This window comes from Stegodyphus dumicola, chromosome 4, assembly GCF_044657685.1.
Source record: "Stegodyphus dumicola isolate Sdum_Otavi_A_Nest chromosome 4, ASM4465768v1".
In the NCBI taxonomy this organism is placed as follows: Eukaryota; Metazoa; Arthropoda; class Arachnida; order Araneae; family Eresidae; genus Stegodyphus; species Stegodyphus dumicola.
In genome coordinates this window covers 251,982,245-252,054,333 of record NC_140771.1, presented here as the reverse complement: position 1 = coordinate 252,054,333, position 72,089 = coordinate 251,982,245, and the positions used below count along the sequence as shown (strand labels likewise).

The 72,089-nt window shown below is 35.1% G+C and overlaps 1 protein-coding gene across 1 annotated transcript; it reads right to left on the bottom strand.

The window, feature by feature from the left end:
* Positions 1-19,900: 19,900 nt before the first annotated feature.
* On the bottom strand, positions 19,901-42,577 carry LOC118179527 (uncharacterized). Its single transcript, XM_085816217.1, has 5 exons — positions 41,578-42,577; positions 29,881-30,523; positions 26,369-26,462; positions 23,015-23,160; positions 19,901-20,853 (listed from the first exon to the last, which is right to left on the bottom strand). Exons 1-5 carry the CDS (start codon positions 41,902-41,904, stop codon positions 20,624-20,626), a joined length of 1,440 nt encoding a protein of 479 aa, XP_085672343.1. The 5' UTR covers positions 41,905-42,577; the 3' UTR covers positions 19,901-20,623.
* Between the last annotated feature and the right edge of the window lie 29,512 nt (positions 42,578-72,089).

Below are 72,089 nucleotides of genomic sequence, written 5' to 3'. Positions count from 1 at the left end.
CTTTAGTCTTAGTTGTACCAGTAGCTGATGAAGTTGTGGTTGGAACTTCTGTAGTCGTAGTTGTACTAGAAGCTGATGAAGTTTTTGTAGTTGGAACTTCTGTAGTCGTAGTTGTATTAGCAGCTGATGAAGTTGTGGTTGGAACTTCTGTAGTCGCAGTTGTACTAGCAGCTGATGAAGTTGTGGTTGAAACTTCTTTAGTCTTAGTTGTACCAATAGCTGATGAAGTTGTGGTTGGAACTTCTGTAGTCGTAGTTGTACTAGCAGCTGATGAAGTTGTGGTTGGAACTTCTGTAGTCGTAGTTGTATTAGCAGCTGATGAAGTTGTGGTTGGAACTTCTGTAGTCGCAGTTGTAGACGCAACTGTTGAAGTTGTGGTTGGTTTGGCTGATGTGGTAGTGACAACTGATTCTGAAACTGAGGTAGTTTTCGGTTTAATAGTTGTAGTAGTTGTTGATTCTAACGTTTTAGAAGCAGTAGTCAGTTCCAAAACTGTAGAAATAGTAGTGGGATCAGCCGTAAACGTTGTCGTTGATTCAGACGTTGTAGAAGCAGTTAGGTTCTGAATTTGTAGTAGTAGTTGTCTTTGTTGTTGTCGGCTCCGAAGTAGTTGTAGTTGTGTTCCCCGTTGGTTCAACGATAGTTGTAGTTGACACTGGGATAGCAAGTTGTGGTGGATGTTAAAAGTGGTGGTTATAGTTGTAGTAGGCGATTTTTTGTAGTAGATTTTATTGTTGTAAATATCACGGCTTCAGTGGTAGTCGTCGTCATTGGTTTTGTTTTCTAAAGAAGTTATTACACATACTTGCATATAATTTATAATGTGCAGTATGAACTTGAAAAGTCAAAAACAGTATTTTAAAGTAATAAATTAAATATATTCGAAAAAAATATTCTAACACATTAACATTTGTTGAAAAGTGCAGAAATTAATAGCAACAACATTTTGAGATTATTATTAGTATTAAAAATAATAAAAGCAACGTCTTTAAAAGTGCAGTTTATTACAATGCTAGCCGAAAAGTATTACTAATTTAATTATTTGCAAAGAGGTAACAGAATTCTAAACCCTTATTTTTGTCCTTAATTATAAATTAAGGACAAAAATAAAGACATGGAGAAGGAATTTTATTTTAGAACAGGTTGTCTAATAATTTTAAAAAAGAATATCAGACATGTCAGTTGCATTTACACTATGCATATTTTCGGAAAAATAATAAAGGCATTGCATGTACTTACAAAACTAGCCAGCATTTATTTCGTAACTCAAAAGTAAACAATAAATTAAAACTATGTTAGCCAAAGGCTACATAGAATTAATAGCGCGGAAGTTCGCTCAAACCTATTCCGGCTTGACAAGAACTACTGCCAAGAATAACGCAATGCCAAAGACAAAATGCTATCGTAGAAATAGAACTAGTAACGTGATCTTCAGCAGGCAGAACACGCTCTGTCTAAGCGATATAAACCCTCCTTTTAAATACTATCTCTTTCTACCTCATATGAATACGCGCGAACTATATTACCATTTTGGAAGGAAAACGGAAAGGGACAATGACAGTAAAGCTACTTAATATAAAATAACACTTCAGGTAAAATAAATAAATGCCTTACAATTTTCTTTAGAAAATCTTTCTTTTTCTTTGGACACTGATCCAACGTGCCTCTAGACACTGATTTAACATGCCTTTACTTCGCGTAGATTTAACAAGCACCAACATCCATATTGCTACGTATTTTATTCTTCTGACACCAGTTGTTACTTTTTTTATTCTTCTGACACCAGTTGTTACGTTATTTTCTTCCTTCACGTTCGTACGGGGTTCGTATGGATTTGGAATGAATAATGACGACACTACTTGATGAAGTATAGAAACACACTTTATTAGCCAGTATTGTCAGGACAGCTCCAAAACACGTTTTACAGTCGTCGATGAACTACTATAAACACGCTGGCACGATCAGCGACACAGCCTTCAGGTTATCAGGCTATCACGGTGGAGATAGTTTCACGGCAAAACACTAGAGTACAGCTCCCGACTCTGTTGGGTCGTTCTCGGAACTCCACGTACTCTCGAGACTCTCCACGCTACAACTCGCGATGTACTCGACTACACACAGAACACGGCTCCCGACTCTTCGGTTCAGTCGTTCCTGGAGCTCGACACGCTCTCTCGACGATGCACTAACCGCGATACACTACGAGACTCTTTCGGTGCACTCGACGACCCACTCGGCACTCGCTGACGGCTGTCAACGCGATCGACTCCGCAGGGATTGACTCTCTAGACGAGACACCAACTCGATACAAACTAACTCGCACTCTAGACGAGGCACACACACTCGCCCTCTCGATAAAGCACTCTAACTGACTGCAGGGGTTATACAGCTTTCGGCTGGTGTTCGAGAACATTCTGGGTTAAACCGGTAAGAATTCGTTCGAGAAGGTTCTCCAACCGTCCACGGTACATCGCTAATTTTGTCGCCAAATGGACGATTTCTCGCCAAATGTGGCAACCCTAGAACTGCTTTGCGGGGAAGCCATCTTACCGCGCGTTTACATTTCGTAACAATATAATAATTACTATTCGAACCAAAGCCCGCTTACATTACATCTGCCTCTGTAATCCATTTCAAGGATGGGTTGAGATTATATTTTATAATTAATTTATCTTAAGAAGTAGTTTTCATTATCTTCAAATAGGACTCGAAATTAATTTTATCGCTTCCGAAGAGTAACGTAACATAAGCAATAAAAATTAATTTTTGCTCCAAAAAATTTAATTGTAGAGTCTTTAAGTTATTTTCAATCAGTAGACGCGAAAAGTAAGCAGTCCCCGCACCGGGACTCGAGCCTGGACTTCTCGAATACGCGCCGAGTGTGCCACCGTTACATTATGAACGTCCACCAACTTTTAGTTCCGGCTCCACTGTACAGTCATTAGGCTATTTTGAAGCAAACGAGTAAAATAAGCATTGCCCTCGCCGGGACTCGAACCCCGGAACTCTCGAATATATACCGAGTATGCTACCGTTACACCACAAAGGCATGCACCAAAGAGGAAGAAAATACCTTGTAAAATAATTAAATCATTTAACAAATTTCAGTTGGTGCCTGAACGAGAAGAACTATGAATAAAGTCCCATCATCTTTTTCACGCTGAAGTCGCGACTCATATTTTTAAATTACTTTGCCTTGCAACAGGAAAAAAATGTTGCTTTTCAATGTGCTACTTTATGTTGTTAAAAGGAAAATATGATGAATATTTTGCAGAAAGCATAATTTGATTTCTCTCAAAATCAAGTGCATATCAAGCGTTTCAGCTTCTTTCTCCAGGCAAAATATTTTAAAATACATGACTGGCCGAAGATGGCAGTATTACAGAAAGCAAACCGCCATTTCTGATTTCAAAATAAGCGAGTCATGCTATAAATAAAAACGTACTGCACTGAATATTATCATCTAAATTTTTGCTAAAAATAGCAGAACTTTAAAAATTATCTTAATTGTAGTCCACACTAATTAAAGAGAAATATTTTGTATTTAAATTTAATTAATTTATTTAAATAAAATTTATTTAATTAAATTCAATTTTTTCTTGTACTTAGCAGCTTTAGCGCTAATTACCTGGTTTGTTTCTCTTTTTATTATAAATTTTAAATGCAACTTTCTTATTCTAATAGTTTTGTTTTCCTTTTAATTAATTCTAATTTTAAACTCTCTCTCTAAATATTTTAGTTTAATTAATTTAAATAGTATAATACAATAGTTCATTTTTTATTAATTAATTTAGTGAATTAATTAGCAATAAATTTTAAATTCCCAGTTTTTTAATTTTCATGGTTTTGCACTTGAGTTGCTTATGCTTCTGAATTTAAATGATATTGTAGATTAGTTCGAGAATTAAATCTTTTATATGTTTACACATTTTTTTTTTTTTTTTTTTGCTTTAAATTTGCTCTTTTTAATTTTGGCTTTAAATTTGCTTTTTTACTTTTATACGTGTTTGTTAAAATTTAAATTTAATTTGTTTAAATTTATATATATATATATATATATATATTTGCAACTGAAGTATAAACATACGTTACGGTGAAACACCGAAATCTGGAGAATGTCGACTTTCACCGGTGAATGTCAACATTCACATAGTCGCTTGGTGTACGTCCGAAATATTTTGCAAATACTCTTATTTCTGACTTACACCGGTCAATGTCGACATTCATCATGTTCTAATGTTGAATGTTGAACATATAAGAATATTATATTTCGTTCTCCGTAATTCATTCGCGAAAAAACGCACTTGAGACTCAGAATAAGAACTTAAGAACATTATCAGGTTCTGTGTTCCTCCTTACTTGCTTAGGGAACATTGACTGTCCTGACTCGGAACAGGGAGCTTACTAAAGCTATGTTCAATAAATTTGGGAAGTAGACAATACACACAAGAAGGCTATACGAAACCCTTTATTTTTCTCTCTTTACAATGATTTCCGGACTTCGGAATACAGAGACCAACCACTTGTGGTCTGAACGTAAGAATATAAAAAATATTAACTAACAAATCTAACTAAACTAACTTTGGTTTAATCAAACAAGTGCCTAACTCCAAGATTGGCCGGATATTAAGAAAAAGCCGTATGTAGTACAGAGAACTGCTAACACTACGATACGTTTAAAATTATCAAGAGGATTAAACCTCTCGCCTTGAAGGCAACCAGCAACCGAGTAAAACTACTATGGCAAGCGGCCTGCTTCTAGTAACTCCTTCCTCTCTCTTGCTTGGCAAAAAGCCACAACTTAAGTACTTGGCGTTAGCAAGACAAATTTGCATAAATAAGTTAAAGCTTTTAATTCTGGCCGGAAGTAGAAAATAAGAAGTGATAGTAAAGATTTAAAATAAAATAAACGTTAGTAAAACTTAGGATCCTTACATACTTCCCGCCAGAGTTAATTAGTTTGAAACTGAGGTCTAAAACGACCTTGTTGAAAACTTTTAGCTCTAGAATCTAACGCGAGGCCAAACTTTTACAAACATTTCTCACTAGAAACTAGAAATTAAAAAAAAAGTCGTATGTAGTACAGAGAACTGCTAACACTACGATACGTTTAAAATTATCAAGAGGATTAAACCTCTCGCCTTGAAGGCAACCAGCAACCGAGTAAAACTACTATGGCAAGCGGCCTGCTTCTAGTAACTCCTTCCTCTCTCTTGTTTGGCAAAAAGCCACAACTTAAGTACTCGGCGTTAGCAAGACAAATTTGCATAAATAAGTTAAAGCTTTTAATTCTGGCCGGAAGTAGAAAATAAGAAGTGATAGTAAAGATTTAAAATAAAATAAACGTTAGTAAAACTTAGGATCCTTACAACATAAGAACTTAAAACACACAGTACATTCAAAATGAGAAAGGAAAATAATAGAAGTTATAAACTTACCAAATTATGTGATTCAAATCTTATTTACTGCAACAACTTAAACTATTATGACACTTTGAATTGCACGAGAGGCCCTTACTTTTACAACTGCATTTATTTGTGGAACGCTTCCTTTTGGAATGGTAGCGTGTACATATACTCCTCCTTTTCGATCTACACCAGAGCATATCTGTGATTGTCGACATACACCGATGAGGGTCCGAATTCACAAGAATGTAAAGAAATATTCGATCTTTCACCGACGTATTTGGTGAATGTTGACATTCTCCGGTGAAAGTCGACATTCTCCAATTTCTGTCTTTCACGGTAATGTATGTTTATACTTCAGTTGCGCTATTTGGCACGTTCTCGTATGATCGTTGATATTTTCTTGAAGAGAACCCCAAAGCTATTCCAGAACAATTTGAATTCCTTCTAGATCTTTGTAGACAATATACCATATAAGTATCTTACAAGCTTTCTAAAATCCATCTATCCTGAAGTTTGTTTTCGAACCAAAAATAATATGGAATAGAATTTCCAAACGCAGAAACTAAATATGTGTTAAGTAAAATGAGCATTATGATTTGTGAATTTTGAAATTTATGCATTTTTTAATTCTAATAAATTCCTGAATAATTTAATTTAACTACAAAGAAATAATCAGTTCCATTAAACATACACTTCTTTTTCCTTAAAAGGAAAAATAAATAAATGTAGAGCGGAATAGGAATTTTTTTAAACTATTATAACTGAAATTTCAAAATGCAGATGTTAAATAAAACGATTTAAGTCTTATAACAATACTGCAGTTTCTTATTTAAATTTATTTGTCTTCCTTCACATTGCTTCAAAATTCCAAAACTATGATGTCGGTAAAAGTTAAAATAAGATTCTTTTTGAAGGTAAAAATATAATTATTTAAGCGTGATTAGAAAAAAAAAAACTTTTAACTTACAGATCTGAAAGCTCAAAAATAATTAATAAATCTTTCAGTTTTAATGAATAACCGCATTTGCAGAATCGATTACGATAAATCGCACGTTCTTTGTATTTTGGCAAATAAAATCGGAATTCGTTTTTGTATTTTATAAGCACTCATTTATAATTTTGCAATTACTATTACATAAATAATAAAAATTTACTGTCATCTACAGTGAGTTATGAGAAGTCAAGGAATATGCTGAAATGAAGGTTCACCAACACTCTGGAAAGCAAATAAAAATTACTATTCGTGGGTATCAAATTTTGTTGCTCTGATTAATTTTTTTCCCTTCCATTTAAATATACAGTCGCCATATGGTTTCTCGTACACATGAATAAATAATTCGATGGCAAAAAATGTGTTATTTACTGCTAAAATAGGCGTATTTATTGTAAGTCGTAATTTCAAATGCGACTGAAGCAGATCTCTTTAAGCATTCGTTCTCCTTATTCAGTCACGAGATATTCGAATTTGTAAAGAGCCATACACTTGCAGCGAAATTTCGTGATAATAAACTCAAATAGATAATTTATCATTTTGATTGTTGCCCTAACATTAAAAACAACAAAGAAAAATAAACAAATAATAAGCAGAATAAACCGGCTTTTATGGAAAACAGTGATATTAGAATGGTCACTTTTGTTTCTTTTAACGAAGAAACGAGGATGAATATTTCTTATATATGCTGATGCAAGTCTAAGATATCAGAAAAGGGCACTGCGGCTGTGGCCCTCTAAGGCTGCTGCACCACTGAATTTAGTTTTTATAGAAATGATTTGAAAATGACCGAAAATTAGAAAACTATATCTGCATAGAATACCTTGGCTTAATTTTTGACTGTGTTCACTTCAATAATAAATGACTACAATTTCTGAAATTAATATCTAAACAAACTGAATTCGGTCAGATTTCATTGATTCAGTATATTATTATACTGATAAAATATTACTTGCATTTTCTAACTAGCGTTAAACATGACTTCCCTCAGACATTCGCGTCTAATACAAATTAAGAACAAGACCAGCAGCTGATAGTAAAATACAAAGTAATTCTATCTTGAATTCGTTACTTTAAATGTACTAAAAAAGTAGTGTTTGAATCAAAGTAGGAACATTTTCCAAAGTGTTTTATTATCTTCTCTCTGTACTGTAAGTGTGAATAATATGCTGAAATTATGTAACTAAATGGATACTGTTTATGAAATATCTTAAATTAATATTAAATGTTTTCTAAAAGTAAGTCTACATAATGTAAAACAATGGTCGTAATGAATTTCAAAGTTACAGTTCGTATGAAGTGCACTATAATTTATCTGCGGATTCATAAAAATTCAGCGAAAAATTAATTTATCACATTCACTTGCTTTATGGTAAATTCAGCTGAATTACAAACATTTTCGATTTTGAGTTGTTATATTTCTGAACTCGAATCTTCAGAAAACGGATTCCGATTTATCAGCATGTGGTTAAGTGTAGAACGCAATCCTGAAAATAGATTTTAGAGTATTCTCTCAGTAGGCGATCTACCTCACTTAACCTGAGTAGTTACTTTACGGATCGACAGATGGCGCCACTAAACATGTTGTTTTTGCATTGTTTTTTCCTTCCGACATTTCTTTCAAATTTGCATGATCAGATTTATTATTATCTAAATATTAATAATTCTTTATGTTTTGCAAAATATTTATTTCTTTTGCTGTGTTTTATGCTGCATATAAAAAAAGCTTTCAGTGTGCGAATAAAATGGTGTTTTTAGTTAGATTACCTGGTTTAATTATTTCAATTAAATTACTCTATATTAATATAACTAAAAGTGAGCCTCTGAATGTTATGGATATAGATTATATCAAGAATTTCGCACATATAGTCAATAAAAGAGATAAGAGGCAAAACAAAATACACTCAATTTTGAACTGCTATATTTAATTGTTTCAAAACCTATTTGCAAAAAATTTGTTGTATTCAGAGAATTAAAAAAAAAAAGAGAGAAAATGAATTTAAAGATAAATTAAACACTGTTACCCCTTAAGATAACAGATATTTTATTTGCTTCTAATTCCAACTCTACTTTTACAAACAAGTCTGAAAAAGAGGTGCTGTCATCTGGTATAAAACTGATTAACTAACTAACCAAATTTGGTAGATCGCCAGTTGGGACAACACCGATTTTAGTATAAATAATGTGTTATAGACAAAAATATGACTAAGAATACTTCATTAGTTTTCATGCGCAGTTCTTAAAACTGATTAACTTATCTTATTAGAAGCCTATATTGAAAAAAAAAAAAAAAAATCATTTTTCGGTCATATTTGCAGTCAAATGCTTAAAACTTTGACGCAAATCCGGCATTTTACTGTTGTTGATTGGCTTGAAAATATGTTATTACATGGATACTGTATACTTCTCCTATACATCTAAAACTGATATAATGATTTACAGTATAAACTTGTATGGATCAGATCCCTGCTTATATAGTAACTATAATGAATGCTTCTTAAACTGAAATAAAAGATGTCTCTCATGTTTAACAAAAAAAAGAGTATAACTTTGCCTTAGAAAGTTTTTCACGAATGTATCATTTCTAGTCCTTTACATTCTCTGCAGTAATTATTAATAATTATCCTTACGTTGGTATCTTTCTTGAATTTGTGAAATATTCCTTTTTGAAATCATTTGGCGGATATATAAATGATATGTGCGTTTTGATCAATGTCGAGAAAATAAAGAACACAGTCTCCGAATGATTCCGAGGTACTTCATCCTTTTTCCTTCAGAATGAAGCTGGTTAGAAAAGAAAATCCGTTTCATACTTAATAAAATGTACGTTATTTATTTATTAGTTATAATGGTCATAATAAAATAAATGTCATGTATGTATATTCGAGGAATAGTATGACCCTAGTGTTTAATTAAAATAATGCTTCTTTGTTATGTGGTCTTTCCTAATTTAAGTCATAATAAAATATGTTAAAAATTTGAAGTTTGCTACTTGTTGGATTATTACACGGAATTTATCTCAATATAAAGGCCCGTCCACACGAGTACGCTCGAAACGTAGCTGACTAACGCGCTTTTACGTTACCAGCGTAAAAGCGTCCAAACGAGTACGCTTGCGAAGAGTGCGTTTAACCAATAGAATTATTTTGCGCAAAAATCACGTGACGCTGTAATATAACGTCAACAGAGCCGTATCTTATTACTTCGCTGTTCTTCTGTATGTTTGCGGCAAGTTGTCCGAATCAGATGATTTTTTTTTATAGCTGAAACTTTACTATTATGTACAATTATTAAGCAGAGGCAAAACCGCAAAAAATGGCAAGAATGAGTCCGAAAGATTTATTTAGAGCGACCTGTTCAAAGAGATTTTTTTTTTTTTTTTTTTTTTTTTTTTTTTTTTTTTTTACTGCCTTGTTTGCGAAAGGAATATCCGGAATTATTAAATTCCTACTATTAGCTCACACTCTCCCTACATCTTGTTCAAATTTTCAGTACATAAAATGCTTTTTATTCATCCACTCAAGTTCAAATACAATTTTTTAAACTTGTACTGAATGACACTTGATGTTAATACAGCTTTTTCACATATTAATTTTTTTTTTAATTTTTAATTAAAAAAATTCTGTTTGTATTTTTATTTATTTATTTATTTATTTATTTTTAAACTTTTCTTTGTGGACCTAAGTAGGAATTGACTTAATTTTTTTTTTTTTTTTTTTTTTTTTTTTTGAGGGGGGTATATTACTTGTTTTTTAATTCCTTCAGGCATGAGTATCGACCAGTTTGGCAGACTTGCAGATTCTATATCGTATGAAAATTAGGATTTATAAAATTGGTTTGGAATATAGTATATAAAGAGAATTAAATTACTTAATTCTCTTTATATACACGATCCACCATATAATAAAACCAACTTCATATTTTTTTTAACTCGCTCTCCCTTGGTCTTTTGTTTTTCTTTTTATTTATTTTTTAACTTAGAATGAGGTTCAAACTTTGGACAGTTTATGAGAAATTTTGTGCATGATAAAATATGCAATAAAGTAAAAATAAAGAGAGAATTTATAGATGATATATGATAAAGAGATGCAGATATATTACTACATAAGGATTCTAACTATTTGCACTGCACATTTTTAAACTAAATTAAAAACAATAATAATAATAATGAATAAAACAAGAAATGAAAACAATAATAATAGGTAAAATAAGAATATAATGATTCACGATTAAATATAAGAAACACGTTTCAAAATGAGAAAAGCTAACTGAATTATATACCGTCTACGGGTGAGGATTGAACTCGCCACCTTTCCATGCCTCCGCCACGAAAGCAGCGCGCTGACCACTCAGCTATCTGTCATAGCAATGTTTACGAAACATAATGTAACAAGTAGAAGTCGCTGCAAAGGTAATTTAATTAAACTTCAATAAATAATTGCTGTATGACACAAGTTGTAACTTTCCTCCAAAATTTCGTAATAGTATTTTATTGAATACTCTTTCACAGTCAACTGCTTTATTTTAGAAGTTGTTATATTGCTGAAGTTAGTTTTTGGTATATTTAATATTGGGATATTTATAGAGCTTTTTATTACACATGATATAGCCAATATTTATAATAATTAAGGAGAATTTTGCAAGGCAGAAACTTTGATTTCGTAGAAACTGTAATTTATTTAGGTTCTTATTAATTACGGTGTTATAAATAGGTGAAGCATATGGATATACTGGTTGGATCATTGCTTTATAAATATACAGTTTTTCACTTTAATGAGAATTTTAAATGTATACCAATATGTACGGTTTGAGAAATCTGAAGATGGCATGAACAATGCTAATTATTTTATTGCTGTATACAGTTATATTTCTAAGCAAAAACTCATCTCTGAGTGGCTCTGACGCCATATTGAAACGGGTAAGCAAGAAGGTTTTCTGATTATGACACGTGATAAGAACTCGGTCGGCTATTGGCTATATGCGCGCGTCGCGGGCGAAAAAGCTGAACAGGAGCGTACTCAGTTTTACGTCTTCTGCGTCCTGCGAATTTACGCCGGCGTCAAAAAAGTTACGTCAACTACGTCGGGAGCGTCCTCGTGTGGACGGGCCTTTACCTATTATGTATGATTTTATTTGCTAAGTGATATCTACAATAGTGAATTAAATGTCAAATATTTTCAAAAAGCTGTAAGAGTGTAGTGTTAAATAAAATTATGTAAATTTGGAATGCGTTATCGTTTAACATAAGTTAGAATGAACATGTTAAAATGTTTCGAGACTCATTAAAAAGTAATTAGAAGCATGACTGAAAAAAAAGTGTTTCAAGTTTCCATTTTTAAATGGGAAGTTTTTAGGTAGATTTACAAGTGGGAATTTTTAACGCGACGTAATTTCATTTCCATGGCCGAATATCAATTTCATGTGTAGATTAAATCTCTTTATCAAATTCTATCCTAGATCCAGGTGCAATTCAACAGTTATGTTATTCTTCTGTATAGTTGAAAAATAATTCGATTTTGGTGTGGCTTGTTAAAAACTAAGGCTTTGATAAATTAACACATAATTGTTGCTTTAGAGCTTTACAGCATCACGTTGAGGATTCGAAGGATGATTTCACATGATGACAATCAAGTTTTAGAATATGTTTAATGGTTAAACGTGGGATGTGTAGAAGAAAATCCGAAACATCTTTCAAAGGGTTTCAAAAAGTATCTGTGTTAATAATACAAATAGAATCTGTGTTAATAATACAAATCAAGCCTTTTGCAGCATAAAATACTGTTCGAAATCTATTCGCATAAATATCAGTAACGTAAATAAAAATAAGAAATGTAATATATTTTCTTTTTCCTGTGTAAACTGAGTACACTGAACAAGTATTGATTTAAACAGATTGTATGCCATGTGTAATTATTAAATTTAACTTTGTAGATGACGCTGCTATTGCGAATGACGATTGATTAAGTCAATCACGTGACTACTCGTGCTTCGGAGTCGAGAGTAAATGTTCTGTTTATGTAAGCTGAATTCGCAACACAACTTTTTTTTGGCTTGAAAATAAAACGGCATTTTAATACAGTCCATTGCTGTTTGTTATTAATCCGCATAGCATCGCTGCATTATTATTCACCATGGAAAATTTTCATTTCCGACTTATAAAATTTGGTTCAAATTCAGTAGATCTTATAATAAACAAACCTGTCGAAGTGTGTACTTTCTTTTGGCAGAAAGAAATTAGAAATGTAACATGAATATATTTTAAAAGCAAGAAAATGGTTGAATATAAGTAAAAATGTGTCAACAGAAAGTGAACAGTGTAATAAAGAATTTACATTTGCTAGACATAATTTTATAAGGTATTTCTCCCACTTCCCTAGCGTGCCTTCGGGGTGTAACGGTAGCACGCTGGGTCGGTATTCCAGAGGTCCGTGGTTCGATTCCCGGCGAAGGCGGTTGCATATTTTTAATCTTTTCTGCTTCCAATTAACCTAATGACTTTACAGTGGCGCCCGAACTAAAAGGGTTGTGGATGATGATTCTCCACACCCAGGAATCGGCGACAAGGTGCCCTAAAACCCTAGTCGCCCTTTAAAAAGGGGAGTATATAAGGTATTTCTCCCACTGCCCTAGCGTGCCTTCGTGGTGTAACGGTAGCACGCTGGGCCGGTATTCCAGAGGTTCGTGGTTCGATTCCCGGCGAAGGCGGTTGCATATTTTTCATCTTTTCTCTTTCCAATTAACCTAATGACTCTACAATTTAAAGAATTTGTTTAAAAGTAAGATGCATGAAAGAGAATCCGGGACTTTCAAAAAGTTAGCAGAACCTGTATTATACATTAGAAGAGAAAATTCTGTGCATCTTCGATTTAGTAGCAGTAATGTAAAAAAATATAATATTCGAACTAAATTCAGTAGAATGAACATGTGTTAGTTTTAAATCTGTTTTATATTACAGAAAATATTATCCTTGAACACCAGTAGAGCGAATTGATTTTTTGTTGATTTTCATGCGAATTCCAATTCATATATTGTAGAAAAGGAAATATAGGGTCCATAATTTATTGACAGAATAAAATGTGATCTCAAATCAGTGGATGTGAAACCGCTGGCTCGCAGGCGCCTGGTAGCCCGCAGTCTTATCTTTAGGCGCCGCCAGCCACGATCACAATATCGCTATGAGGAAAAAATTTTATTTGAATCCCAGTCACCCTAAGTATTAGCATAGCCCTTGTGTAACATATGTGAGACATGTGTAATGTCTATAACCCCAATATGGTACTATATTATGTCGTTTTATCATTATCAAATAAACTCCTGATGTCATTTTTCTGGGCTTCAGTTCAAGACAGTTGAAGTTCAAGACAGCTGACCGTCAGCTGAAGATAGTTGAAGGATCTGGACGTTACACCAAATAATCTGTGAAAGCCGCCCGGGTGTCCAGAGCCTGCGTTCACCTTTTCACAGGTAAAAAACTACCATACAATTGCGCATAATTTACAGTAGCTTTGCTTTTGTGTTCACATGCTCGTGTGTTATCACCTACCTTGTTATCTGTGCGGCGAACAGATAGAAAAATATTGCTTGCTTTAATACGAGCCTGTTCGCTGTACGTCTGCACAAACGATGAGTTATCATCTGGCCATGCTATAGATGTACAGTATCAGTGTCCAAGCGATCAAATCCAAGCTATCTTCACAAAATTTTACTTGTGTACTCCTGTAGGCCTAATTAGACTGCCTACCTTTACCTTTATGAATAATTTTATGATTGTCATCATAAAATTATTCATAAGGATGTCAACTGTAAATATCCATTCAGGTCTGCTTTACGTGGACATTGGAATCTTCTATAAAAGTTCAACAAAGCAGTCATTTTACCCTCAAAAATTGAAGCAAAGAGTGACACAGAAGCATCCTTCAAAGTCAGTAACATTCTTGCATCACATGAAAAGGCATTTTTAGACCGGGGCCATTGTGTGTTCATTGGCAATGTCAGAATTTTATGAATTTTTTTTTTTAAAGGAATAATCTCAACTTTAACCCTTTGCGGCACAGTGTGTCCGGACACACCTAAAAATTTCCTTCTGTACACGCAGAAAAATTGAATGAAAAAGGATTTATAGATTACTATAGGTTACTCTGAAACTACTTTATTTATAGTAGATGGCAGCTCAACACAAACCAGTCCATATATTTTAGCCATGTTTAGTTTTTTAAGACCCTCATTTTTCAAAGAAATCTTCCAGATTTTCTTAGGGTGTAAAAGGAATTGTTTGAAAAGAAATTTCTATGTTATTTTTTTGGATGTATGCTAATCTCCTTATTCTATAATAGTTTGAAATTTTTACTTTGAAATCTTGCCTAAAATTAAACGGCGAGCCTTAGGTGTGCCCAGGCCGGGTTCACCGATCATCTAGGACAACTGAGAGTCTGTATTCTTTGTTTCTCCGGATCTCATCAGTTAGTTCATTGACAACAATGCTCGTTTCAGCACTCTTTTGGAAGCTCTATTCAATCAGTGTGCACATCTACAGAATTAAAAAGATAAGCGCTATCTTCACAAAATATTACTTGTGTACTCCTCTAGGCCTAATGAGACTGCCTACCTTTTTTTTTTTTTTTTTTTTTAATCAAAACTCTGGCTTTAAAAGGTAGCATGCCGGAAAGAGATAAAAGATGTGCCTCTATCACGAAACATGGCAGTAAGAAGACTGGGCGATATAGCGAACTATATCTATGGATAAATAGGATATGAAAGAGAAAAATATGCTAATTTTCTCCTGCAGCTTGATGAATCCACTGATATTACAGACTCAACGCAACTTCTGTTGTTTACGAGAATGGTGTTTTCTGGTTTCTTGTTGAAAGAAGTATTGTTGAGCCTATTCACTTTGGCAAAACACACTCGGCAACACATACATGAAGCAATTAAAAATTATATTACTGTAGAGAACGTATCAATAAAAAACTCGTCGCAGTCACAATCGACGGCCCCTTGATTACGTTAGGGAATAATACTGGGTTTATTGTTCTCTGTAAGAAGGCTGACTCATTATCCAAATTTAATACATAACACTGCGTTATTTATCAAGAAAATCTGGCTGCTAAAAATCTTAATCTCAATCACTTAATGATTGTAGTTGTAAACATTATAAATTTTATCTGGAGACGGCATTTAAATCATCGACTTTTTAGAACTTTGCTTGATGGTCTAAATAACAAGTATGGTGATGTAATTTACCATGCAGAAATAAGTGGTTGAGTCGATAAAACTTTTAACAAGGTTTGTTGGAAGGCGGTCGGAAATTAAAAATTTTTCCCATATCCAAAGATATGATAACCAAAAATTGGATGGACATGGAGTGACTTGCTGACTTGGGGTTTTTTAACCAATATGACTGAAAACTCAACCGTCGCTGATAAGTTCTGTAAGCAGTGACATCGCAATCGTTTTCCACTGAAAGCAATAGACGGTTTCCTTCTCAAAACTCCATTGGTGTGGTTCTAAAATGCGTGACAAGTAACTCAGATTGAGGGTTCATTTGAAAAATCGTACAATGGTAGAAAATCCGTTCACTGAAAAGTTATTGTTATTAAAATAATTGTGTCAAACAATTAAAACTGACTTAATACTATTAGCTAATTAGGTGTTCAAATAAAAATAACTCTATAAATTCAAATAATTACATATAAATAATTAGATTAGTTGATTAAAAATAATAAAGGAAAAGAATAATGCCATCTCCTCTACATACGTAGTTCAAGATAAAATTGTCATTGCCACAAATGAAACTATTATGTCTGACGTCATTTAACTTGGTACTATTTATGTCCTTTCAGAGCATGTACAAGACGGCCGCGGTGACATCTTTTTAACCTTTTGAAGACGGGATGGTCATTATAGTGGCCATAGAGTCCTCTCTTTGAAAAGACGGGGTTGTCCACTTTAGTGGCCATGTCTTTTTCCTCCATTTTCCAGGCTGAAAAGTGGGGTGAAATGTCAAATTTGACGTTCCTGGGGTTTTAACCACTTATCTCTTTCAAAGGTCTTTCTTTTGCGATATAGATACACCCCTCTGAGAATCCATTAAACTACACACAAGAATCTTTGTTGCAAATAGGTGATTTCTTAAAGGGGGGAAAGCATTCGGTTCAAGATTCCCCGTCCTTTGGTAGCTTTTACTGCTACCAAAGCCCCGACCTCAAAAGGTTAAGGATGCCACGTGATCCAGAAGGGCAGCTGTGTAGGCCACAAACACTTATAGTGTCATCGCGCTATAAGTGCCTGGAATAGCGGCATCACGCCGTTATCCCAGTTACTAACACGTTTATTCATTTAAATGAGCTGAATACATATTTTGAGGCCAAAGCCTGCAAATACTTGATGTTCTAAGGAATTATACCGTTCAAAATTAAAGTGAAATTGAAACGATCTCACATCACCAGCAACAGCTTTACTCTCTCAGCGTTACCGACGGATTATTCCGTATTAAAAGATGGCTTTCCAAATCGTTACAAACGGAATATTCTGTCAGCTTTTGATGGAGTCGAAATCGTTTCAAACAATTTTTTCTGCCTTACATTTTCCCCCTCGAAATCGTTGAGGTTTCCCCCTCGAGTATTATGTATTCTCGTTCCCTCGACCTCCTGCTGCGCTTAATTGGTAATGGGGAAACAGCAATCATTAGAGAAAGATGTTACAATACGAGGCTCATAAAAAAAAAACTACTTAAAGTTTTAGGTGCATTCAGCGAAAGATACGTCCCACACTTTTCAAAAGTTTTGTTGAGAAAGTTGCTGACGCTTTAGGAAACAATACAATCTCTTTCTCAAAATGCTGAGAGGGTTAATTCCTCTTAAACTCCTTCCTGAGCAAAATCATATGAAGGAAGAAAAATATGCAACGTTGAGTTATCATTTAACTAGAACAAATCTTCAGATTTAAGAAAGCACAAGCTGCATTTCGGTAGATTTAGCTCTCCAGTTTTAGTTCACAATAACTTTTGATCTTGGAGCACATAGAGCTGTAATCCCATTTGAAATGAGGAGAAACATGATTCAAATTTCTCAAGAAAAGTTTCTATTGCTCTTGAAATTTTCTAGTTGTAAATTTTATTTGTGAACGTATATATATATTTCCGAGCAAAGTTTTCACGTATGAAGCCGAAAAAATGCAAAATGAAAGCAAAACTTTCAAATGAACGACTTGAAAATAGTTTTTAAAATCGCTTACGTGTAAATGCAACGAAATGGTGAAACATGCTTGAATATCCTCATAAAATGCCACGTCCGTATTTTGTTTTCTTATGTTATTAAATACAAAGTACAGTAAGACCCCGCTTAACGCTGCTTCGTTTAGCGCTGTTTCGGTTTAGCGCTCTTTTATTTCAACCCGGGGATTCTCCGAAATTGTGCGCAGCGCTAGGTTTCCAAATAACATATCCGAAACAGTGTAGTTGTGTTTCTTGCTTTGTGGACGCATTTTTATCATTTGAAACATTTTTTGACATTATTGTAAGTTTAAATTTGTATAATACTATAACGATTAATTCAGTGACAAATATTATGATCTTTAGTTTTTATAATGGGTGATAATAAAAAACAAGAAAAGAAAGCAACCAGAAAAAGCATTTCACTGGAAACTCAAATGCAAGTGATTAGAAGATTAAATTCTGGTGAACGTCAATCTCAAATTAGTGCTGCATTGATTTTGGCAACTTCAACAATAAGGACAATTCTTAAGAATAAAGAAAAAGTACTGTCATCGGCAACTGCAACTACGTCAAGCTCTGCAACTAGAATTACCCGTTCTAGAAATAACATTATAGAGGAAATGGAAAAACGACTGTCTATATGGATTGACGACGAAATTGAACGCAATATGCCATTAAGCCAATCTATCATAATGCCTTCTTGACAAAAAGGCAGAAAATTGGAAACCCAGAATAGACTGAATGATCTGACTGAGAATTTTATTTGTTTTTAAAAGTATATGCGTTTATATTGTTTTTATTTTTGTAAGAAATAAATGTTTGATTTTATTTTTATTAAAAAAAACATTATTAAATTCAATGCCTAACCATTTTTTATCCGTCTTCCCCTAACCCCATTATTTACATGTTAGCCTCGCTTAGCGCTGTTTCGCATTACGCTCTACTTCGATGGAACGTATCCCCCGCGTTAAGCGGGGTCTTACTGTAAATGTAATATTAAAGTCAGCAGTAATATAAGTTACATTACAGTAGATCATAAATTTAAAATTATGTATGCGACAACAAGTGTTTATGTTTCTAGAAGAAGACGCAACTCTTTGTTAGGCCGTCATTAGGTTACGCTGACTCCAAAATCTGAAAAGTTGGATACGCATGTCTTAATTTTATATCATGCAGTGCATCGTTTAGCGATGTGCCAGAATATGTTAATTTAATTACTATTCAGTTGGACTAAAAGAGGTTGAAGTAATTAGTTAAAGCTTGTGTGATCAAATATTGCCCATGATGGCAATATTTGGTTCTTTTTTTTTCGTTATCAGCTTTGAAATATTTTAAAAGAAAAATCATTTTTACATTTAGTAAAGCCCCCCCCCCGAAAAAATCTTAATTTTTTTCTAACCTCGTACAGATTATTTTATAACGAGGATAAATATGCAAGTACTTTTAAGCGAAAATTTATCCAGCGACTTCAATGAGATTAGAAATAATTAAAATAAGATAAAAAAAAAATCTGAAATGTTTCAGATTTTAAATTACGTCCAAAGGGGCGTTTTTTTAACGTTTTGAGTGTTACCTTTATTTATTAAATATCATGTTCTTTGCACTTAAACCATAAAATTCAGTTCAAGAGCAATATCGCAAAATAATGTTAAATTAAGCATATCTTTAGAATTTCCGATATACACAGTCTCGCGAGCTGGAGATAAAAGTATTTTTTTTTTCTATATAACGTTGCCATTTCTCGCTTTTAAAGCATTGAGTTTGTAAATCAAAAATTCGTTAAAGTTTTACAAAATATAAAATCTATAATAAAACAAATTCCAAATTTGGGATTTCAGATGCCCATATTCGCAGTAGGATTTCGTCATTCAAAATTCGATGGCTCTATGTACCATTGTTTTATCACAATGCGAGAAATAGACAATCATTTATGCAGATTTTTCATTATTTAATTTCTTCAAATATAATGCAGGACTCTAACATTTTGTGGCAACAGTTTGAAAAGTGAACCGACGTTTATGAGTCCGACGCAAAATCGCAAAACGAAATCAATAGTCCTTCAGGGACAAAGCCCCTTTGGACTAAAAATATTAATTGCTATCTAGAAATTTGCATAAAAAGTACTCTTTAGAATTATTTTAATTTAAGAATTTATTCTTTACTTGATATTTCAATGCTTCATAATTTTGTACTGCCTAGAATTCCAAAAAAAGGAGAAACTACACATAAATGTATCATGAATTTTAATTAGTGCTCTTTTAGACATTGTAATAGAATGACTTTCATATATCATTTTATAAATATGTTTAATATCAGAAAATGGTGCATGATGAAAGAGAAAGCTTTATGAAAACAATTGTTAACCATTTCGTCCGATACAGATTTTTAACATACAAAAGAACTTTTTAGTTTCTTCAGGATTGTTCTCTTCAAAGTTGCAGAAAGGTGTTTGCCAAGATCTAAGATTATAATTAACTCTTTGAAAATCGAAGTTTTCGTTAACCTGTACTCATAAAATACCGAACCGCCCGAAAAGGTTTTCGAGAGTCACAGTAATTTCCTTCCCTCCCCGTCCATTAACGCACAAAGAAGAGTGACGATTTCAAATGTCATCCTGTCTATTTCCTAACCAATAAAGATAAGAAACCACAAATAAATCCTTTTAGGACAAGCTGTCTGTAATAAACTGATACAATGCATTTGGGGGAACTGCACCTGCTACTGCATACCTTAGGGGAGGGAAGAAAACAACATCGGAATTTCGGCCGTTTTGGGCGGTTGTGGTCGCTTGAATGAAAGGCTGTCTGGGGCGTTATGGTCTTCAAAGAGTTAAATAATGATTAAAAAATTGTGCGACATTTGAAATTTCAAAAGCTATTCTAAGAAAATACTTAAACAATGGTATCGTGATCCACAGACATAATAATTTAGCTGAATCACGTTAAAGTTTTTAATCTGTTACTCATGTAATATTGACGCAAAACGGATGGTAATTCGAAGCAGGGCAATCAATCATTTCTTTATGATAGATGCACATCCTATGATTACTTTGACGTCTCTGCCTTCCTTTTTAAGTTGCAATGATATCATTGCTTGTTTATCGTCACAGATTGCTTTCTCTGGTCGTTCTGGCGAATTGTGGAACAACGTTTCTTCTTCTATATGAATGTCATAACCATCTTGCAAAGTTGTGCACTCGGTAGCGACATATTCCAAATTGACCGGGAAACAAACTTCTATACCTGCAAAATGCATCAGAAAAACAAACTGAGTTATTTAAAAAAAAGAAGGCTAGCTGTAATTCCATTTTAGTTACAATATGCGCCGCTTAATTTAATCATGTTTATTCACGTCTATTTTGATAATATTAACCGAACTATAATGTTAAACAAAGAGAAAAAAACATCCAGCAATGTAATATAACTCATTTAGCATAAATATTGTTGCGTTTTTCTTTTCTGACACCAGTTGTTACGTTATTTTCTTCCTTCACGTTCGTACGAGGTTTGTAGATTCGTTAATTAGAATTTGCTTGATCAAATGCGTATAAACAAAACTTTTTACCATCTGGTTATGGCCCAGGTTTAAAAATCGTCCCATAATTCCTTACAATTTGTTTACCTCTTATAATAAGTAAACTGGGCAACGCGAGTTTAAACTGGCTTAAACTGCCCTTGAATTTTGCCCCATTTTTGTTATTTTTACCAAAACATATTATTAGAACAATAATGTCGTAGTCTTGAAGTTCAGCGTAGTAATTGTATAATGTAATAGCGATTATAATATATACTAGATATTGTAAGATGCAAGTATATAGTAATGTATGAGTATTTAATCAATGTATGAGTATTTAAGTGGATAATAAATATCATAATTGTATTTGTAATTAATGCACTTCTGTCATTTATCCATAAATGTACCAGTTGTAATATACTTGCAATTGTATTAAATATTGGTAACTATGTAATGTACAGGTACAAAGTATTTGTATAATGTACTGTATTATAAATGTACTTGGAAGGCCCACCAGCGGCCGAGCGGTAAAATCGCTGAACTCTGGTAATTCGGTCCGAGGTTCGAATCCCGCGAACGGGCTGGCTGCATGGGTGTTTTCGTGGTTTTCCCGATGTGTAACGTGTATACGAGCCAGTTTCCCTTAGAAAGTCCTCCACGAAAGCATCCCTCCCCTTAGGCAGATAACCCTAGTGTGCTTTGCCGTATTCTCAATACACCAATGTTCTTGGAAGTTTGTTTTTGTTTTTGTTTTGTATTATGCGCAGGAATATTATAAAGTATAGGAGATTGGATAAAGTACTATACACTGTAAGGTAAATTTGATGTGTGTAATGTATCAGTACTTGAAACAGGTTTTAGTATTTACCTAACAATGCAGAAAAGAAAAAAAAATACTCGTTAAGAATTAGATTGATAAAACATTGTACTTGTACCTCCTGTACAATGCATTTCTATGTAAAAGTACTTGTGAATAAGTAGATTGATAATACATTGTACTTGTACGTGCTGTATAATGCATTTTCGTAATAATATGGTACATTTTATTGGTAAATGTATAGTGTATAGGTATAAAGTGCAGGTATTGAAAGCTTAATAGTAGTTTCATAAGATGTAATTGTGATGACTTCATGGTTTAATAAGGCACCATTTAGCAAGACGAAACAAACATTTATTAAATATATAATTCAAATAATAATATAATAGTTACTCAGAGCAGTACGTCGCTCCTACCGCATAGTACAATCTACTACCTTCCTCTTCCGAGGCTAACATGCAACTCTTAATAAATACATTAACCCTTCTCGAAGAAGAGCTACCTGCGCCAAGCATGCTCTGTTGATCGCCAAACAGTCGCCAGATATCACAGTAATAATGTTTGTATAATGTTTTTAACTCAGTTATGTTTTAGTACTTATTTAAGAATGTATTAGCATTTATTCAAGAATGTGCTGTGTATTTGTGTTATGTAATTGCTCCCCAAATTTGAACCTATATTTTATATTTGTATTATGTATTGGTAAGTATGCATGTATTATGCACGATGGGTAAGGGATTCGGCTTCCTAAGAAACCCAGTGCTTTAATATCTTCAAGGACCTTAAACTGCTGAGTTGGTAACCAATTCCGTATGGATTATGTAATACTCTGGGACGGAAGCCAACTCAGCGGATTTCCGGATTTCAGTCTTGAAGTTCAACTTTATTTGATTCATTTCTTGAACCGCGGTAATTAATTTTCAACCTGTGACAAAGAAATATTTAGTGGTGCAATCTTTTCGAAGTATGTTTGCTAATCTCAACATACTAGAAAAATTTTAGTAGAAATTTTTCATGCAACACTAATAAGGAAAAGGTGGAAATAAATATGTAAAAGTGTAATAACTTCTCACCAGTAATTGCTTGTCGTTCTTTGCAGACAAACTTTCCAGAAAATGGTTCATAAGCGTCTTTTGTTGAGTCCGATTTGAATAGAGATGCCATATACGGATTTTCACATTTGACTTCCATACTGGCATCAGAAAACAATGGTGCTTTCCTAAAAAGTAAAAAATCTGATGTGTACACCACATGACTTCCTTGTACGGAATATTAAATTATACGCAATTTTTCTTGCATTTCGTTTAAACTTATTGGATTGAATTAAATCTACTTCGCCGACAGCGCATAAACCACAATAGAAAAAAGGCATTCTCTAAAATTCACTCTATTTGTTTACCATAGCGACACTCTGGCGCTAGGTTCACTTAACAGTATTATACTTCGTTAATATTATAACTCAGAATGCACAAAATTTATATCATTTAAAGAATTATCTAATCGTTGCCACATGTTCTATTCAAATATTATAATAAAGCTAGAACGATGTATAAAAGAAATTAAGCAAACAAAACAAAAAAGGCACAGTTTTTGACAGACGATTGAGTCTTTCTCATTCAATTAATTCAGTTCTCACTTCGCGACAAGGGGAAAAATACATAAAAACTCAAAATATCTGTATTAAAAATTACGAAGTAAATCTTAAACACTTATTTCCTCGAAAAAATTCCAGACAGAATTAAGCATGATTTAATTGGCAATAATAAATGAAGGCGTTATCTTTGTTGTTGCGAAGTTACGTTTCTCTAGATTGGCAACAAATCCACTACTCTGCTGCTTCAAATGTAAACAAGCAATGGCAGCCATCAAAAAAATTATTAGGCTTAGAGGCACTTAAACAACTTTAAAATTGTTGATAATTCTAAAAATATTGCATACAGATTTACTAAAGGCATAAAAACCTTATAAATAGAATAAGAACAACACAATTGAATCATTTTTAAAGCAAAAAATGTACACTTTACAAACGTATAAGAGTAATGAAACTGAGATCACTGAGCCGGGTAACAGAGCGAATATATATATAAATATATTTATATACTTTTGGCGCGGCCGATTGCAACCCAAATACGAGGTGCACATCTACATGTTATAGTAGTCCTATATACAAAATTTAAACGTTCTAAGGCTACTCGTTTTTGAGTTATGCGAGATACGTACATACGTTCGTACAGACGCCACGAAAAATTCTCTTCAGAATTCGTTTTAAAGCAGTTTTATAATTTTTTTGGAGGAAAAGAGTCTTTTATTCTGTCCTTACGTACAGATATCACGCAAAAACATCGTTAAATTGCATTCGAAAGCGGTCAAAATGGATATTTTCGTTGAAATATGCTGCCTGAAACTTTTCGCGATTACAATACTTCTTTTTTACTTCGTACAAGGAAGTAAAAAGAAATGTTATTTTGAACTTTTGAAGGCTCTTGAGAGTGATACGCAGTAGTGTAAAATGTGGTTCCATACCAAAGGAGTACACTGGCTGTAAACTGAAAACATAAGATTGAATGGGTGCTATCCTTGAGCTTCTGGTTTGATGAAGTAAACTGATGATTTAATATTGATTGATGATTTAAAATTGATGAACATATCATATCAGACTATGACACGTTAATAAAACCATATGGCGGATAACAGATGAATGTACTTGTACTGGTACATCATGAGTTAAGTCTACTTGATAATTCATTTAGTCAGGCAGGTACTTTGGGGAGTAGTAAATTATCCGGGATACTGTGCTATATTCCTATTACAATCTAGTGTTCCATAGCTATATTCCATTGCAGGTTATAAGGTATATCTCCCGTTTTCTTAGAGTGCCTTCGTGGTGTAGTGGTTCTGCACACTGGGCTGGTATTCCAGAGGTCCGCCGTTCGATTCCCGGCGAAGGCGTTTGCTATTCTTCATCTTGCCTGCTTTCAGAAATATACCTAAAGACGCTACAGTGGCGCCCGAACTAAAAAAATGGTCATGGAAGATGAATCTCCCCACGCAAAATTTCGCGATTGGGTCCCCTAAAAACCCCAGTCACCCTTTAAAAAGGGGAGTATATAAGGTATTTCTCCCGCTTTCCTAGCGTGACTTCCTGGTGTAGTGGTTCTGCACGCTGGGCCGGTATTCCATAGGTCCGTGGTTCCATTCCCGGCGAAGGCGTTTGCTCATTTTTCATCTTGCCTGCTTCCAATATACCTAATGTCTCTACAAGGTTTCCATGCCTTGAAATCATCACACCACACTGGAATGATTCATGGCTGTTGGCCACGTTGATAAGGCATATTGGGAAGGCACAGTCTTCACCACCATCGAAAGGACACACAGTCTTCACCCATTCTACGACAAAGTACGAGGGAGGTTCGCCTTCCTTACCTGTGCTGCCCGCCACAGAGCGGCGTGGAAGCACAGAAAAACTTTGAATTAGCATTATCTGTCTAAAGGGAGAAATGTATTTGTGGAGCGATTTTAAGAGGCTCACAAGGAAAATCAGGATGTAAGGTAACAGAATGGCATGTTCTGAGCGGTGCGGAACCGTAGCCGGGGGGGGGAGTGATCCCCCTGGTTTGTTGGGTAACGACCCACTGCGACAGGCTCGCCCATGCGACTGGCAGGTAGCAAATTTAACGACCAGTGCTGCCTGGAGATTTTTACAGGTGGTGCGGCTCTGCCGTGGAGGGATAATAGTAGAGGGTGAACCTTTACGACGTGCCTCAAAGGGGTAGTGGACCTGTAATGTTATTAAGTTCACGAGGCAGGTGAATATCAATACTTATGTTAGTTAAAACCGCGTCGAAAACTAGTGGCAGCAAAGTAAAATCTATTATGTCATGTAAATCAGCAATACCTGCAGAAATAGAAGCTCGCATTACAGAGGTGACGGCGATTGCCCAAAACACCCTCACTATCCTTTTAGAACTCACTACCCTTTTAGAACCCTTTTCTCCTCAAGATAGAATTTACACTGCTTCACGCGCGCTACTAAATTTAAATATTCTGGCATTGAAAATTAGGGGAATGAAGGCTTATAGGAAAGAACGTAAAATTAAATTAAATTGTTTATTTAAAATAAATATAAATCCCCACAATGTAAAGCCAATTCATTCATCCTGCTTTCCGGAACCTGAATCCTGGTTGATCCATCACTATTCAACAGTCTTCTCCATATGACCACTGGTGGGCCTTTAGAGAGAGAAGTTGTTGAATGGCTGGTTATATGGATTTTAGAAACAGCATTTCTTCACTGCAGAAAGGAACATTTTACGTGCGTCATGTCATGCAACGTATATTTCTAATAAAAGAGATGTGTACCACAAGGCACATTCGAAATACTTAACGTCTTAATTTACATAAATACGTAGCATAAAAAGTGTACTTACGATTCTAAACCAAACACAAACTGCTGATCCACTGGCTGCTTGCAAACAATATTCGCAGGCGGTGCACTGCATTCTTTATTATAACGGTGAGGATCTGTGATAATAATGAAGCTCATTACTACAGGAAAGCAATATAAAACAATAAAGAACTATCATAATTATAAAATATAACTTCCCTTCACAAAGCGAATAATATGTAATATTTAGAAACCTTTTACCTTCTTCTGAATTTGTTTTCACAAAATATTGTCTTTTATTTTAATTACCTTATATTCTAAATTATATATTTAAAATTAAAAAAGTTGTTCCGGTTTGACTAGAAACTTTCACTCTGCCGATGTTCCGGTTTGATTAGAAACAAACTTTTCTCTGCCTCAGAATGGCAACAGTGGAAACTTGACTTTCGATTTGTTATGACGCAGCAAGAACGCTGCTCATGAGATGTAACATTAGATTCGATTCTAGATTCTAAATTAGATTAATTTTAGTATTTTAATAAATCCTTTTAAAACTAGATTGAGTATTTGATCATAGAATTATAGCTGAACCACTGCTTGCAGAAATTTAGATGTGGCATTTAGATACGTCATTAGATTCATAGTTAGATGCGTAGGCAGCGACATTCGTGATTCGAATAGTGTACATTAGTGCGTACATAAACAAAACTAATTTTTCAATCTATAGCCTACGTGTAAAGTGATATTTCGTTCCTATTCAAATAAGTAGAAACACATAGTAAATATCCAATTGCAATATAAGATGTAAAAACATAAAATGTATGAAAAAATAAGAAAGAAAAATTTAAAGATGAATGCTTAACATGACTGGAATTTAAAAGTTAAAATGTAAGTAAAATAAAATGTAAGCTATCTCATTACACAATAGGAAAAAATACAACGAAATTCATATTAAAAATAAGAACCACAAGCAGCGTTAAATGGAATAATTAGCGTAATTCGAACATCATCATGGACTTTTCAAGGGAAATGTATAATTTATAGCACATAAGATTCTATCTCTTATTTTGAGATAGAAATTTCTATCTCAAAATAAAAGTCAAATTCAGTCACGAATTTTATAAACCGAAGAGCATGTTCAGGATCAGTATTGAAAGAAAAATAAGTTTTGAAACCAATTTTCTCACGAACGCAATATTTTATTTTAGGCAGTAAAATATAAAATTATATTCTTTGAACGTTTTTGAACGGATGTTGGGTAAAAGGAACCGCGAACATGAAATCCGATGGTACAAATGAACCCAATAATGAATGTCATTTACAATTTAATTGAATGCTTTGCAAGGTATTTTTTAATTTTAGAACAGTTATTTTAATTTAGTTCACTTTCCCTATCTCTTATAGCTTCAGCTTACAATTCGTTACCAGAATGAGTTTTTAGAATCGCCGTAAATGCAAATGAGAAGCAGAAAGTATTTAAGTCAATGTTCCACTGACTTCTGCAGATAGAGTTAGGATTCTGAACAACGCGCGTTTGCCTTTTGGCTACGTCTCTCTAACTGTTACTACGCTTTGCCGTATTACGTGTCTTTTGATAGCTTCGCTGTCTAATTTAATATCATGGGCCAACTAGTTTAGAATTGTGTTAGCTTCGGCTATATCTCTTTAGTTAGTCATTAGTTAGTTATTATTTTTACATTTTGAGATTAGATCCAAATGGAGGCTTTGCTGTACGCCTTGAGAAAGGGCCAACTGCAAAGCTTTATTTGAAGCAAGTAAAAGGTGATTAACCCTTCTTGAGTTTACGTTCCTGTTCTTGGACTTAAGCGACATTCCACTTGGTTAAGCGAATACAAGTGAGGAAACTTACAGCTTCATAAACTGGAACAATTGCTTTTTTTATTTTGATGATTTAATTTTAATGTAACATAACCTTTTCCTCCATATCAATAAAAGAACATGGCAATAACATACCGTGGGAATTATCTTAATCTGAAACAAAAATGTTGGCAACAGCAGCTATTTATTTAAAATGCTGACATTAACGAAACATTTTAGACATATGATGATGTCACGTGAATCGCGTGCTTTCTTCAACGTCAGAACATGACCCTATATATTAATAATAATGATATTTTATGCTATTTATGACAGAAAAAAATTTAAGAGAGCACCAAGCTAAAACTTTACGAGCAGCTTGCTTTTCTTCCGGGTAGGCTGCAACTGCAGATAACACAGGCTGCAATTAAATTTCTCTCATTGGCAACAACTAAGCAAAATATATTTCCATTTAAGTAATTTAATGCTTAATTCATACAGAAGGTCAAATGAGCTCATTTCTGTTCTGTAGTTACAATAATAGTGGTTGGTACTGTAGTTGCAATAGTAGTAGTTGGTTCTAGTGTAATTGTAAAGTACTCGTGCTTGGTTCTGGTGACATGCCAAAAATGCTCGACCTAGGTGTCCGGAGCTATGTGAACATATAAAACACGAAAAGAAAAATTGTGAGGGGGTGTTAGATTTTTTTTTCACTTGCGAAGAATTAGTGTCAAAGTTAAGGGTGTCCGCCGATAACATCGCGGCAAAAACATCGCGGACGAAAACGTCGCGGAGAAAACAACGCAAGGCGAAAACGTCGTGCTACAAAACATCGTGGGAGAAAACATCGCAAAGAGAAAACATCGCAGTTTTAAAACATCGTGGTACAAAACATCGTCGTCGAAAATAAAGCGGTTCAAAAACATCGCCGTCGAAAATATCGTGGTAAAAAATAAAGTATCTACAAATCATCGCATGACGATAACATCGCAGACATGCTTTCTTCAGGCTTTAATAACTGTAAATGGATATTCCCATAATGATTTGTGAGCGCAAGATGTAAAGAAGGATAATTTTTACTTTCATATTTTTTATTAAATATTAAATTTTTGCTGAGAAAATAAGAAGGAAACTTAAGCATAGAAAATTAATGCAACTTATAGCACTGAATAGAATTTTAAACCGACAAAGTTAACTAACAAAGACCATTAATAAATCATTTTTTATAAAGTTTTTACTGGTAATTTTTCATAAAAAGTATAATCTATTAAGTTGCATTTAATTTTCTATGCTTAAGTTTCCTTCTTATTTTTTTCAGCAAAAATTTATTAGTTAATAAAAAAATGTGAAATTAAAAATTATCGTTCCTTACATCACTTGCACTCACAAATCATTATGGGAATATCCATTTACAGTTATTAAAGCCTGAAAAAAGCATGTCTGCTATGTTATCGTCATGCGATGATTTGTAGATACTTTATTTTTTACCACGATATTTTCGACGTCGATGTTTTTAAACTGCGAAGTTTTTGAACCGCTTTATTTTCGACGACGATGTTTTGTACCACGATGTTTTAGAACTGCGATGTTTTCTCTTTGCAATGTTTTCTCCCACGATGTTTTGTAGCACGACGTTTTCGCCTTGCGTTGTTTTCTCCGCGACGTTTTCGTCCGCAATATTTTTGCCGCGATGTTTTCGGCTGTAACCAAAGATAAGCCATATCTTACATATCTTACCAGAGGGTCCTTCGGTCGTTGTTGTCATTGCTTCTGTAGTTGTAGTTGTTGGTTCTTCAGTTGTAGTCGTAGTTGTAGGCACAGCAGTTGTAGTCGTCGTTGTAGGCTCAGCGGTTGTTGTTGTCGTTGTTGGCTCAGCAGTTGTTGGAGTTGTTGTAGGCTCGGCAGTTGTAGTAGTTGTTGTTTCTGAAGTTGTAGTGGTAATCGGCTCTGTCGTTGTAGTAGTCGTTGGTTCTGTAGTTGTAGTAGTGGTAGTAGGAGGTTCCGTAGTGGTTGTAGTGGTAGGTTCTTCAGTTGTAGTAGTAGTAGTAGGCGGCTCTGTAGTGGTTGTCGTGGTAGGTTCTTCAGTTGTAGTAGTAGTAGGCGGCTCTGTAGTGGTTGTCGTGGTAGGTTCTTCAGTTGTAGTAGTAGTAGTAGGCGGCACTGTAGTGGTTGTAGTGGTAGGTTCTTCAGTTGTTGTAGTAGTAGTAGTTGGTTCTGTAGTTGTAGTTGTCGCTTTTGTAGTAGTTGTTGTTGTTGTTGGCTCAGTAGTTGTAGTAGTAGTTGGTTTAAGCGTAGTTGTAGTTGGTGCTACAGTAGTTGAAGATTCTTGAGTAGTAGATGTAGCAGCCTCAGTAGTTGTCGTTACAACTGGTTTTGTTTCCTAAATGAATTTTTATGCATACAAAGCTATTTTTTCAAAGATTACAAGAAAGGCAATATTAATTTATATATATATATATACTGTAATACAGTTAGGATCAAAGCAAGATATGAAGTATTAAAAATAAAAATGGAAAACATTAATGCTATAAACATCCTCTTACTTGCAGAAAAAAAGTTGTATGCAGATACTACTATCAGGTTCACTGTTCCGCCTTACTTGCTTGGGGAACATTCAAGAACCTGACTCGGAACAGGGAGCTTACTAAAGCTATGTTCAATAAATTTGGGAAGTAGACAAGATACACAGGAAGGGTATACGAAACCCTTTATTTTTCACTCTTTACAATAATTTCCGTACTTCGGAATACAGAGACCAACCACTTGTGGTCTGAACGTAAGAATATAAAAATATTAACTAAACTCTAACTTAACTTTGGAATAATAAACAAGGGCCTACGTGGAAGATTGGCCGTATATTAACAGGAAGCCGTATGTAGTACAGAGAACTGTTAACACTACAATACGTTTCAAATTATTAAGAGGATTAAACCTCTGGCCTGGAAAGCAACCAGCAACCGAGTAAAACTGCTAAGGCAAGCGGCCTGCTTCTACTAACTCCTTCCTCTCTTTTGCTTGGCAAAAAGCCACAACTTAAGTACTTGGCGTTCGCCAGACAAATTTGCATAAATAAGTTAAAGCTTTTAATTCTGGCCGGAAGTAGAAAATAAGAAATGATAGTAAAGATTTAAAATAAAATAAACGTTAGTAAAACTTAAGATCCTTACACTACCAGAAAAAAACACCGAAACAGAGCTGTCAATATGCAATGAGTACAAATTTAGATTTTTAACCGTAAAATACTTATTTGACGAGGAACTGAAAAACCGGGTTGGTTTTTGAAAGAATTTTCTAAAAACCTTAAAGATAATCCTATGCTACTTGAAAAAAAAATTTCAGTATTTACGACAAGATATGAATCCTGGTTCTTCAAATTTTTAATAGAGTATTATATAAAGAAGCTTGATCAAAATTTTATTAGTAGTGTGCAAAATTTAAGCAGGAAATTCATTTTTCAACACATTCATGAAATTGTCAAAAAAGGCCTTTTGCGATCAATACAATGAAATGCCAACTCAGTAGAAAGGTAATACATATGCAAAAATCAGTACAATGACGTCAGAGGGTACGTTAGGGAGAGCTAAAGGCGAGGAATCAGTACAAAGGCAACTTAAAAAGAAGAAAGGAAGGAGTACTTTCAGGCATTCTTCTGCAAGTGAAAGTAAGAATGTTCCTGCAGTATGGCTACAAGAAAACATTAGGATTCCTTTGCATATGATTAGAATGATTGACAAGCTTGAGCAAGCTTTAATGTCTGTCGCCCAAAATTTTGAAATAAAAATGTTGTTTCACAAGCTTAGACAACCTTCCAGACGACAGTTGCAGCTGTAAGAAAGATTGGTGGTAGTTAGCCGAGGAAAATAATGGTGACTGGTGACTGATATGTAGATCTGCAGGAGAAAAGAAAGTCAAAACAGACAATAGGCCCATTGCTCAGCAGTTGCGCACGTCCTGAATGCTGAATGCCATTGACTAGCCCATCGGTGGCACAGTTTACAGTGATGTAGAGAATACAAACACTAAGCACCTCATCGTGTCCTTCTTAACAATAGGAGTCGTTTTAGTCTGACAAACGATTCTCATTGCCATTTGATATGAAGAGAGGTATGGTCTTGATTTCATCTCACTGACCTCAGGAAAAGGGATCGTTGGAGTAATGAAGCTATTCTTCCCCATGTGGGTCTTTCCTGGGTCCCTTTGATCCAGACTTTGCTATTACGGAATGCAAATCACTGCCACACAGGACTCATGCTGTTGAAAAACTCCTGCGGTGTGAAGATATCCATAGAATGGACTGGCCAGCGTAGTCCCCTGATTTAAATCCCATTGAATATGTGTGATATACTTTAGGAAGACGCCTGGTGTCATGATAGTACCCTTCGGACAACAGCAGACACGTGTTTAAGAATAGGAACTCTTACTCCCAGAACTGTTAGATAATCTGGTGTCGAATATTGACAGACGGTGCAGCGCAACCATTGCACTTAAGGGAGGTTTTGTCGCTTACTAAGGCTCTTCGGTTTGTTGTTTTTCCTCTCCACCAGACAGTTTTTCGTCCTAACGCCATTCTGTCAAAAGCCTTTTTCTATTCGTTCCGTACTGTATGCGTCCTATCCATTTTTTTTGCTTTGTTACTATACATTTTCCCCATCGCTTATGTACTACATTCTGTCTCTTTAGTATGAATTATACATACTAAATTATACATGTATGTCCCCCAGTTGAAATTATGGCCAAAATCCGAAAAGCTGCTTAAGTTTTGGACACTCATGTAATTACATACCTGAAGTTAAATTTATTGACCCGTATAATATTCTAAAAGAAAAATCAATTTTTCACTTATTGATAAAAAATTGATTTTTCAGGTACTATTGAAAGCTGAAGCATGGCCACAAATATTAACGACCAAATGTTATAAAATTCACAAAGGTTTAACGATCTTTACAACTAAATTAGAGTGGTCGTTGATCGGTACGACTGGAAACAACGATTGCGTATCCTCAAAAACACTGATGGCTTTGCTTTGCACTAAAGACATTTCTAACTTGTGGGATTTAGAGTGTTCGGGAATTAAAGAATCCGGAACAAAACTTAAGGAAGACCGAGATCATGACGTTTGAAATTTCTTTGAAAATATAGTATAGAGAGATGGTGTAGAGAAATATACGTAAAGATTACCATGGATTAAAGATTGCCCTTTACTTGAGAATAATATAGAATACAGCGGATTCAAAATACTACATGTAAACTGAATCGTATAAATAAATATGCTGAATACAATTTTGATATTAAAGACTGGTTAGATAAAGGAACAGCTAAACTTTCCGAAAATGAAGACTCAAAATCTCCTCGTTTTCTTCCTCGACGAGCTGTTCTAAAAGAAAATACTAGTACTATCCCTTTAAGATACGTCTTTGATACCTCTACTATAGATAAGAAACGTAATTCACTGAACGAGTTTCTAGAGAAGAGTCCTAATTTAATAGAAGGTATACCCCTTATTTTTTTGAATTTCTGTTCTTACTTTATTCTTTTTATTTTGAGTTTCCTATTGGATTATCAGCAGATAGAGAAAGCTTTTCTTCATATCGGAATGATCCAGCTAACTGGGATGTATTAAGATTTCTATAGTTAAAAATTATCAAGAAACTAAATTCTATCATTGCAAAGTGCTATTTGAGGTTTCCCTTAATAGTTTCTTAGTAGTCAAATTACATAAATTAACACAGAATGCTCCTTTTCATCTTAAAAGAACAGCTGAAAAGCATTTTAAATGGTTTCATGTAGACAGTTGTTTGACTGAAGAACAGAATATAAATGAAATTGGTTCACTTATTTTTCTAGCAAAAGCGCTAAGGTCTTGAGCAGGATTTAAACTGAAAGGCTGGATCAGCAATGCAACATATGAAAATATAGAAAATGTTCTTGAACTTCGATGTTACTGTTCGTCTTATGAGCTGGGATGTAATGTACCAGTAACTGTTTAGAACCAATGAAAAGAGCAGCCTTATTAATTATGCAAAAGATTCTCCGTTTAATTTCACCACTAATTTTGATCCATGGATTGTTACTTCAGAAAAAACTAGTCGCTAATATTAGGATGGGACGAATCGCAGCCTAAAAGAATTCCAAAAGACATTTTCCAAATGGCTCCAACATCTTTTTTGCCTTGAGCATTGTGATCTTAATACGTCACATGACGGTAATTGACTCTAGTACGTGGCATGTGTTTTATGATGCCAGTCAAATTGCCTTCAATTTAACCTTCGAATCGCTTTCGCTTCACTTGTTGTTACTTGTAAGGACAAAAACTCAAAGTAAAGTTCATGTTGATTTCATTACAGTAAAATTGAAAGTTGCACCAAAGAAAGTACTAGCTCTTTCTCATCTTAGGCTTATAGCAGTAGTGATTAGAACTCGTCTGTGAGCTTTCATCAAGTGTGGACTGAGAGAACACATCTTAAATGCTTAATTTTGGTTTGATTCAAGTGCAGCTTTATCGTGGATAGCTAATCAAGACCTATGGTAAGTGTTTATTGTAAACAGAGCAAAGGAAATCAGAAAACATACTAGAATCACATGCCTGGTCATAAACATCCAGCAGATTTGTTATCAAGAGACCGTCTTTCAAAGCATCTGCATCTTCCAATTCAGCTCCTGAAACATTAGAAACTGAAAAGGAAAGGCAAACAATTTTGTCTGCGTTAAGAACACTGTAACCGAATATATGCTACTTACGCAACAAGCAAGTTATACTAACACAGCAAGAAGAGTTTCTAGTTGTACTAAAACTGTAAGAATTATCGCTGGATTTCTTCAATTCACTAAAAGGAAATTTGATGGACCAGAGGCTCCATATTACCCGTTAAGAATTTTCTACAGCTGAAAAGGTAATTTTAAAAAAAGTCAGAAAGTTTTACTGAAGAGTAAACTAAGAATACACTTCAAACGCTTATAAAGGATACATAGATGATGATGGGATTCTTCGAATGAAATCATGGATAACTGATGCAGGTAACGATAAAGAATACAATTATCCAGTTGTCATGTTTTGAAAACCTCCTCTAATTGAATGGCTAACAGAATATAATCATCAGCATTATGAGCATGCTGAAACTCTTCTTGCGATACTCAGAGAAAAGGTGTGGATTTTAAGTGGAAGAAAAATTATAGCAGCTGTTGTCTAAAAATGTTTTTTTTTTTTTTTTTTTTTTTTTTTTGTAGAAGAAACAAAGCTAAGGCATTAAATATTCCCTCCCCCTTTTTTTTTTTTCTTTCGAAAATTTAAATGAAAATTTCTAACACTTTGTAAATGACCAGAGTTGATGTTGTAGGACCTATTTTTGCGAAGTCTAAAGATAAATGCTGGGTGGTTAATTTGGGTTTTCATCCGCAGAGAACCCGTTGGCGCTTCGGGAAAGAACCCTTTGGCGCCGTTGCAGTTTTACTCGCCAAGCTCGCGGCTTATCGAGGATGAGCCGAGCCGTAAGCGTGATATTTTGTAAACGTGGTTTTTAGTGATGTAAATTCAAGTTAGCAGACAATGGTAGTAAAAATTCACAGATAATAAGTATGTAGATATAAAACTAACAGGTTAAACGTGATATACGAAAATAAATTTCTATTAAATTCAAGTTAGCACAGAAAACAATGTATTAAACATAACGGGAAGTAAAAATTCATTTAAAAAATAACAATTAGTATTCTTATACTTACGTTTACAATATACTTATACGTATTTTCCCTAATTCATATAGAATACTAATATTTCTATTACAAATGTCTTTTTTCACTATTAAGTACTTTGCCTGTTGATTGATGTATTTCGGTAAGAGCCATGCCCATGTAATAAATTAATGAATGCATGACCTTTAATATATCCATTTTACATAGTTTTAAGTATTTTTTTTTTCAAGTTACTTGCATACAGCTTAAAGCATTTTACGTTGAAACAAATACCTATCCTTTTTCATAATATATTTCACAATAAAAATAACCTTCAACAGTAATCAAATTTTCTTCAGTAGCATTTTTAATAAAACTAGAACTTTATACATTTTAAAATTATTATAGGGGTTGGAAACCTCATGGTTCTGCGTGCTTACAGCTCTTAATAATTAAGAACATAACGTGAACAGCCATGTTACAAATTAGCATTCACCCCTCCCGCCATAATTTCTTCCTTTGATCCCGAACTGACGACCCGAGAACCGGCATCTTTCGACGAAAACTTCTTTAATTATGCGAAAATATTTTTATCTATTCGTTGTTAAAAAATTCAGAAAAAATAATAATAAATAAGAGAAAAATAATATAAATCTCCAAATGCGAACAACGACAACCTTCGCATAAGCGAATAGGATGAATTTGCTAGGTTACCAGGTTTGAACTATTATCGCCAAAGTTGGCGATGTTTACGTTTAGCGGGTTCTCTGCGGAAGTGCTTCCGTTAATTTTATATGTGCAGTACACAGAGCTGTACATCTTGAGCTTATCTCGGCGTAGTAGTGCTTTTATCCAAATCCTGTGTCATTTTACTGACAAATCGATTTATATCGATTATTTATTCAAGTAATGGAGCAAATGTAAATGCAGTAAATGTAGTTATGAAGCATCTATATGACTGTGATAAAATTCAACAGAAATATAACTTACATTACGTTGTGTAAATTGAGTTCAGCCACAACTCCAAGGTTATAAGGTATTTTCTCCCGCCTTCTTAGCGAGCCTTCGTGGTGTAGTGGTCTGCACGCTCAGCGCGTAATTGAGAGGTCCGCGGTTCCATTCCCGGCGAAGGCATTGCGTATTTTTCATCTTGCCTGCTTCCAAAAAATACCTAATGTCTCTACAAGGTGAGCATTTAATAGAAATTTTAAAAGAACTCTTGAACGAAAATTTAGTTAAAATATTATGAGTTATGAAGATTTTCTACTCTGCTTTGCGAATGTGAATTAATAATGAGTAATCGATCCTTAACTTATTTGTCCGCGGAAGCCAATCTTTCAAATGAAATAACGAATTAGAATCAAATGAAATACCGAATTGAAACTCTCAGTTTAGTGAAAAGATTAAATAATGACCAATCTCGTAGAGAGAAATTGAGAATTGTATTTTAAAAGAGAATATCTAGGATTGCTACAACCATTTAGCAAAAGAGCCACTAGCGCTGCAGAAGTTGAAACAGCGTTTCAGTTGGCAGCGATAACAAAATGGCTGCAATAGCCGACTGGAAAAGCGATGGAAACTATCCCTGGACGAGATAGTATCAGTCGTTTAGTTCAACTAAAAACAGCCAACAGATATTTAGACTCACACAGCCCTTTGTTTTGGTGGGGGGGGGGGGGAAGAAACTATGCAGGGAATTCCCTCTCACACAGCTGTGTTTTGGAATATAAATATAGATATCAAATCTATATACTCCACCTGGCCACTTGGCTTGAGGAAGTACCTCTGTCCTCTAATTTATTTTACAGACTCACCATCGCACCCTTGTTTGGTCAAGAGTTTGCGTTTGGTGGTTTGGGAGGGATTGAATCGGCTCTTCATCCAATTGGGATGTTTTAACGATTTAACCGCCCCCCCTGAATTTAGAGATGGGATCTTTTACTAATACTATACATTTGGTGGCAGTTTGCTATCTTATCTACTTATTTAATATTTACCTTACCCGGGAATAACCACTTAAAATCTTTGTTTTAAATGTTCCAATGGCGGAAGAGTAATGGGCAACATTGCCTAAACTCTTTTACTTCTTTTTACAAGAAGGAAGAGCCACCATTGTTATACAGGGTGGCGCAGGGAAACGGGAAATTTTGAACGTTACAATTGGCAGCACTGTAGAGCCGGCAGTTGTTCGAAACTTTGCACAATTGTCAGAGTCGTAGCTAGGGCTTTCAGCGCCCAGGGACAGCTGAAGATTTCGGGCCCCTATTGCTTGAGAAGGATGGAAAACATTTAATTCTAAAATTTCGTAATATCAATTGGATGCTGCGCCCGGAGACAGATGTACCCCCTTACACCCCTCTAGCTACGCCCCTGACAATTGTTGCGAGCTCATTGCCATTTAGTAATCATGGATCATTGGACTGGTGCGGAACGTGCAGTAGCTGTGAGAGCGTTTTATAAAAATGGTGATAGTGCGTCTGCTGCGCAGATATTTCGACAGCATTACCAGCTTGGACGTCATGGACGTGTCCCATCTGCGCATGCGATTACAACATGGGTGCGTAATTTTGAAGAAACAGGATCTGCCTTGAAAAAAAAACCTCCAGATGACATTCCAACGGTTCAAACATTCTTTACACCGAGACCATCTTATCTTAACATCGACAGCATGCATCTTCAGCAGGACGGAGCCACGTCAAACACTGCTCGACAATCGATGGCAGCAGTTCGTCAATTGTTTGGAAGACGCATTATTTCACGTAACGATAACATTGAATGGCCTGCGAGATCCCCTGATCTCAGTGTGTGCGACTTCTTCCTGTGGGGATATCTTAAAGGCAAAGTGTACCGTACACGTCCTGCAACAATCCATGAACTGAAGGAGAACACTGAAAAAGAAATCACCGCCATTCCCCAAGATTTGCTACACCGCGCATTCCAGAGTTTTCATAACAGGCTGTTAGAGTGGGGACGCCGAATGGGAGCACATCTTTCCGATGTCATCTTTAAAAGGTAAAGAGACACTTTTGGACAGTTTGATTGTAAAAACATAAATGAGATGCTGAATACATGCACTTTCATTAGCTTTCGACTAAGAAATTAAGCATTTCGCACATTAAACATTAGATAAAGTATTATATGTATTCTTATTTTCTCCCATGTATACAGTGATTAGATTTCACTTAAGAAACATCATAGAATCGTACAAACTCAACATCGCGCAGAGTCTCAGTAGTGTGCATATTAAACATTACACATATTACATTCATACACCTTAAACCCCTTATGAGCTTCGAATATGTGACTGTTGCAAGAACTGGAATATTATATTTATTTTAAAAGCAATTACTTTCAATTTTTTACAGCTGACTACATAATATAACTGCTTTGGAAACTAGTAACCAGAAATTTTGTGTTGCCACAAATATTTTTGTAATTTAATCCGCTTTGTGACAATATTTTTCTTCAAGTTTCCGCTTTGCGCGCATGAAAAATGGCTAATGGTATATACTTGAAATTAGATGGAATTCTTTATATGGGCACTATTTTCTACTTGAACGAAAAATCTGATGACTATTTAATATTAAAAAATTTTATGCACGAAAACATTACAGATTTTTGTAATAAAATACAATTTTTAAACTCAACTCCAAATAAAATAACAATTTAAAAAGAAATTCTTAGAATTCTTGGTTCACAGTAGTTTCCATATGTTATAAAAGCTATATATTAAATATGGAATTAAATTATGCCACAGAATGTTTTGAACTGTGCGCGCAAGGTGGAAACATGAAGAAACATTTTGTCACAAAGCAGATAAGCAGATTAAACTGCAAAAATATTTCTGGCAACGCAAAATTTTTGATTACTATTTCAGAAAGCAGCTATATTATGTAGTCAGCTGTAAAAAGTTGGAAGTAATTGCTTTTAAAATAAATAAGTTATCCCAATTCTTGCAACAGTCACATATTCGAAGATCTTATGGGTTTTAAGGTGTCTAAGTCCCCTTAAAAACATCAGAGAATTGCACAAGCTCGGCATTCCGCGCATTGTATATACTATATGACACATTAGTGTTGTTTTTCTCATGTACACTATGATCTATTTTCACTTAGAAAAATCAAAGCATTGCACAAATTCGGAATCAGTTGGACAAATTTGGCATGGTCTCAACATTGCGCGCATTTAATTTTACATACATTATATTACATTTATTATTGCTTTTTACTCGATGTACACAGCGATCTATTTTGCAAAAACACGAAAAAGTAAGTTTAATACGATGAAAACATTATCTAACGCGAAAATTGCCGAATGAGGGCGCTCTGTTTACTCTTCACTTTAGCAAATCTAAATTTCAGCAGTTTAATTCGAAAACAATTGCTTTATAAAATAAAAAAAAAATTAATAACTTTCATATTCGAACACGACTAAAAAGAATTAAAACAATAAATAATTTTAATGCCTCCAACTAAAAAAATAAATAAAGCATTAAATCACATACGATATGATTACCGAAAATATTAACACCTAATATTTTTTCCATTATTGTATCACACTCAGAAAGTAGTATTTTATTGTTGCATTTGGTTTCGATTGCATTAGCCTGTACTGAGTTTCTATATCTAAAACAATATGATGTTTATAGGAATTTTAGTTCAACAAATGAAATTTATTATTTTCTTTCTTTTTTTTAACCTAAGAGGAATTTTGATTTTCACGAACTTAAACGCACCATTCAAAGCTATTATTAAAATAAATAAATAAAAATTTAAAAAATAAATCAAAGAGACGAAGAGGAAACTTTTGGCATAAAACCTAAATTTGAATTATGGTTGCGGATATTATTTACGGAAAAAAGAATAATTTTAACAACTTAACAGTTAAAAATATTATTATAACTTCAGTTTAAAAATTAGTTAAAACAGAAAATGCTAAGTAGAGTTTTAATTCCGAGCAAAATGCTAAAAGTTGCGATGGATTATTTTCAACGCGTTTTATTTTTAAATTGTAAAATTATATAAAGTCAGTGTTAGAATAAGTTAGCGTCATTTTCGCATAATGAAATTGGGCAACGTGAAAAACAATTTAGCGCCAAACGATATATTGGTGAGAGATATTTTTACCTATATTTTTTTAGATGCAAGAAGTCTTAAAAAAATTTCTTACTTGCATTGCATTTTTGCTTGGTTCTGTTCAGTATGTAACCTTCTTTTATGGAATATACTCCTGATTTTATTGCCTAATAGGTAAGCCTGAAGTTATTTGAAACTTATAAATGAATCTCTTGTAAGTTTTTTTTTCAACACTTCGATTTAAATGTTTATAAAGGCTGTTAACTTTGATTTGTATTCTATTTGTGTTCTATATGAGTTAAGAAACCTTATAACTTGTTAAATAGAGATTTCACAGTTATTTTAATTCCTGATTCTTTAATAAAACTGTGCGAAATAGAGGATAATGTACTCAAACGTCTTAACTGTGTTAATGCACATATAAGTCAGACATATATTTTTGAAGAAAATGAAACCTCACCACCGTCACATATTTCAGGCTCGAAAGTTGAAAACAAAATTAGAACTAAATTTTTACTTGAAAGTTCTCCTTTTAAACTATATTTCTGCAATTTAAAATTAATTTTTGTGAAGCTTTAATATTCAAAAATAAACTTTGAACATAACAAATATTATCAAATGAAAACATCTATTGCTTGGTGACTTAACGATTCCATTAAAAAAATTTGAATAATAAGCGCTTATAAAAACTTACGTGATAAATTTGGTAGCCTTCTATGTTACATTCTTCATTGTCGATACAATCCGATTCATCAATTTTCCATAAGAGATGACACGTTCTTGTGTGATCGTCGGCATCTTCTTGGAGAGAACTTAGAGCCATTCCGGTACAGTTTGAATTCCTTCTACATTTTTGCAGGCAATAAATCATGTAAGTATCATTAAGGCTTTCTAAAATCCAGCTATCGTGAAGTTTGTTTTCGAACCAGAAATAATATAGAGTAGGATCACCCCACATGGAAATTAAGCAAAAATTAGCAGAAAAAATCAACAAGATTATTGATCTAGGAAATGAATTCATCGTTTAAGATTTAAAGATGTAATTTTTAGCAATATGAGAAATTAAAAACTTTCTAACAGAACAAATGTCTCAGGTTTTTAATGGTTTTGAGAAGAAGAAAAACCTCGAACTGAAAATAATTTATCCTAATTTATTTTTTAAAAAATGTATTTCTAGTTCCCGATTTTGAGTTGCATATAACATTTAAAAAATACTAATTAGAAATTCATAAAGCTTTGACTCTTATATTTAGACGAATTATCCTTTTGGGTTTTTCCCCAGTATTCAAATAATTCAAATTATTATTGCTTTCAATCTAGGTTTAAAACAATAAGTATCAATAGAACAAAACAAAAAAAAAAGTGCTTTATAAAATGAAAGATTAAAGTTGCTACTTTTTCTATGTCCTCTTTTCAACAAAAATAAGCAATTTTAAATTGTCCCAAAAAAAGAGGTTGAATTTGTTTAATTTTAGCATATTATTTGAAAATCAATTCACACTAAAACCGACTTTTAACTTATACTTCGAACTACGTGGATATTCATCACTTACATAAATATTTTTTAATTAGAAGTTAATAATATTTTTCTTGCTCATCATTCATCTAATACTCTTTCGGTTGAATTCTTTAGCTCAAATACCAGCTTTATAATCAGGTAGCTGAAAGCTGTATTGAAACACAAATAAGAATTTGGCATTCGTGCGCCAGGTATCTTCTATTTTGCATTGATTCAAACTTCCTCATCTGCAAAGACAGCAGATGTTCATTCACAGGCATTTGAACACAAACATTCACGCATATAACAGTAATAGTTTATTTACCTGAGACATTTTGCTGTACGTTTTCAAAAATTCTACTTAATTACTTCCCCTCCTCCTGTAAATACTTTGTGTTTGAGCCAAAGTATCCAGGGTCAGTCACGATATATTTCAATTTGATGGCTAACTTTTGTATTATCGAAATATTATGACTGTGAGATTTTGTAGCTCAACTCTTTATACACAATAAATTCTAATTAAAATCTCGAATTTTTCAGGCAAATTTCTCTGTCTAATCATGGAATGGAAAAAGGAAAACTTCTTCCCCAAAAAATCATGGGGTATTAGTTTCGAAAAGGCATTTTGCGTCGAAACATTTAAACACTTTGCATAACTTTCCAAATTGTTGCCACCAAATATTATCGCCCTGTATTATATTTAAAGAAATTAAATAATGATGAACCTGCATGAATGCATGCATATTTCTCCCACTGCGAAAAAAACGACGGTACCTATAGCCATCAAATTTTGAAGAACTTAGCCTTCAACCGCAATATGTACACTTCGAAGCAGAAATTTGAATTTCGAATTTGTTTTGTTATTTTTTTTTATATTTTATAAAACTTTAACGAATTTGTGGTTAACAAACTCAACATTTCTAAGACAGTATGGAAAAACTGTACGGAATAAAACATTTTTATCTCCAGCAACTATGTGAAACTGTCTATCAAAAATTCTAAAGATGTGCTGTTTTTAAACATTTTGTGATTTCGCTATTGAATCAAATTTTATGTGGCGTAAGCCACAAGAACATGATATTTTAATAAAAAAGTAAATACAAAAAACGTTAATAATAATTTAAAAAAAAAAAAACTTTTGTAAAGCCATCTTAGTAAGAAAACTGAACATTAATATAATAATAATAAGATAATAATATTTTCTGATAATTTCAGATAATAAAGATATTAAAGTTGTCATTTAAAGCCTCACTGTAAAGACACTGTAGTGATAAAATACTACACTCATGTCCGTAAATTAAGGGTAATGCAAAATCAGGCAAAGGAAGAGTTAGAAGCAAAACAAATTTGACTTATTTGTAAAGCCTATTTATTAAACAAAAGGTAAAGAGAAAAAAAAAGAAAAAGAAAATGCTATATGTTTGATATTATTAAAAAAATTAGCGATTTTTTTCCCTGGAGCAAATAACAAACAAAAAAAAAAAAAAAAAAAAGAAAAAAAGAAAAAAGAAACCTATTTACAAAAAAAAAAACAATATTACATGGTTGGTATGATTGTTAATACATTGTATGTCTCCCACGATGCAATGCAGTCCGTACAACACCTAGGCATGCTGAGTATCAAATTAAGGATCTGATCTTGGGGGATATTACACCACTCAAAAAGCAATGCTCTCCGAAGTTTCGGTAGACATGTAGGAGGAGGTTGACGGGCTCCAACTCGTCGGCCAAGCATGTCCCACACGTGCTCTACTGGATTCAAGTCCGGTGAGAATGCTGGCCAGTCCATACGGGTGATATCCTCCGATTGAAGGCATTCGCTTACGATGTTTGCACGCTGAGGACGGGCGTTGTCATCCATAAACACAAATTAGGCGCCCATGGCGCCCCGAAACAAACGTACATGTTGTTCCAGAATGACGTCCCGATAGATTTGGTTTGGCATAGTTCCAATTTGAACATGCAAGTCAGTTCTGGACCCAGAATAATTCCACCCCAAACGAGCACTCCTGTACCATCGTAACGGTGTCGTTCAATGATTTTTTTCTTGGTGCTAAGGGGTACCTGGAGCTCTCCATATGAAAGTCCGGCGAGAATCAGACTGCAAGCTAAACCTGGACTCGTCGGAAAACATCACACAAGCCCACTGTTGCGGTGACCACAATGCATGCTCTCTACTCCAGGTTAACCGCAGGCGACAGTGAGTTGCAGTAAGTGGAACGCATCTGACACGTCTACGAGCATATAGACTAATCTGCCCTAAGCGTCTGTACACGGTCTGCCTTGAAATTGTCGTACCAGTGGCTGAAGAGAGCTGACGAGACATGTCTGAAGCTGTGCTTCGCCTGTTTCTTTTAGCAAGTAACTGCTAAATAGCGTTCCTCATTCGGCGTTGTAACTCTGGGGCGACCTGTGCTGTAACATCTACTCACATTACCATCATCTTGGAATCGTTGCCAAAGCCTGGAGATGACACTCTGGGCAATTTTATGTTCGTCTGATACTTCCAGTTGGGTACGCCCACATTCCAGATGGCCGATAATTCTACCACGTAAAAAATCATCCAAATGCGTCCTTTGTATCATAACTATTCGGTTATTGAACTGAAATGCTTATAAAGCGCCTGCGAACAATTTTACTTCTTTGCCTGTATTCTTTATATATCAGTTTCTTACACTCTCGTCAGGGTGACGTACCATCGGTGTCATCTGGTTACTTCCTGAAATTTGCATATGATTCTTGAAGATGTGTGTAGTGATTTTGCAAGTGATATATTTATTTTAGAGTTCGATTTCCGTGTGACTTCGAATTATCCTTAATTTATGGACATGAGTGTAGATAAACTACTAATTCAAGGTGTGTGTGTGTGGTTATGGCAAAGCCTCGAGGGCTATCTGCCTAATGGGAGGAATGCCTTCGTGGAGGACTTAAGGGAAACTGGCTCGTGTACACGTTAGACATGGGGAAAACCCCGAAAATGCCCATGCAGCCAGCCCGTTCACGGAATTCGAACTTCGGACCGAACTACCAGTGTTAAGCGACTTTACCGCTCGGCCGCTGGTTGGCTTCTAATTCAAGGACAAGAGAGTCTTTCAGTTTTGCAAAAGAAGAGATGGCAAGGTAATTCCTCTGCTCTCTTAGCACAGATAAAAAGAATGATAAATCACATCTGATTTTTATAATTTAAATACATGATGCATTTCATATTCAAAATAGAATCGTATCTCTATAGAAAAAGAGCTAACTGAATGTTATCGTTTCCAGGAGTTCCGTCATCTCAACACTCTCGTAAACATGCTTCTCGCTACATTCGCTATGAAAATAACACGAATCCAAAGATTGTTTCACGGATATAGCAGAAGAATCGTACCGCTATAGAAAGAGAGCAAGCTGTATGTAAAAGAGAAGAAAGTTAAAGAATTCGAGGTAAATAAGCCTCTCAATATATGCTGCTCTAATCATAGTCAAAGGCCTTGAATCGAAACTAATAAAATTAACCCAAAAACTGGGCGGAGTGGTTGCAATTAATAGATGCTCTTCTTAAAATACTCTCCGATTAAGATTTCTCTGTGGAATGCATAAAGTTTCCTAAATAAAAAAACAAAGTTTGAGATTTTCTTCTGAATAATATAATATACACTTGCCTTACACAATAGATATTTGCCTCACCTTGAAAACTCATGCGCTGCTCAAATTTTCAAACAATTTGAGCTACGTAATTGTCTAATAAGGTTTGAGGACTTGTTACCTGAAAACACTTGCGAGAGCTCGTTTAACTCACATTTTCCTTTACTCTGTTTCGAGAGAAGCATCTTACACTCATGTCCATAAATTAAGGATAATTCGGAGTCACGCGGAAATCGAACTCTAAAATAAATATATCGCCTGTAAAATAGTAACCAGATGACACCGATGGTACGTCACAATGACGAGAGTGTAAGAGACTGATATATAAGGAATACAGGCAAAGAAGTAAAATTGTTCGCAGGCTCTTTACAAGCATTTCAGTGCAATAACCGAATAGTTATGACACAAAGGACGCATTTGGATGATTTTTTACGTGGTAGAATTATCGGCCGTCTGGAATGTGGGCGTACCTAATTGGAAGTATCAGACGAACTTGGAATTGCCCAGAGTGTCATCTCCAGGCTTTGGCAACGATTCCAAGATGATGGTAATGTGAGTAGATGTTACAGCACAGGTCGCCCCAGAGTTACAACGCCGAATGAGGAACGCTATTTAGCAGTTACTTGCTAAAAGAAACAGGCGAAGCACAGCTTCAGACATGTCTCGTCAGCTCTCTTCAGCCACTGGTATGACAATTTCAAGGCAGACCGTGTACAGACGCTTAGGGCAGATTAATCTATATGCTCGTAGACGTGTCAGATGCGTTCCACTTACTGCAACTCACTGTCGCCTGCGGTTAGCCTGGAGTAGAGAGCATGCATTGTGGACACCGCAACAGTGGGCTTGTGTGATGTTTTCCGACGAGTCCAGGTTTAGCTTGCAGTCTCATTCTCGCCGGATTTTCGTATATGTACTCCAGGTACCCGTTACCGCCAAAAAAACATCATTGAACGACACCGTTACGGTGGTGCAGGAGTGCTCGTTTGGGGTGGAATTATTCTGGGTTCCAGAACTGACCTGCATGTTCAAACTGGAACCATGACAAGGCAAATCTATCGGGACGTCATTCTGGAACAACATGAACGTTTGTTTCGGGGCGCACAATTTGTGTTTATGGATGACAACGCCCGTCCTCACCGTGCAAACATCGTAAGCGAATGCCTTCAATCGCAGGATATCACCCGTATGGACTGGCCAGCATTCTCACCGGACTTGAATCCAGTAGAGCACGTGTGGGACATGCTTGGTCGACGAGTTGCAGCCCGTTAACCTTCTCCTACATGTCTACCGGAACTTTGGAGAGCATTGCTTTTTGAGTGGTGTAATATCCCCCAAGATCAGATCTATAATTTGATACTCAGCATGCCTAGGCGTTGTACGGACTGTATTGCATCGTCTGGGAGACATACAATGTATTAACAATCATACCAACCATGTAATATTGGTTTTTTGTAAATAGTTTTTTTTTTTTTTTTTTTTTTTTTTTGTAATTTGCTCCAGGGAGAAAAAGTCGTTAATTTTTTTAATAATATCAAACATATAGCATCTTATTTTCTTCTTTACCTTTTGTTTAATAAATAAGCTTTACCTATAAGTCAAATTTGTTTTGCTTCTAAATTTTCCTTTGCCTGATTTTGCATTATCCTTAATTTATGGACATGAGTGTATTTTCCTATGTATTATTATTCTCAAATATCATCAAATAACATGTGTAGCATTATTATGCTCGAGTTCTTATGTAAATGTTCTTTTTTCAAATTATCCAGATCAAACATCTTGTATTTAGTGATTATACAACTAGCAGTATTATTTGTCCATATACTACGCTTTATAACGTGTTATGAAATTTCTGCAGTTTGTGTTCTTTGTGTATCACATGTTCGGAACTTGTGCTTCTTAGACTACTTTCCTGTGATTTTTTTTTACAATCACCAAGGCTGATGAAAAGATAAAAGGCAAGACGCCTCTTGTCATTTAATCAGCAATCAACTCCCCCCTCCCGTTTTATGGGGCACACATCTGAGGATTCTACAAGGCCAGGACAGCCCGTTGAGATGCAAATTTACTTACGATAGGAAATGACAATGTACACAGTCTAGTTAGTAACCTCAGTGTCCAAGTCCAAAACTTTCCGTACATGAGTTTTTATAGTAGACTTCTAATACGGAATAAAGTCAAAATTTACAAAAAAAAAAAAAAAAAAAAAAAAAAAAAAAAGCTTTCAGAAGTATTCTAGCATAACCATGGCGCATCAGCAAAGGTACATAGAACAGGACTGGCTGTACTGAGGAGGCACAGGTACTTCGCCAGTGGTTTTATAGATAGAGTCCCGTTACACTATACTACAGACATGTGTCCTACCAGAAGATTTATTTTTAATTTAGTCTAAGTTTTCAGGTAAAGTGGAGAGTGGGATAAAGGAAAACAAAGGGATAATTTAGGATTTTCCCCATTAGAGCTGACAGAGCTCATGTTTTTCCAATGAGAAATGTTTCTTTGTTACGGAAATATTATATATCGTTTCTAGGTTTTGGGATTTTAAGTACCATTTTTATAAAATTATGAGGCATTTTATTGACAGCCTTACATAACATATAGTCTTATATTATCCATAACAGGACAATTGGAAACCATTATGCTGAAAAGTGCTTTTATTCCTCACAACAGCCTAGATCTCTTGAAATCAGGTGTGTTTCAGAATGATATATATGGAAGGGCCCATGCCCTATGATGGACTAGTTTATGTAAACATTCACTTTTCATATGAGATGCTGTTTTGGAGGTTATATGCTCTTCTTCTTACTTCTAAAGAATCCCATTCTTGTTGTCATTGTAGGGTGATAGGTAGGTAGGTAGGTTACGGAAGACTGGAACGCCTGGTGTCTAACAGAGGTAAACAGGCATGTGTTCCACGCCCTCCTCTCACTGCAGCAAAAGCTCCCTGGAGCCACACGAGGCTGCACCAGGAGATTATTGAGCTTGCCAAAGGAAAGTACACGACCTTACAAGGGCATTAGTAGGATTGTATTACAGATTGAAGAGGCAAGCTGTGGTGTTACAGATGGCAGGTAATTAAACTAAAAATACTGAGACGTACACATAAAAAGACATAAATACACATAAGCAAACAACACACAAAGCACAATGCGTAAAATGCATAAACAGAGAACACATAAAACAGGTACATACACATAGTCACTTAAGGCACAAAAAGGCAAATGGAGTACATGGAGTCACATGAAAGCTGGAGCACAAGGTTATTGTTGGGCAGTTCTGTTGTATATAAATACAGGTACATCTTGAATAATGAATGATGAGTTCATGAATACTCTATGTGTGCAGAAGAGTGCAGTTAGATTGCTAAGGCTTTGATTATTGTAGCGTCGTTAAGAACATAGATAAAAAACACTGATTAAAATAGCATGTGGATGTTGTAGCACTAATTATTGGGCAGTGCTCCAGCAATTGGTGCACCGTAAGGCGCACAAGCGTTCACTAACACTGCACAAGAAGATGCTTGTTCACATGCTGTTGAAGGGATTACATACATATCATTAAGGAAGCATAACACATCTCACTAAGGAGATGTCATGTACTTGCGAATTGTTAGTATTGCCACTTTAGATTGGTGGGCATGGGAGCTTAGACACACAGTTGAAGCCCAGATATTGTAAAATCCATTGGACTAGTTTTAGAGCTTATCGTAAGTACACCAGAGCGTCATTTTAGCACGGTAGGCAAAGGTCTGTGCCCGATGCCGCGATGGTATTCGTGATGCTGGTGATTGAACTAACCGCTCCTTCATGCATTATAAGGAACCGGTGATAGGTGTTCCTATTATTTGTAGGTAGCAGGAGATGGTGTGCAGCCATTTAAGGACATTCAAATACGTAATGGTCTGGTGACCAATCTGATCCGCAGACGCACATATCGGTATTTGAGATGCCATGGATATTGTAATAACTTGGAAACGGGCCGTGACCCGTGATGAAGTAGGTGAGAGGTACTACGGCAAAGAGTCGGTCGGTGGAAACTTTCGGGAGGTGGGTGAAAGTCCGTCTGCCTGTCTCGCATTCGGTCCACTCTCGTTGCCATTGGTGCATTCCTTGCTCTCGTAGAAGGCCCTTTAGATAAGAGAAGGGTGCAGGTACGGTGATAAGTTGGGCTGTCGGGTTGGAAATTGCATCTTTGGCCAACGTGTCAGCAGCCTCGTTGCCCTAATTATTCGCATGGGCTTTAACCCAGACTAGATTGAGATGGTAATGAGGGTTTTGCATAAGGAGATATTGAAGACTAAGTATGAGCGGTGAGACATGATGATGGTTCTCAAGTGCAAGTAAAGTTGAAAGGCTATCGGTATAGATATTTGCTCGTGAGATCTGGTAATCTATGAGATGTTGCACTGCTGCCGTAATTCCCAGTACTTCCGCCTGGAAGATGCTATTGTGAATGCAAAAGTTGTCCTTGCCAGTCGTGTTCAATTTTGCCATTCTCATAGTGCATACAAGCACTGCCTACATCATTCTCCTGCTTTGATCCGTCTATGTAAATCTGGTCCCCAATCCGTGGTGCTGTAGGGTGATAGACAACACATGGCGATAGCCTTCGCTAATCGCCATTTTATGATATATCTTGAAAGAAATGTAGATGATATGTAGAACGAAATTGTCGCCAACGGTCCCTCCTCTTTCCTTTCCCCATCGTCAACTTGTTAATGTATGTTACAAACTACTACAACTTTAAAAGGTTAAATTAATTTAGAATACATAACTTCAATGTTGCATTCGTAGCTGATAGCTGTCACTATCAGCTTGTCGAAAATATCCATTTCCTCTTCGTCGCCTTCAAAATACTATCTATGTATATGTCAATCAATTTAAATTAGCTGTTATATTTTCTTCCTTATTCTGAATGGAATAAAATTACTTTTTTAAACACTTTGTGAGGTTTATCTATTCATTTTTAACTAATAGTTAATTTTTAGTACTTTCCTATTACTTTCTTTTCACCCACGCTTTTCATGCCAGAATGTAAATGAGACAGCGGGCGTTTATTCAGATTAAGGTAGAAAGAAATGCTATTTAAGCAAGAGTTTCCGATGTTAGTTTTAGAGCATGTTTGACTAACGTGACCTGACTATTCCAGGTCACGTTGGGCTGTGATTATTAGCGATTTGATTCTGTGACATCGAGTGCTTTCAGCCATTTGGCTTGTCTAGTCGGTTTTTCTACAAACCAGAGCCTTTCCTGCGGCGCGTTAAATTATTCTGTGAGCGCTTAGGTTAATCTACCACATTTAAAATTGCTCAAAGTTACGTATTTCTTTTAAGCCAAAAGTGCTTGGCTTGTGTAAACCCAAATTGGGCAATTGTTAATTATGTGTTCGAATAAAAGGAATCTTATACACCCTTCTTCTGGCTTGTTTCTCACTCTTCTTGTTCTTCTGACTCACTTTCATTACACAAAGCTAGAAGATAATTCTTTAATAGTTTTTTTAAAGTCTATAGAGTATGCTTCCTAAGAGAACTGGACTTTAATTGATGTAATAAACTTGCCCTACAATATTTCGATAGGAAAAAAATCATTGTTTGGAAAAAATGTTAAACCAAACATATCCTTTCCAGTTATTAATATTACATTCCAGTATATCCTAGGACATCCTTAATAAGTCAGCTTACATTCAGCTCAAACAAATACATTCAGAACTCAGAACGTCTTCGTATGGCCATTTTGGATAATAAGGGATGATGCGAGAATTTATGTAAATTTGGCTTTTTACTTATAATTACTTAATAAGGACTTTGAACGCAAATATCTTTCTACGGGGAGGAATGCCTTCGTGGAGGTCTTTCTAAGTGAAACTGTCACGTATACACGTTACACATCGGGAAAACCACGAAAGCGCCCATGCAGCCAGCCCGTTCGCGGGATTCAAACCTCGGACCGAACTACCAGTATTCAGTGACTTTACCGCCCGGCCGCTGGTGGACCTTCAGAAAGCAGGAAAAAATATCTTAAAAGATAATTTTAAAAATTTTTATACTCACCTGCATATTCATTCTCCTCTTTCTTAATTTCTTAAATTTTAAATTATTTCTTTCAACCTATTTAATTCTTTATATTTCAAAACTACAGGGGTTGGACAAAAATATGGAAACACCATTAAAAAAACATGTTTCTTTGCTTAATATGGTGTAGGAAACCGGCTAGCATTCAAAACATCTTGCAGTCTTCTCGGAATGAATAAATACAGTTCCTGTATGTTTGCCAAGGGAATATTATACCATTCTTCCTGCAAAACGGTGGCAAGTTCAGATAACGATGTTGACGGTGGATAACGAGAACGCTTTTTCCGTTCCAATGTAGACCACAAAGGTTCGATAATATTCAGGTCTGGTGACTGTGGTGGCCAGGGGAGATGGGACAACTCATCCTCGTGCTCAGAAAACCAGTCCTGGATAATGTGAGCTGTGTGAACAGGGGCTTTGTCGTCTTGGAAGACACCATCACCATCGGGGAACAAAGTTTGTACCATGGGATGAACTTGATCGGCCAAAATGTTCACATAAGTCTTGGCAGTCATGTACCCTGACACAGTTATCATGGGGCTAGCAGAGAACCACGATATGGCTGCCCAAACCATAACAGAACCACCGCCATGTTTCACTCTTGGCAACAAGCAGTCTGTATTATAGGCTTGAGATGGCATTCTCCAGACGTAAACTCGGCCAGAAGTGGGAAGCAATGTGAAAGAAGACTCGTCAGACCATATTACTCGCTTCCACTGCTCTATAGTCCAGGCCTTTATGACTTAAACACCACCTTTTCCTGTTACGGGCATTAGCATCACTGATGAGTGGCTTCTCAACTGCAGCACGGCCAGCAATTCCCTGTTTATGAAGCTCCCTTCTAATTGTTTTGGTACTCACAGGGTTCGGTAACACAACATTCATTTCAGCAGTAACTTTTGCAGCTGTGGTCTTCTTATTTTTCGTCACAATTGCCCTTAATGATCGTCTGTCACGATCACTCGGGACACACTTTCTTCCGCGCTGTGATTTAGCAGATGATGTTTTTCCGCTTTTCAAATATGAGGAATAAATCTTCGATACAGTACCTCTTGAAACACTAAACACCTCGGCTACCTTGCTTACGGAAGCACCTACCATACGGGCTCCAACAATTTGCCCACGTTCGAAGTCTGTTAAATCTGACATAATGCAATGACAACCTCACATAACAGTACTCCGACAACAACTGAACTGTTTAGCACATTTACGAAGTTGTATAGGTGGCGTCAGTAGTCAAAAACGCCAGCGCCACCTACATACTTCATTAAAATCAATCTTTCTTTTCAAACATGCATTTCACAAGGTGTTTCCATATTTTTGTCCATCCACTGTAGTTTCCGAAGTAATCGGATTTTGAGTATATTCTTTAAGAGTGTCATTTGGTTTCCTTATAATTTCAATCAATAATTTAAAATGTGTAGAACTAATCCAAGTTTAAAATCATTATTTATAGGTGTAAATCTTATATTTTATTTTTCTGTTAACCTTTATTCGCCTTCGTTTTTTTATGTTTGCCTACTGCTGCATTTTAATTAACTTTCTAAAACTTATTCGATGAACACCCGTTATAACAAATGTCATAAAAAGGCAGAGAGGCTGTTTGCACACTTTTTAGACAACTTCCATTGTACTTATAGAAAAATTTTACTTAAAATGTTTCGTTTTAAATGTTCTGTTTGATAACCGTTATTTTTCACTATCCAAGACAATAAAGCCTTTTCTAGTATCGGAAGAGTTATTTTATTCCATATCGCTTGAACAGCTTATCGCTTGAACAGCTTTCCTGTTCAAGCTGGAAGTCGAGGGAGGGTTTAAGTCGACGTTCGGATAATCCGCTTTTTAAAAATACAGGAAAGCAAAATTCCTTGGGTGATGCATTAGGAGATTTAGCAGGGATATGAGTGAAGTATACGGTCTTGACACCCGTTTTTTGTTAATTTCTTTCCAGGAAATTAAGGGGACTGGGTACCTTTTGGATGTTAAGAACTTTCATCTATTAATTCAGAAGTCAAACAACAAAAATCAGCGTTATATTTTCAAAATTTCACAGGATAGTTTCGATGGTTTAACCGAACCATCATCCTCAGCTGCAAAAACGCTAATGAACCAGATAAGATATAGTGATTAGATAAAATATTAAATAGAAAAATTCCTGCATTTGCGTCCTCCTCAGCTGCAAAAACGCAAATGCAGGAATTTTTCTATCTAATATTTTATCTAATCACTATATCTTATCTGGTTCATTAGCGTTTTTGCAGCTGAGGATGATGGTTCGGTTAAACCATCGAAACTATCCTGTGAAATTTTGAAAATATAACGCTGATTTTTGTTGTTTGACTTCTGAATTAATATTTGCTCGGCGTGTTATCGTATCTTAACATTCACATACTTTTTATGAAAAATTTTAAGTGGTTTTATGAGGCCAAATGATTTTAAGCTGAAAAAAAGTTTTGTTAGTAATATTTGTTTAATTTTAATTTTTTTTAAAAAATTCATCAATTAAAAATTTTTTCTTCTTCCACAATTTTCAATATTTTTGCTTCAATTTTTTATTGTATTTATAATAGTGTTCTTAATAACTTTACGGATCGGTTTTGCAATTAATGAATTAGTTTCCAAGAAAAAAATAAAAAGCATATTTTTATATAAAAACTTAAAAGAAATATGATTTCGATAACATGTTTTTTTTTCACTTCCAATAATTTTTCTTTTTATTATTTTTCAAAACCCATCCTTGATTCTATTAAGTATATAATTTTAAATAAGCAGTATAACTATTAAATAATTTGGTCCATATCTGTACAAGTTTTAGGACTTTAAGTAAAAGGATATATTGAAAAATTGCAAACTGAGAAAACGCAGTTCAAAGAATGTAAACTGTATGAATAGTCATTAAATCATTTCAAATTTCTTAAAAATTTTATTACTGAATTTCAATACATATATATATATCAAATAAAACTTTGTACTGCTCAATTGATTAATATGAACATAAAATACAAGCTTTTGTTTAAAACTTTATCTGGCTAGAAATATTGCAAAAAAGAAACATAAAATGCAAGTAGAATTTTTCTTTACCGGGTTCTGTTTTTTAAAACATGCTCAAAACAATTTTAATGCATGAATTAATTATAATATATTTTCTAAAACGCTTATAATCAATATTAATATTATTAATTTGTCGTTTTATTAATTTTTTAAAAAGCAAAATTGGAATTTTTAACAGACATAAAACATTTTATTTAAAACCACTCAGCAGCTTATGTGATTTCTTCTCTTATTTTAGCCATTTGTTCTCATATATAAATTGCAGTTTTAATTAATTTATGTGAATGTTTGTTTCTGCCCAATTTCATTAATGCTACAGTCAGAAACTTGATCACTTTCGTTACATCACCTCCTTCTGTTGTATCTAAACACAGATAATTTCAATTTTTGAATAAGCATAGCAAAGCTGACTGCTAATACACATAAAAGTATTTGCTGATATCAATTGTTTATATTGATAAAACATATTTTATATTGATTTGGCTGCGGAGTCAGTAGAGATGATGTGGTGTATTTAATTATGGCAAAGCACACTAGGGCTATCTGTCTAAGGGAAGGGATGGCTTCGTGGAGGACTTTCTAAGGGTGGTGTATTTAATTATGGCAAAGCACACTAGGGCTATCTGCCTAAAGGGAGGAATGCCTTCGTGGAGGACTTTCTAAGGAAAACTGGCTCGTATACACGTTACACATGGGAAAAACCACGAAAACACCCATGCAGCCAGCCCGTTCGCGGGATTCGAACCTCGGACCGAACTACCAGTGTTGAGCGACTTTACCGCTCGGCCGCTGGTGGGCCGGAGCCAGTAGAGAAAATAACCGACTCCGACTCTTGGAATTGCAATGACTCCAACTCTGACGCCGACTTCGACTCCTTCATATATATGTAAATATGGGTACAGCTTATTTTTTTAATATAAAAGAAGTAGTAAATGCTACAGATAGAAATTGATGCACAGCAAATTTTTTATATTATTTATTATGAAATGGAAAAACTGGCATTAGTAATTTTTAAGAAACAGTAAAACTTCGGCAAGATCTTCTTTGTTAGAAGACCATAGATGCGATTTGATAAATTGCAGAATTGAGAAGAGTCTTTCTACACTGACTTGAGTAGGAAGAAGAGCTATTAGTGTTACGGCTAACATTTCAGGATAGATTTTTGTAAGTTCTAAAAGAGGTGTCTTGCAAGAGCAATCATATTTATCTATTTCTTCAAAGGCCGTGTATAAATCTTGTTTGTATTTTTTTTTTTTTTCACTTTTATATCTAAAGGCTCTTGCTTCTTTGTTTTCATTCGCTTTGACTTAGCCTTTTCAATATTATCCAAATGTTTCTCAAAATCTAATTCATCAGTGGAAGAGAATGATAGAGACTCAGTTGCGATATCTGCAGTTTGACTGTCCTGATTTGAATACTCCAGTTGTTCTAGAGAATAATTTCATTCTTAATGAAAGTTCATAGATCGCTTTCTTTGCCTTTTTAATTTGTTTGTCATCCAACAAAATTCGGCGTTTTGGATCTACTGAACCCAGAGCGATCTTATTAGCTAGCAAATTAGTTTCTCTTTTCTTCGTTGAAGAAATGATTCCTTCTTAAATAAACCGTCCACTTCAGAAAGAACAAACATCACATTCTTCCAGTCTTGCCTCTTGTTAATTCTTCAGATTGTAGCTTTTTGGTGGCTATATACGGTATAGAAAAAAAGAGTTTCCAATTCTGCAAAATCATTCCAAGGTCTTTCTTTTAGTGAAACATTAAGGTTATCTACATCTTCTAAGATTCTCGTCTCCTGTTAATTCTTCAGATTGTAGCTTTTTTGTGGCTATATACGGTGTAGAAAGAAGGATTTCCAGTTCTGCAAGATCATTCCACAGTCTTTCTGTTAGTGAAACATTAAGTTTATCTACATCTTCTAACATTCTCGTCTCCTGTTAATTCTTCAGATTGTAGCTTTTTTGTGGCTATATACGGTATAGAAAAAAAGAGTTTCCAATTCTGCAAGATCATTCCAAGGTCTTTCTTTTAGTGAAACACTAAGGTTATCTACACCTTCTAAGATTCTCGTCTCCTGTTAATTCTTCAGATTGTAGCTTTTTTGTGGCTATATACTGTGTAGAAAGAAGGATTTCCAGTTCTGCAAGATCATTCCACAGTCTTTCTGTTAGTGAAACATTAAGGTTATCTACACCTTCTAACATTCTCGTCTCCTGTTAATTCTTCAGCTTGTAGCTTTTTCGTGGCTATATACGGTGTAGAAAGAACGATTATCCAGTTCTGCAAGATCATTCCGCAGTCTTTCTGTTGGTGAAACATTAAGGTTATCTACACCTTCTAACGTTCTCGTCTCCTGTTAATTCTTCAGATTGTAGCATTTTTGTGGCTACATACGGTATAGAAAAAAAAGAGTTTCCAATTCTGCAAAATCATTCCAAGTTCTTTCTTTTAGTGAAACATTAAGGTTATCTACATCTTCTAAGATTCTCGTCTCCTGTTAATTCTTCAGATTGTAGCTTTTTGGTGGCTATATACGGTATAGGAAAAAAAAAAAGAGTTTCCAATTCTGCAAAATCATTCCAAGGTCTTTCTTTTAGTGAAACAATAGGGTTATCTACATCTTCTAAGATTCTCGTCTCCTGTTAATTTTTCAGATTGCAGCTTTTTGGTGGCTATATACGGTGTAGAAAGAAGGATTTCCAGTTCTGCAAGATCATTCCACAGTCTTTCTGTTAGTGAAACATTAAGGTTATCTACACCTTCTAAAATTCTCGTCTCCTGTTAATTCTTCAGATTGTAGCTTTTTTGTGGCTATATACGCTGTAGAAAGATGGATTTCCAGTTCTGCAAGATCATTCCACAGTCTTTCTGTTACTGAAACATTAAGGTTATCTACACCTTCTAACATTCTCGTCTCCTGTTAATTCTTCAGATTGCAGCTTTTTGGTGGCTATATACTGTGTAAAAAGAAGAATTTCCAGTTCTGCAAGATCATTCCACAGTCTTTCTGTTAGTGAAACGTTAAGGTTATCTACACCTTCTAAGATTCTCGTCTCCTGTTAATTTTTCAGATTGTAGCTTTTTTGTGGCTATATACGGTGTAGAAAGAAGGATTTCCAGTTCTGCAAGATCATTCCACAGTCTTTCTGTCAGTGAAACATTAAGGTTATCTACACCTTCTAAGATTCTCGTCTCCTTTTAATTCTTCAGATTGTAGCTTTTTTGTGGCTATATACGGTGTAGAAAGAAGGATTTCCAGTTCTGCAAGATCATTCCACAGTTTTTCTGTTAGTGAAACATTAAGGTTATCTACACCTTCTAACATTCTCGTCTCCTGTTAATTCTTCAGCTTGTAGCTTTTTCGTTATATACGGTGTAGAAAGAAGGATTTCCAGTTCTGCAAGATCATTCCGCATTCTTTCCGTTGGTGAAACATTAAGGTTATCTACGCCTTCTAACATTCTCGTCTCATGTTAATTCTTCAGATTGTAGCTTTTTTGTGGCTATATACGTTTGTAGAAAGAAGGATTTCCAGTTCTGCAAGATCATTCCACAGTCTTCCTGTTAGTGAAACATTATGGCTATCTACACCTTCTAACGTTCTCGTCTCCTGTTAATTCTTCAGATTGTAGCATTTTTGTGGCTATATACGGTATAGAAAAAAAAGAGTTTCCAATTCTGCAAAATCATTCCAAGTTCTTTCTTTTAGTGAAACATTAAGGTTATCTACATCTTCTAAGATTCTCGTCTCCTGTTAATTCTTCAGATTGTAGCTTTTTGGTGGCTATATACGGTATAGAAAAAAAAAAAAAGAGTTTCCAATTCTGCAAAATCATTCCAAGGTCTTTCTTTTAGTGAAACAATAGGGTTATCTACATCTTCTAAGATACTCGTCTCCTGTTAATTTTTCAGATTGCAGCTTTTTGGTGGCTACATACGGTGTAGAAAGAAGGATTTCCAGTTCTGCAAGATCATTCCACAGTCTTTCTGTTAGTGAAATATTAAGGTTATCTACACTTTCTAACATTCTCCTCTCCTGTTAATTTTTCAGCTTGTAGCTTTTTTGTGGCTATATACGGTGTAGAAAGAAGGATTTCCAGTTCTGCAAGATCATTCCACAGTCTTTCTGTTAGTGAAACATTAAGGTTATCTACACCTTCTAAGATTCTCGTCTCCTTTTAATTCTTCAGATTGTAGCTTTTTTGTGGCTATATACGGTGTAGAAAGAAGGATTTCCAGTTCTGCAAGATCATTCCACAGTTTTTCTGTTAGTGAAACATTAAGGTTATCTACACCTTCTAACATTCTCGTCTCCTGTTAATTCTTCAGCTTGTAGCTTTTTCGTTATATACGGTGTAGAAAGAAGGATTTCCAGTTCTGCAAGATCATTCCGCATTCTTTCCGTTGGTGAAACATTAAGGTTATCTACGCCTTCTAACATTCTCGTCTCCTGTTAATTCTTCAGATTGTAGCTTTTTTGTGGCTATATACGTTTGTAGAAAGAAGGATTTCCAGTTCTGCAAGATCATTCCACAGTCTTCCTGTTAGTGAAACATTATGGCTATCTACACCTTCTAACGTTCTCGTCTCCTGTTAATTCTTCAGATTGTAGCATTTTTGTGGCTATATACGGTATAGAAAAAAAAGAGTTTCCAATTCTGCAAAATCATTCCAAGTTCTTTCTTTTAGTGAAACATTAAGGTTATCTACATCTTCTAAGATTCTCGTCTCCTGTTAATTCTTCAGATTGTAGCTTTTTGGTGGCTATATACGGTATAGAAAAAAAAAAAAGAGTTTCCAATTCTGCAAAATCATTCCAAGGTCTTTCTTTTAGTGAAACAATAGGGTTATCTACATCTTCTAAGATACTCGTCTCCTGTTAATTTTTCAGATTGCAGCTTTTTGGTGGCTACATACGGTGTAGAAAGAAGGATTTCCAGTTCTGCAAGATCATTCCACAGTCTTTCTGTTAGTGAAATATTAAGGTTATCTACACTTTCTAACATTCTCCTCTCCTGTTAATTTTTCAGCTTGTAGCTTTTTTGTGGCTATATACGGTGTAGAAAGAAGGATTTCCAGTTCTGCAAGATCATTCCACAGTCTTTCTGTTAGTGAAACATTAAGGTTATCTACACCTTCTAAGATTCTCGTCTCCTGTTAATTCTTCAGATTGCAGCTTTTTGGTGGCTATATACGGTGTAGAAAGAAGGATTTCCAGTTCTGCAAGATCATTCCACAGTCTTTCTGTTAGTGAAACATTAAGGTTATCTACACCTTCTAACATTCTCCTCTCCTGTTAATTCTTCAGATTGCAGCTTTTTTGTGGCTATATGCGCTGTAGAAAGAAGGATTTCCAGTTCTGCAAGATCATTCCACAGTCTTTCTGTTAGTGAAATATTAAGGTTATCTACACCTTCTAAGATTCTCGTCTCCTGTTAATTCTTCAGATTGCAGCTTTTTGGTGGCTATATACGGTGTACAAAGAAGAATTTCCAGTTCTGCAAGATCATTCCACAGTCTTTCTGTTAGTGAAACGTTAAGGTTATCTACACCTTCTAAGATTCTCGTCTCCTGTTAATTTTTCAGATTGTAGCTTTTTTGTGGCTATATACGGTGTAGAAAGAAGGATTTCCAGTTCTGCAAGATCATTCCGCAGTCTTTCTGTTGGTGAAACATTAAGGTTATCTACACCTTCTAACATTGTCGTCTCCTGTTAATTCTTCAGATTGTAGCTTTTTTGTGGCTATATACGGTGTAGAAAGAAGGATTTCCAGTTCTTCAAGATCATTCCACAGTCTTTCTGTTAGTGAAACATTAAGGTTATCTACACCTTCTAAGGTTCTCGTCTCCTGTTAATTCTTCAGATTGTAGCTTTTTTGTGGCTATATACGGTGTAGAAAGAAGGATTTCCTGTTCTGCAAGATCATTCCACAGTCTTTCTGTTAGTGAAACATTAAGGTTATCTACACCTTCTAACATTCTCGTCTCCTGTTAATTCTTCAGCATGTAGACTTTTTGTGGCTATCTACGGTGTAGAAAGAAGGATTTGCAGTTCTGCAAGATCATTCCACAGTCTTTCTGTTAGTGAAACATTAAGGTTATCTACACCTTCTAACATTCTCGTCTCCTGTTAATTCTTCAGCTTGTAGCTTTTTTGTGGCTATATACGGTGTAGAAGGAAGGATTTCCAGTTCTTCAAGATTATTCCACAGTCTTTCTGTTAGTGAAACATTAAGGTTATCTACACCTTCTAAGATTCTCGTCTCCTGTTAATTCTTCAGATTGTAGCTTTTTTGTGGCTATATACGGTGTAGAAAGAACGATTTCCAGTTCTGCAAGATCATTCCACAGTCTTTCTGTTAGTGAAACATTAAGGTTATCTACACCTTCTAACATTCTCGTCTCCTGTTAATTCTTCAGCATGTAGACTTTTTGTGGCTATCTACGGTGTAGAAAGAAGGATTTCCAGTTCTGCAAGATCATTCCACAGTCTTTCTGTTAGTGAAACATTAAGGTTATCTACACCTTCTAAGATTCTCGTCTCCTGTTAATTCTTCAGATTGCAGCTTTTTTAGGCTATATACGGTGTAGAAAGAAGAATTTCCAGTTCTGCAAGATCATTCCACAGTCTTTCTGTTAGTGAAACATTAAGGTTATCTACACCTTCTAATATTCTCGTCTCCTGTTAAATCTTCAGCTTGTAGCTTTTTTGTGGCTATATACGGTGTAGAAAGAAGGATTTCCAGTTCTGCAAGATCATTCCACAGTCTTTCTGTTAGTGAAACATTAAGGTTATCTATACCATCTAAGATTCTCGTCTCCTGTTAATTCTTCAGCTTGTAGCTTTTTTGTGGCTATATACGGTGTAGAAAGAAGGATTTCCAGTTCTGCAAGATCATTCCACAGTCTTTCTGTTAGTGAAACATTAAGGTTATCTATACCATCTAAGATTCTCGTCTCCTGTTAATTCTTCAGATTGTAGCTTTTTTTGTGGCTATATACGGTGTTGAAAGAAGGATTTCCAGTTCTGCAAGATCATTCCACAGTCTTTCTGTTAGTGAAACATTAAGGTTATCTACACTTTCTAACATTCTCGTCTCCTGTTAATTTTTCAGCTTGTAGCTTTTTTGTGGCTATATACGGTGTAGAAAGAAGGATTTCCAGTTCTGCAATATCATTCCACAGTCTTTCTGTTAGTGAAACATTAAGGTTATCTACACCTTCTAAGATTCTCGTCTCCTGTTAATTTTTCAGATTGTAGCTTTTTTGTGGCTATATACCGTGTAGAAAGAAGGATTTCCAGTTCTGCAAGATCATTCCACAGTCTTTCTGTTAGTGAAACATTAAGGTTATCTACACCTTCTAACATTCTCGTCTCCTGTTAATTCTTCAGATTGTAGCTTTTTTGTGGCTATATACGCTGTAGAAAGAAGGATTTCCAGTTCTGCAAGATCATTCCACAGTCTTTCTGTTAGTGAAATATTAAGGTTATCTACACCTTCTAAGATTCTCGTCTCCTGTTAATTCTTCAGATTGCAGCTTTTTGGTGGCTATATACGGTGTACAAAGAAGAATTTCCAGTTCTGCAAGATCATTCCACAGTCTTTCTGTTAGTGAAACGTTAAGGTTATCTACACCTTCTAAGATTCTCCTCTCCTGTTAATTTTTCAGATTGTAGCTTTTTTGTGGCTATATACGGTGTAGAAAGAAGGATTTCCAGTTCTGCAAGATCATTCCACAGTCTTATTGTTAGTGAAACATTAAGTTTATCTACGTCTTCTAACATTCTCGTCTCCTGTTAATTCTTCAGCTTGTAGCTTTTTCGTGGCTATATACGGTGTAGAAAGAAGGATTTCCAGTTCTGCAAGATCATTCCACAGTCTTATTGTTAGTGAAACATTAAGTTTATCTACGTCTTCTAACATTCTCGTCTCCTGTTAATTCTTCAGATTGTAGCTTTTTTGTGGCTATATACGTTTGTAGAAAGAAGGATTTCCAGTTCTGCAAGATCATTCCACAGTCTTCCTGTTAGTGAAACATTATGGCTATCTACACCTTCTAACGTTCTCGTCTCCTGTTAATTCTTCAGATTGTAGCATTTTTGTGGCTATATACGGTATAGAAAAAAAAGAGTTTCCAATTCTGCAAAATCATTCCAAGTTCTTTCTTTTAGTGAAACATTAAGGTTATCTACATCTTCTAAGATTCTCGTCTCCTGTTAATTCTTCAGATTGTAGCTTTTTGGTGGCTATATACGGTATAGAAAAAAAAAAAAAAGAGTTTCCAATTCTGCAAAATCATTCCAAGGTCTTTCTTTTAGTGAAACAATAGGGTTATCTACATCTTCTAAGATACTCGTCTCCTGTTAACTTTTCAGATTGCAGCTTTTTGGTGGCTACATACGGTGTAGAAAGAAGGATTTCCAGTTCTGCAAGATCATTCCACAGTCTTTCTGTTAGTGAAACATTAAGGTTATCTACACTTTCTAACATTCTCCTCTCCTGTTAATTTTTCAGCTTGTAGCTTTTTTGTGGCTATATACGGTGTAGAAAGAAGGATTTCCAGTTCTGCAAGATCATTCCACAGTCTTTCTGTTAGTGAAACATTAAGGTTATCTACACCTTCTAAGATTCTCGTCTCCTGTTAATTCTTCAGATTGCAGCTTTTTGGTGGCTATATACGGTGTAGAAAGAAGGATTTCCAGTTCTGCAAGATCATTCCACAGTCTTTCTGTTAGTGAAACATTAAGGTTATCTACACCTTCTAACATTCTCGTCTCCTGTTAATTCTTCAGATTGTAGCTTTTTTGTGGCTATATGCGCTGTAGAAAGAAGGATTTCCAGTTCTGCAAGATCATTCCACAGTCTTTCTGTTAGTGAAATATTAAGGTTATCTACACCTTCTAAGATTCTCGTCTCCTGTTAATTCTTCAGATTGCAGCTTTTTGGTGGCTATATACGGTATAGAAAAAAAGAGTTTCCAATTCTGCAAGATCATTCCAAGCTCTTTCTTTTAGTGAAACACTAAGGTTATCTACACCTTCTAAGATTCTCGTCTCCTGTTAATTCTTCAGATTGTAGCTTTTTTGTGGCTATATACTGTGTAGAAAGAAGGATTTCCAGTTCTGGAAGATCATTCCACAGTCTTTCTGTTAGTGAAACATTATGGTTATCTACACCTTCTAACATTCTCGTCTCCTGTTAATTCTTCAGATTGTAGCATTTTTGTGGCTACATACGGTATAGAAAAAAAGAGTTTCCAGTTCTGCAAAATCATTTAAAGTTCTTTCTTTTAGTGAAACATTAAGGTTATCTACATCTTCTAAGATTCTCGTCTCCTGTTAATTCTTCAGATTGTAGCTTTTTTTGTGGCTATATACGGTGTAGAAAGAAGGATTTCCAGTTCTGCAAGATCATTCCACAGTCTTTCTGTTAGTGAAACATTAAGGTTATCTACACCTTCTAACTTTCTCGTCTCCTGTTAATTCTTCAGATTGTAGCTTTTTTGTGGCTATATATGCTGTAGAAAGAAGGATTTCCAGTTCTGCAAGATCATTCCACAGTCTTTCTGTTAGTGAAACATTAAGGTTATCTACACCTTCTAACATTCTCGTCTCCTGATAATTCTTCAGATTGCAGCTTTTTGGTGGCTATATACGGTGTAAAAAGAAGAATTTCCAGTTCTGCAAGATCATTCCACAGTTTTTCTGTTAGTGAAACATTAAGGTTATCTACACCTTCTAACATTCTCGTCTCCTGTTAATTCTTCAGCTTGTAGCTTTTTCGTGGCTATATACGGTGTAGAAAGAAGGATTTCCAGTTCTGCAAGATCATTCCGCATTCTTTCCGTTGGTGAAACATAAGGTTATCTACGCCTTCTAACATTCTCGTCTCCTGTTAATTCTTCAGATTGTAGCTTTTTTGTGGCTATATACGTTTGTAGAAAGAAGGATTTCCAGTTCTGCAAGATCATTCCACAGTCTTTCTGTTAGTGAAACATTATGCCTATCTACACCTAAAATTCTCGTCTCCTGTTAATTCTTCAGCTTGTAGCTTTTTTGTGGCTATATACGGTGTAGAAAGAAGGATTTCCAGTTCTGCAAGATCATTCCACAGTCTTTCTGTTAGTGAAACATTAAGGTTATCTACACCTTCTAATATTCCCGTCTCCTGTTAATTCTTCAGATTGTAGCTTTTTTGTGGCTATATACGGTGTAGAAAGAAGAATTTCCAGTTCTGCAAGATCATTCCACAGTCTTTCTGTTAGTGAAACATTAAGGTTATCTACACCTTCTAACATTCTCGTCTCCTGTTAATTCTTCAGCTTGTAGCTTTTTTGTGGCTATATACGGTGTAGAAAGAAGGATTTCCAGTTCTTCAAGATCATTCCACAGTCTTTCTGTTAGTGAAACATTAAGGTTATCTACACCTTCTAAGATTCTCGTCTCCTGTTAATTCTTCAGATTGTAGCTTTTTTGTGGCTATATACGGTGTAGAAAGAAGGATTTCCAGTTCTGCAAGATCATTCCACAGTCTTTCTGTTAGTGAAACATTAAGGTTATCTACACCTTCTAAGATTCTCGTCTCCTGTTAATTCTTCAGATTGCAGCTTTTTGGTGGCTATATACGGTGTAGAAAGAAGAATTTCCAGTTCTGCAAGATCATTCCACAGTCTTTCTGTTAGTGAAACATTAAGGTTATCTACACCTTCTAAGATTCTCGTCTCCTGTTAATTTTTCAGATTGTAGCTTTTTTGTGGCTATATACCGTGTAGAAAGAAGGATTTCCAGTTCTGCAAGATCATTCCACAGTCTTTCTGTTAGTGAAACATTAAGGTTATCTACACCTTCTAACATTCTCGTCTCCTGTTAATTCTTCAGATTGTAGCTTTTTTGTGGCTATATACGCTGTAGAAAGAAGGATTTCCAGTTCTGCAAGATCATTCCACAGTCTTTCTGTTAGTGAAATATTAAGGTTATCTACACCTTCTAAGATTCTCGTCTCCTGTTAATTCTTCAGATTGCAGCTTTTTGGTGGCTATATACGGTGTACAAAGAAGAATTTCCAGTTCTGCAAGATCATTCCACAGTCTTTCTGTTAGTGAAACGTTAAGGTTATCTACACCTTCTAAGATTCTCCTCTCCTGTTAATTTTTCAGATTGTAGCTTTTTTGTGGCTATATACGGTGTAGAAAGAAGGATTTCCAGTTCTGCAAGATCATTCCACAGTCTTATTGTTAGTGAAACATTAAGTTTATCTACGTCTTCTAACATTCTCGTCTCCTGTTAATTCTTCAGCTTGTAGCTTTTTCGTGGCTATATACGGTGTAGAAAGAAGGATTTCCAGTTCTGCAAGATCATTCCACAGTCTTATTGTTAGTGAAACATTAAGTTTATCTACGTCTTCTAACATTCTCGTCTCCTGTTAATTCTTCAGATTGTAGCTTTTTTGTGGCTATATACGTTTGTAGAAAGAAGGATTTCCAGTTCTGCAAGATCATTCCACAGTCTTCCTGTTAGTGAAACATTATGGCTATCTACACCTTCTAACGTTCTCGTCTCCTGTTAATTCTTCAGATTGTAGCATTTTTGTGGCTATATACGGTATAGAAAAAAAAGAGTTTCCAATTCTGCAAAATCATTCCAAGTTCTTTCTTTTAGTGAAACATTAAGGTTATCTACATCTTCTAAGATTCTCGTCTCCTGTTAATTCTTCAGATTGTAGCTTTTTGGTGGCTATATACGGTATAGAAAAAAAAAAAAAAGAGTTTCCAATTCTGCAAAATCATTCCAAGGTCTTTCTTTTAGTGAAACAATAGGGTTATCTACATCTTCTAAGATACTCGTCTCCTGTTAACTTTTCAGATTGCAGCTTTTTGGTGGCTACATACGGTGTAGAAAGAAGGATTTCCAGTTCTGCAAGATCATTCCACAGTCTTTCTGTTAGTGAAACATTAAGGTTATCTACACCTTCTAAGATTCTCGTCTCCTGTTAATTTTTCAGATTGTAGCTTTTTTGTGGCTATATACCGTGTAGAAAGAAGGATTTCCAGTTCTGCAAGATCATTCCACAGTCTTTCTGTTAGTGAAACATTAAGGTTATCTACACCTTCTAACATTCTCGTCTCCTGTTAATTCTTCAGATTGTAGCTTTTTTGTGGCTATATACGCTGTAGAAAGAAGGATTTCCAGTTCTGCAAGATCATTCCACAGTCTTTCTGTTAGTGAAATATTAAGGTTATCTACACCTTCTAAGATTCTCGTCTCCTGTTAATTCTTCAGATTGCAGCTTTTTGGTGGCTATATACGGTGTACAAAGAAGAATTTCCAGTTCTGCAAGATCATTCCACAGTCTTTCTGTTAGTGAAACGTTAAGGTTATCTACACCTTCTAAGATTCTCCTCTCCTGTTAATTTTTCAGATTGTAGCTTTTTTGTGGCTATATACGGTGTAGAAAGAAGGATTTCCAGTTCTGCAAGATCATTCCACAGTCTTATTGTTAGTGAAACATTAAGTTTATCTACGTCTTCTAACATTCTCGTCTCCTGTTAATTCTTCAGCTTGTAGCTTTTTCGTGGCTATATACGGTGTAGAAAGAAGGATTTCCAGTTCTGCAAGATCATTCCACAGTCTTATTGTTAGTGAAACATTAAGTTTATCTACGTCTTCTAACATTCTCGTCTCCTGTTAATTCTTCAGATTGTAGCTTTTTTGTGGCTATATACGTTTGTAGAAAGAAGGATTTCCAGTTCTGCAAGATCATTCCACAGTCTTCCTGTTAGTGAAACATTATGGCTATCTACACCTTCTAACGTTCTCGTCTCCTGTTAATTCTTCAGATTGTAGCATTTTTGTGGCTATATACGGTATAGAAAAAAAAGAGTTTCCAATTCTGCAAAATCATTCCAAGTTCTTTCTTTTAGTGAAACATTAAGGTTATCTACATCTTCTAAGATTCTCGTCTCCTGTTAATTCTTCAGATTGTAGCTTTTTGGTGGCTATATACGGTATAGAAAAAAAAAAAAAAGAGTTTCCAATTCTGCAAAATCATTCCAAGGTCTTTCTTTTAGTGAAACAATAGGGTTATCTACATCTTCTAAGATACTCGTCTCCTGTTAACTTTTCAGATTGCAGCTTTTTGGTGGCTACATACGGTGTAGAAAGAAGGATTTCCAGTTCTGCAAGATCATTCCACAGTCTTTCTGTTAGTGAAACATTAAGGTTATCTACACTTTCTAACATTCTCCTCTCCTGTTAATTTTTCAGCTTGTAGCTTTTTTGTGGCTATATACGGTGTAGAAAGAAGGATTTCCAGTTCTGCAAGATCATTCCACAGTCTTTCTGTTAGTGAAACATTAAGGTTATCTACACCTTCTAAGATTCTCGTCTCCTGTTAATTCTTCAGATTGCAGCTTTTTGGTGGCTATATACGGTGTAGAAAGAAGGATTTCCAGTTCTGCAAGATCATTCCACAGTCTTTCTGTTAGTGAAACATTAAGGTTATCTACACCTTCTAACATTCTCGTCTCCTGTTAATTCTTCAGATTGTAGCTTTTTTGTGGCTATATGCGCTGTAGAAAGAAGGATTTCCAGTTCTGCAAGATCATTCCACAGTCTTTCTGTTAGTGAAATATTAAGGTTATCTACACCTTCTAAGATTCTCGTCTCCTGTTAATTCTTCAGATTGCAGCTTTTTGGTGGCTATATACGGTATAGAAAAAAAGAGTTTCCAATTCTGCAAGATCATTCCAAGCTCTTTCTTTTAGTGAAACACTAAGGTTATCTACACCTTCTAAGATTCTCGTCTCCTGTTAATTCTTCAGATTGTAGCTTTTTTGTGGCTATATACTGTGTAGAAAGAAGGATTTCCAGTTCTGGAAGATCATTCCACAGTCTTTCTGTTAGTGAAACATTATGGTTATCTACACCTTCTAACATTCTCGTCTCCTGTTAATTCTTCAGATTGTAGCATTTTTGTGGCTACATACGGTATAGAAAAAAAGAGTTTCCAGTTCTGCAAAATCATTTAAAGTTCTTTCTTTTAGTGAAACATTAAGGTTATCTACATCTTCTAAGATTCTCGTCTCCTGTTAATTCTTCAGATTGTAGCTTTTTTTGTGGCTATATACGGTGTAGAAAGAAGGATTTCCAGTTCTGCAAGATCATTCCACAGTCTTTCTGTTAGTGAAACATTAAGGTTATCTACACCTTCTAACTTTCTCGTCTCCTGTTAATTCTTCAGATTGTAGCTTTTTTGTGGCTATATATGCTGTAGAAAGAAGGATTTCCAGTTCTGCAAGATCATTCCACAGTCTTTCTGTTAGTGAAACATTAAGGTTATCTACACCTTCTAACATTCTCGTCTCCTGATAATTCTTCAGATTGCAGCTTTTTGGTGGCTATATACGGTGTAAAAAGAAGAATTTCCAGTTCTGCAAGATCATTCCACAGTTTTTCTGTTAGTGAAACATTAAGGTTATCTACACCTTCTAACATTCTCGTCTCCTGTTAATTCTTCAGCTTGTAGCTTTTTCGTGGCTATATACGGTGTAGAAAGAAGGATTTCCAGTTCTGCAAGATCATTCCGCATTCTTTCCGTTGGTGAAACATAAGGTTATCTACGCCTTCTAACATTCTCGTCTCCTGTTAATTCTTCAGATTGTAGCTTTTTTGTGGCTATATACGTTTGTAGAAAGAAGGATTTCCAGTTCTGCAAGATCATTCCACAGTCTTTCTGTTAGTGAAACATTATGCCTATCTACACCTAAAATTCTCGTCTCCTGTTAATTCTTCAGCTTGTAGCTTTTTTGTGGCTATATACGGTGTAGAAAGAAGGATTTCCAGTTCTGCAAGATCATTCCACAGTCTTTCTGTTAGTGAAACATTAAGGTTATCTACACCTTCTAATATTCCCGTCTCCTGTTAATTCTTCAGATTGTAGCTTTTTTGTGGCTATATACGGTGTAGAAAGAAGAATTTCCAGTTCTGCAAGATCATTCCACAGTCTTTCTGTTAGTGAAACATTAAGGTTATCTACACCTTCTAACATTCTCGTCTCCTGTTAATTCTTCAGCTTGTAGCTTTTTTGTGGCTATATACGGTGTAGAAAGAAGGATTTCCAGTTCTTCAAGATCATTCCACAGTCTTTCTGTTAGTGAAACATTAAGGTTATCTACACCTTCTAAGATTCTCGTCTCCTGTTAATTCTTCAGATTGTAGCTTTTTTGTGGCTATATACGGTGTAGAAAGAACGATTTCCAGTTCTGCAAGATCATTCCACAGTCTTTCTGTTAGTGAAACATTAAGGTTATCTACACCTTCTAACATTCTCGTCTCCTGTTAATTCTTCAGCATGTAGACTTTTTGTGGCTATCTACGGTGTAGAAAGAAGGAATTCCAGTTCTGCAAGATCATTCCACAGTCTTTCTGTTAGTGAAACATTAAGGTTATCTACACCTTCTAAGATTCTCGTCTCCTGTTAATTCTTCAGATTGCAGCTTTTTGGTGGCTATATACGGTGTAGAAAGAAGAATTTCCAGTTCTGCAAGATCATTCCACAGTCTTTCTGTTAGTGAAACATTAAGGTTATCTACACCTTCTAATATTCTCGTCTCCTGTTAAATCTTCAGCTTGTAGCTTTTTTTTGGTATATACGGTGTAGAAAGAAGGATTTCCAGTTCTGCAAGATCATTCCACAGTCTTTCTGTTAGTGAAACATTAAGGTTATCTATACCATCTAAGATTCTCGTCTCCTGTTAATTCTTCAGATTGTAGCTTTTTTGTGGCTATATACGGTGTAGAAAGAAGGATTTCCAGTTCTGCAAAATCTTTCCACAGTCTTTCTGTTAGTGAAACGTTAAGGTTATCTACACCTTCTAAGATTCTCGTCTCCTGTTAATTCTTCAGATTGTAGCTTTTTTGTGGCTATATACGGTGTAGAAAGAAGGATTTCCAGTTCTTCAAGATCATTCCACTGTCTTTCTGTTAGTGAAACATTAAGGTTATCTACACCTAAAATCCTCGTCTCCTGTTAATTCTTCAGCTTGTAGCTTTTTTGTGGCTATATACGGTGTAGAAAGTAGGATTTCCAGTTCTGCAAGATCATTCCACAGTCTTTCTGTTAGTGAAACATTATGTTTATCTACATCTTCTAACATTCTCGTCTCCTGTTAATTCTTCAGATTGTAACTTTTTTGTGGCTATATACGGTATAGAAAAAAAGTGTTTCCAATTCTGCAAGATCATTCCAAGGTCTTTCTTTTAGTGAAACACTAAGGTTATCTACACCTTCTAAGATTCTCGTCTCCTGTTAATTCTTCAGATTGTAGCTTTTTTGTGGCTATATACGGTGTAGAAAGAAGGATTTCCAGTTCTTCAAGATCATTCCACAGTCTTTCTGTTAGTGAAACATTAAGTTTATCTACACCTTCTAAGGTTCTCCTCTCCTGTTAGTTCTTCAGATTGTAGCTTTTTTGTGGCTATATACGGTGTAGAAAGAAGGATTTCCAGTTCTGCAAGATCATTCCACAGTCTTTCTGTTAGTGAAACATTAAGGTTATCTATACCATCTAAGATTCTCGTCTCCTGTTAATTCTTCAGATTGTAGCTTTTTTGTGGCTATATACGGTGTAGAAAGAAGGATTTCCAGTTCTGCAAAATCTTTCCACAGTCTTTCTGTTAGTGAAACGTTAAGGTTATCTACACCTTCTAAGATTCTCGTCTCCTGTTAATTCTTCAGATTGTAGCTTTTTTGTGGCTATATACGGTGTAGAAAGAAGGATTTCCAGTTCTTCAAGATCATTCCACTGTCTTTCTGTTAGTGAAACATTAAGGTTATCTACACCTAAAATCCTCGTCTCCTGTTAATTCTTCAGCTTGTAGCTTTTTTGTGGCTATATACGGTGTAGAAAGTAGGATTTCCAGTTCTGCAAGATCATTCCACAGTCTTTCTGTTAGTGAAACATTATG

What these genes read in the sequence shown, in the direction of transcription:
- LOC118179527 (XM_085816217.1), bottom strand. Translation starts at nt 41,904, where the DNA reads ATGAATTCATTTCCTAGATCAATAATCTTGTTGATTTTTTCTGCTAAT. An exon ending in AACGACCGAAGGACCCTCTG is followed by an intron (nt 26,463 to 29,880) that starts GTAAGATATGTA and finishes TTATTATCACAG; the next exon opens with ATCCTCACCGTTATAATAAA. An exon ending in TTTGTGTTTGGTTTAGAATC is followed by an intron (nt 23,161 to 26,368) that starts GTAAGTACACTT and finishes TTTACTTTTTAG; the next exon opens with GAAAGCACCATTGTTTTCTG.